The sequence below is a fragment of the Eumetopias jubatus genome, unplaced genomic scaffold, assembly GCF_037043125.1.
Source record: "Eumetopias jubatus isolate StellerSeaLion01/CBP00866 unplaced genomic scaffold, mEumJub1_p1.0 scaffold_1, whole genome shotgun sequence".
In the NCBI taxonomy this organism is placed as follows: Eukaryota; Metazoa; Chordata; class Mammalia; order Carnivora; family Otariidae; genus Eumetopias; species Eumetopias jubatus.
The window spans coordinates 156,016,821-156,088,060 of NW_028274807.1; the positions used below are offsets into that span (position 1 = coordinate 156,016,821).

The following is a 71,240-nucleotide window of genomic DNA, read 5'->3' on the forward strand; positions in this document are numbered from 1 at the left end:
TGTCCAATTTTCCCAGCACCATTTTTTTCTAGGTTTTTTTATTAACATATGATGTATTATATGTTTCAGGGGTACAGGTCTGTGATTCATCAGTCTTACACAATTCACAGCACTCACCATAGCACATACCCTCCCCAATGTCCACCACCCAGCCCCCCTATCCCTCCCACCCCGTCTACTCCAGCAACCCTCAGTTTGTTTCCTGAGATTAAGAGTCTCTCACAGTTTCTCTCTCTCTCTGGTTTTGTCTTGTTTCATTTTCCCCTCCCATCCCCTATGATCCTCTGTCTTTTTTCTCAAATTCCTCATATCAGTGAGATAATAAGATAATTGTCTTTCTCTGATTGACTTATTGCGCTTAGCATAATACCTTCTAGTTCCATCTACATTGTTGCAAATGGCAAGATTTCATTTTTTGATGGCTGCATAATATTCCAGTGTGTGTGTGTGTGTGTGTGTGTGTGTGTGTGTGTGTGTGTACCACATCTTCTTTACTCATTCGTTTGTTGATGGACATCTAGGCTCTTTCCATAGTTTGGCTATTGTGGACATTGCTTCCAAGCACCATTTGTTGAAGAGACTGTCTTTTTTCCATTGGATACTTTTTCCTGATTTGTTGAAGATTAGTTGACCATGTAGTTGAGGGTCCATTTCTGAAGATACTATTCTGCTCCTTTGTTGTATGTGTCTGTTTTTGTGCCAATACCATGCTGTCTTGATGATTACAGCTTTGTAATATAGTTTGAGGTCAGGCAATGTGATGCCCCCAGCTTTGTTTTTCTTTTCCAACATCTCCTTGGCAATTTGGGGTCTTTTCTGGTTCCATACAAATTTTAGGATTATTTGTTTCAGCTCTTTGAAAAATGCCAATGGTATTTTAATAGGTATGGCATTGAAAATATAGATTGTTCTGGGCAGCATAGACATTTTAACAATGTTTATTCTTCCAATCCATGAGCATTATAACGTTTTTCCATCTCTTTGTGTCTTCCTCAATTTCTTTCATAAGTGTTCTGTAGTTTCTAGAGTATAGATCCTTTACCTCTTTGGTTAGGTTTATTCCTAGGTACCTATGGTTTTTGGTGCTATTGTAAATGGAATCGATTCCCTAATTTCTCTTTTGGGACTTCATCAAGAAAAAAAGCTTCTGCACAGCAAAGGAAACAAGCCAACAAAACAAAGAGGCAACCCACAGAATGGGAGAAGATATTTGCAAATGACTTTAGAGATAAAGGGCTGGTATCCAAAGTCTATAAAGAACTTCCCAAACTCAACACTGAAAAAGCAAATAATCAAGCCAAATAATGGGCAGAAGATATGAACAGATTTCTCCAAAAAAAACATACAAATGGCTAACAGACACATGAAAAAATGTTCATCATCATTAGCCATCAGGGAAATTCAAATCAAAACCACATTGAGATACCACCTTACACCACTCAGAATGGAAAAGTTAACAAGGCAGGAAACAACAAATGTTGGAGAGAATGTGGAGAAAAGGGAACCCTCTTACACTGTTGGTGGGAATGCAAGCTGGTACAACCACTCTGCAAAACAGAATGGAGGTTCCTCAAGATGTTAAATACAGAGCTACCCTATGACCCAGTAATTGCATTATGAGGTATTTACCCTAAAGCTACAGATGTAGTGAAAAGAAGGGACACATGCACCCCAATGTTCATAGCAGCAATGTCCACACTAGGCAAAGTGTGGAAGGAGCTGAGATGCCTTTCAACAGATGAATGGATAAAGAAGATGTGGTCCATATATACAACGGAATATTACTCAGCCATCAGAAAGGATGAATACCCAACATTTTTATTGACATGGATGGAACTGGAGCGGATTACGCTAAGTGAATAAGTCAGGGAGAGAAAGACAATTATCATATGGTTTCACTCATATGCGGAACATAATGATAGTTCGGAGGACATTAGGGGAAGGGAGGGAACACTGAAGGGGGAAATCAGAGGGGGAGATGAACCATGAGAGACCATGGACTCTGGGAAACAAACTGACGGTTACAGAGGGGAGGAATGTTGGGGGATGGGTAGCCAGGTGATGGGTATTAAGGAGGCCATGTGTTATAATGAGCACTGGGTGTTATATGCAAATAATGAATCATAGAACACTACATCAAAAACAAATGATGTACTGTATGATGACTAGCATAATAAAATAAATAAATAGTAAATAAATAAATAAAACAATGTTTCATAATTTGATCCAATGGAAATACACAATTTATATACTAAAAAAATTATATAACAGTATAAAAAGGGCACTGATTGCTTTTTGTGTCTGTAAAACATATTTTCTAAATTAAATTTAAAATTTCATGGACTAAATCAATACTTGGGCTCAATTTAGTTACGCCAGTGATCCCACTAAATTTGTTCCTTATATTCTTAGGAAGATAACTAAACATAAAATGGAGGAAAATGGTTATGGCTCACTTTAACACTACTTTGCTTAAATTTTCCTTAGTCATTTTACCCAGTCCCTTAAAATATTCCATATTGACTTCTGACACAATATGCTCTGACACAATAAATAATGGATTAAAGTTAAAGTAAATCTTTGATTCCTATAAATTAGCTTGATAAAATGGGACCCAAGAACCCTCAGTTAAAATAGTTAATATGGCCCAATACAAGTTAAAACAGGGCCTTCAAGGATTAAATTTATTATGTAAAACCTATTAATAAAGAGGTGATCAGCCCCACTGCTTTTCTATTTAACAGACCATCTAAGTCTTTTTCTTAAATCTGGAAAAAATAGAGTGCTTCTTGGAGGATTACTCTGTCCCTTCCATCAAGACCTCTATGTCCAACACTCAATATTATTAAAATTACCAATTCTACTCACTCAACAACCACTAAATATTTTGCTCTTACAGATTTGGCTAACATGTTCTGCTCAGTGCCTGTTTAGACAGTCTTTCAAATGCAGTTTGCCTCTCCACCTCTGAAAAGATGCAATACACCTCTTCCAGGCTACCCATGGGGTACCTCAACAATTTTGCCATCACACACAGACTTTATGGACAGGATCTTAACTATATATACCTTTCTTCAGGAACACAGGTATGACATTACATTGATAACATTCTCTTCCAAGGAGAATTATTTGACATATTTATTAAGGAGACATAAATCCAACATCTTTTAGTCATTTTGGATTTGGTGGCAATATAATCCTCATTTACAAATTTACTTCCAAATTAAGATCAGCAGGAATTCCTGTTAGTTCCCTCAGAAACTCCTTCACTCTACAGGCTTTGGCAATCTTCTCAGGCCTCTTGGAGTCTGGACCACTTATAACAGCCATTAGTTGCCCCAGGGTTTCTGATGCAAGAAATTGCTCCTCTCAGCCTTATACCAATAAAATAAATGACAGGCTACCTACTGGGTTCTCCAGGATATAGAGCCTCTCATGTTTTTGTTCTCATTGATGTCCATGAATTGTTTAAGTTCTTATTTGATTTCCTGGTTGACCCAAACATTCTTGAACAGAATGGTCTTTACCTTCCAGTGTTTGAATTTCTGCCAAATTTTTTCTTGTGATTGAGTTCCAGTTTCAAAGCATTGTGGTCTGAGAATATGCAGGGAATAATCTCAGTCTTTTGGTATTGGTTGAGACCTGATTTGTGACCCAGTATGTGGTCTATTCTGGAGAAAGTTCCCTGTGCACTCAAGAAGAATGACTATTCTGTTGTTTTAGGGTGTGCTCTGTATATATCTATGAAGTCCATCTGGTCCAATGTGTCCTTCAAAGCTCTTCTTTCTTTGTTGATCTGCTTAGATGATCTGTCCATTGCTGTGAGTGGAGTGTTGAAGTCTCCTACTATTAATGTATTATTATCAATATGTTTGTTTTGGTTATTAATTGTTTTTTATGTTTGGCTGCTTCCATGTTGGGTGCATAGATATTTACAGTTATTAAATCTTCTTGTTGGATAGACCCTTTAAGTATGATATAGTGTCCCTCTACATCTCCTATTACAGTCTTTGGTTTAAAATCTACATTGTCTGATATGATGATTGCTACCCCAGCCTTCTTTTGAGGTCCATTAGCATGGCAAATTGTTCTCCACCCCCTGAATTTCATATCTGGAGGTATCTTTAGGTTCAATATGAGTCCCTTGTAGACAACATATGGATGAGTCCTGCTTTTTTACCCAATCTGAAACTCTGTGTCTTTTGATTGGAGGGTTTAGCCCATTTATATTCAGAGTAAGTATTAAAAGATATGAATTTAGTGTCATTGTATTGCAGGAAAGTCCCTGTTTCTGTAGATTGTCTGTTTCTTTCTGGTCTATGTTACTCTTGGGATCTCTCTTCACTTACAGAATCCCCCTTAATATTTCTTGCAGGGCTGGCTTGGTAGTCACATATTCTTTTATTTTCTGCCTGTCCTAGAAGGTCTTTATCTCTCCTTCCATTCTGAATGACAGCCTTGCTGGATAAAGTATTCTGGGCTGCATGTTCTTCTCATTTAGTACACTGAATATGTCTTGCCAGCCCTTTCTGGCTTGCCAGGTCTCTGTGGATAGGTCTGATGTTATTCTGATGTTCCTTCCTCCATACATAAGGACTCTCCTCTCCCTAGCTACTATCAGGATAGTTTCTTTAGCTGTAACATTTGTAAGCTTCACTATTATATGTCAGGGTGTTGATTGATTTTTATGGATTTTGAGAGGGGTCCTCTCTGCCTCTTGGACTCGAATGCTTGTTTCCTTCCCCAGATTAGGGAAGTTCTCAGGTATGATTTGCTCAAATATACTTTCAAGCCCTCTTTCTCCACCCCTTCGGGGATCCCAGTAATTCTGACATTGGAATGTTTCATGGCATCATTAATCTCTCAGCAGTTTTTTCATGGAGAAACTAGCTGCCTAGTAGCTGCCTATCTGTTTTCCTCAACTTCCTTCCTTTCCATCAGCTTATCTTGTAGATCACTGATTCTCTCTTCTGCCTCATTTACCCAGTTAGAGTATCCAGTTTAGACTGCATCTCATTCTTGGCATTTTTTAGTTCAGCCTATTTAGATCTCATTTCTGCTGTTAGAGTTTCTATATTGTCACTAATGCTTTTTTCAAGCCTAGCTATTGACTTCATGATTGCTATCCTGAATTCTATCTCTGACATCTTGCTTATATCCATATCCATTAGTTCTGTGGCAGAGGATATTGTCTCTGGTTCTTTTCTTTATTGAGAGTTCCTCCTCCTAGTCATTCTGTCGAGGGATGGTTGAGTGAGTGAGCAGAATCCAAAATATCAACCATGACCCAAGCAGGATGCACCCTAGCAAAACCGGGAGTGGTCAGAAGCCACCACTGAAAAACAAAGCCAAAATTAAACACAAGAATAAAGTTTAAAATTTTTTTAAAGGGGGGGAGGAGAAGGGGGACTATAATCTCTCAGTGTGGACAAAGCATGGTGTTTCAGTTGTTCCTGAGTGTATTTTGGTCTGTGTGTTAGAGGAAACTACATCCCAAAATTTCAGTGAAACTAGTATATATATATATATATATATATATATATATATATATATATATATATATATATAATATATATGTATATTATATATATAAAGATAAAATTGAATAGAATGAAAAAAGGACTAAAATAAAGCATGTGTCTATAAAAATATAGGTGTGAAAAAATACAAGTTAAAAAGCAATTACGAAGTGAAATATAAGCTGATATAATAAACATCTGGTTGAAATGAGAAAAAGGTAAAAAGAAAAAAACAAAGAAAAAGCATAAAAAAGGGAAAAAAAGAAAAGGAGAATTTTATCTGAAAATAAACAAGTCATGAGGCAACACCTGGAGCTCAATATACTATTTTCCCCTGGCGTTGGGATTTTACAGTCTTGTGGGAGCCATACGCTTGTCGTCCACCTGTTCTTTCAGTCTCTGTATGCACCACCAAAAACCACAGCTTCCCGCGGTGTTCACCCACAGCAACTCTCTCAGAGGTCATCCCAGGGGTCTGGGAGTGCCACTGCCCTTTGTGATTCTAAAACCTTGAGTAGCCACGGGCTCGTGTGCAACCCAAGCTCCTGGATCATTTCTGGGTGCCACTCTAATGTCTTTCCAGGCCTCTAACACCCCCTGTGTTTTTGCCTGGGTGGGCGCAGTTTCCAGACTTTTTCAGTCTGCTCAGGATAAGAGCAGTTATTGACAGGCCCAGCTCTCAGTTTATGGCAATCCAAGCTGAGAGTCCCCTCCTGGGCTTGCTGACCCTAACCTGCATCGTGGCTCCAATCCTCGGGCACTCTACCCATTTAGGCTACCCCTTACATTTTGTGGCTCTTCGTATCTGGAGACCACAATGCCCTACCTAGAATTCTGCCTTTTCATTTCCAGAGCCCCTTTCAGAGAGGGATGTCTTTCACTAGAGCAGTTTTCTAAGGGTTCCAAATTGTGCTCCAGGGTTTTATCACTTTCCAGGAGCCAACTTATGGAGACTCCCTCCCCCTTCTATTTATCTTCCGATATCTCCCCGCAGATTCACGATTCTGAACATCCTACCTTGCAAAACCAGTCGTTTTTCTGCTTGTAGAGATCCAGATATATATTCTTACATCTCAGGCTGATTTGGGGATATTCAAAATGGTTTGCTAGATATCCAGCTAAATTCAGGGGACCAGTTGAAATGGAGTCCCCTACTCTTCTGCCATCTTGCCTCTCTCCCTATACTATTTTCACCAGAAGCTGAAGGTCTGCAGCCCTCTATAATCAGTAAACTTGGTGAGAGTGAATTCTTTGTGTTGGTCTTCCGGGGGAGGGGACTATTGCGCTGATTCTCAGGTGAACTTGTCCTAGTGAAAAAGCGCCTGGGCAGAGAGGCGGAGCTTGGTGTATGTGGCTCCAGACTCCACTAGGTGGCGTTGTTTTGTTCCCTGAAGGATTTCAGCACTCAAGGGCAGGATGGTTAAGGCTATGCCCCCCTGCTCTCTAGCCTCTGGAGCTGAAAATTCACACCTCCCCCCACACACATTTCAGTGAGCCCTCACAGAAAAGCAATCAATCACTCTTGTTTCCCCAGTTTCTGTCAGAACTCTATGTTCACCTGGCCTGTGACCAATCATTTTTATCTCAAGCATGTGACTGAGTTTCAAGACTCCGAGTTTTATGGCTCATTCAGGGCAGACCTGCACTGTTCCTCCTGGGGGAGGGGGCATCTTGCCATGCTTCAGCTTTTTGCTGGACCCCTGCCAGGAAAAGGCTGCACGACCATGCAGTGGTGTGCAGACTGTAGCAACACAGAGCAGAAAGCCGGCACCTAGACTCCTGTTGTCAGCCCCCTTCTCCATTCCTAGGCCTGGGAACTCTGCCACACTCAGGCCCCACCCAATCTTCTTGCAACCCTGGGGATCCTGAGCCCACACTGTCTCACCTGGGATTCTGCCATTTCACCACTGGAGTACCTTTAAAGCCAGGCACATCCCTCACTCTAGCAGACTTATAACAGTTCTGATTTTGTGCTCCACTGCTTATAATACGTTGTGGTAGCCTCCTTAAGCAGGTTTTCTCCCCTCTGCCTTATCCTCAGCTACATCACATTTGATTCAAGTCTCTACACTTCCTACCTTCCAGTGGTCGGTTTTCTACTGGTAGATTTGCAGCATTTCTTTCTCAGATCTCTAACTGATTTCTAGGGTGTTCAGATTGAGTTGATAACTATCCAATTGTATTCCAGGGACAAGACAAACTTAGGGTCCCCCTACTCCTCCTCCGCCATCTTAACTATTCCCCAAATCATAGTATTCTCTTATAATTGTTTGTATTTCTTTGGTATTGATTTTGATCTCTTCTCATTCATCCATGATTTTTATCTATTTCGGTCCTTTCTCTTTTCTTTTTGATAAGTCTGGCAAAGGGTTTATCAATTTTTTTTAAAGATTTTATTTATTTTTCCACACAGAGAGAGAGACAGCGAGAGAGGGAACACAAGCAGGGGGAGTGGGAGAGGGAGAAGCAGGCTTCCTGCGGAACAGTGAGCCCGATGCAGGACTCGATCCCAGGACCCTGGGATCATGACCTGAGCTGAAGGCAGACGCTTAACGACTGAACCACCTAGGGGCCCAGGGTTTATCAATTTTATTAATTCTTTCAAAGAACCAGCTCTTATTTTTGTTGATCTGTTCTACTGTTGTTGTTGTTTCTATATAGTTTATCTCTGCTCTCATCTTTATTATTTCCCTTCTTCAGCTGGCTCTGGGCTTATTTGCTTTCCTTTTCTAGATTCTTCAGGAGTAAGGCGAGGTGTCTATTTGAGACTTTTCTTGCTTCTTGAGGTAGGTCTGTATTGCAATATACTTCCCTTTTAGGACTGCCTTTGCTGCATCCCAAAGGTTTTGGACTGTCATGTTTTCATTTTCATTTGATCTCCTGTAACTTTTAATTTCTTCTTTAATTTCCTGGTTAACCCATTCCTTCTTTAGTAGAACGTTCTTTAACCTCCATGTATTTGAGGTCTTTCCAAATTTTTCCTTCTGGTTGACTTCAAGTTTCATAGCGTTGTGTGTGGTTTTTTTTAATTTTTTTATTGTTCTGTTAATCACCATACATTACATCATTAGTTCTTGATGTAGTGTTCCATGATTCATTGTTTGTGCATAACACCCAATGCTCCACGCAGAACTTGCCCTCCTTAATACCCATCACCAGGCTAACCCATCCCCCCACCCACCTCCCCTCTAGAACCCTCAGTTTATTTTTCAGAGTCCATCGTCTCTCATGGTTCGTCTCCCCCTCCAACTTACTCCCCTTCATTCTTCCCCTCCTGCTATCTTCTGCTTTTTCTTTTTTCTTAACATACGTTGCATTATTTGTTTCAGAAGTACAGATCTGTGATTCAACAGTCTTGCACAATTCACAGCACTCACCATAGACATACCCTACCCAATGTCTATCACCCAGCCACCCCGTCCCTCCCACCCCCACCACTCAGCAACACTCAGTTTGTTTCCTGAGATGAAGAATTCCTCATATCAGTGAAGTCATATGATATATGTCTTTCTCTGATTGACTTATTTCACTCAACATAACACCCTCCAGTTCCATCAACGTCGTTGCAAATGGCAAGATTTCATTCCTTTTGATGGCTGCATAATATTCCATTGTGTATATATACCACTTCTTCTTTATCCATTCATCTGTCCATGGACATCTTCGCTCTTTCCAGAGTTTGGCTATTGTGGACATTCCTGCTATAAACATTGGTGTGCACCTACCCCTTCGGATCCCTACATTTGTATCTTTGTGGTAAATACCCAGGAGTGCAATTGCTGGATCGTATGGTAGCTCGATTTTCAACTGTTTGAGGAACCTCCCTACTGTTTTCCAGAGTGGCTGCACCAGCTTGCATTCCCACCAAGAGTGTAGGAGGGTTCCCCTCTCTCCACATCCCCGCCAACATCTGTCGTTTCCTGAGTTGTTAATTTTAGCGATTCTGACTGGTGTGAGGTCCTACCTCATTGAGGTTTTGATTTGGATTTACCTGATGCCGAGCGATGTTGAGCACTTTTTCATGTGTCTGTTGGCCATTTGGATGTCTTCTTTAGAAAAATGTCTGTTCATGTCTTCTGCCCATTTCTTGATTGGATTATTTGTTCTTTGGGTGTTGAGTTTGAGAAATTCTTTATAGATTTTGGATACTAGCCCTTTATCTGATATGTCATTTGTAAATATTTTCTCCCATTCTGTTGGTTGTCTTTTGGTTTTGTGGACTGTTTCTTTCACTGTGCAAAAGATTTTTATCTTGATGAAATCCCTATAGTTCATTTTTGCCCTGGCTTCCCTTGCCTTTGGCAATGTTTCTAGGAAGAAGTGGCTGTGGCTGAAGTCGAAGAGGTTGCTACCTGTGTTCTTCTTTAGGATTTTGATGGACTCCTGTCTCACGTTGAGGTCTTTCAACCATTTGGAGTCTATTTTTGTGTGTGGTGTAAGGAAATGGTCCAGTTTCATTCTTCTGCATGTGGCTGTCCAATTTTCCCAACACCATTTGTTGAAGAGACTGTCTTTTTTCCATTGGACATTCTTTCCTGCTTTGTCAAAGATGAGTTGACCATAGAGTTGAGGGTCCATTTCTGGGCTCTCGATTCTGTTCCATTGACCTATGTGTCTGTTTTTGTGCCAGTACCATAGTGTCTTGATGAGGACAGCTTTGTAATAGAGCTGGAAATCCGGAATTGTGATGCCGCCAGCTTTGCTTTTCTTTTTCAAGATTCCTCTGGCTATTCGGGGTGTCTTCTGGTTCCATACAAATTTTAGGATTATTTGTTCCATTTCTTTGAAAAAAGTGGATGGTATTTTGATGGGGATTGCATTGAATGTGTAGATTGCTCTAGGTAGCATTGACATCTTCACGGTGTTTGTTCTTCCAATCCATGAGCGTGGAACATTTTTCCATTTCTTTGTGTCTTCTTCAATTTCTTTCATGCGTATTTTATAGTTTTCTGAATACAGATCCTTTGCCTCTTTGGTTAAATTTATTCCTAGGTATCTTATGGTTTTGGGTGCAATTGTAAATGGGATCAACTCCTTAATTTCTCTTTCTTCTATCTTGTTGGTGTATAGAAATGCCACTGATTTCTGTGCATTGATTTTATATCCTGCTACTTTACTGAATTCCTGTATGAGTTCTAGCAGTTTTGGGGTGGAGTCTTGTGGGTTTTCCACATAAAGTATCATATCAACTGCAAAGAGTGGGAGTTTGAGTTCCTCTTTGCCGATTTGGATGCCTTTGATTTCTTTTTGTTGTCTGATTGCTGTAGCTAGAACTTCTAATATATGTTGAATAGCAGTGATGATAGTGGACATTCCTGCCATGCTCAATGATATTTGCTGTAGGTTTTTCATAGATGGCTTTTATGATATTGAGGTATGTACCCTCTATCCCTATACTCTGAAGAGTTTTGATCAAGAAAGGATGCTGTACTTTGTCAAATGCTTTTTCTGCATCTATGGAGAGGATCATATGATTCTTGTTCTTTCTTTTGTTAATGTATTGTATCACGTTGATTGATTTGCGGATGTTGAACCAGCCTTGCAGCCCAGGGATAAATCCCATTTGGTCATGGTGGATAATCCTTTTAATGTACTGTTGGACCCTATTGGCTAGTATATTGGTGAGAATTTTTGCATCCATGTTCATCAAGGATATTGGTCTGTAGTTCTCCTTTTTGATGGGGTCTTTGTCTGGTTTGGGGATCAAGGTAATGGTGGCCTCATAAAATGAGTTTGGAAGTTTTCCTTCCATTTCTATTTTTTGGAAGAGTTTCAGGAGAATAGGTATTAATTCTTCTTTAAATGTCTGATAGAATTCCCCTGGGAAGCCATCTGGCCCTGGGCTTTTGTTTGTTGGGAGATTTTTAATGACTGCTTCAATTTCCTTACTGGTTATAAGGTCTGTTCAGGTTTTCTATTTCTTCCTGGTTCAATTTTGGTAGTTGATACATCTCTAGGAATGCACCCATTTCTTCCAGGTTATCTAATTTGCTGGCATAGAGTTGCTCATAATATGTTCTTAAAATTGTTTGTATTTCTTTGGTGTTGGTTGTGATCTCTCCTCTTTCATTCATGATTTTGTAGATTTGGGTCATTTGTCTTTTCTTTTTGATAAGTCTGGCCAGGGGTTTATCAATCTTGTTAATTCTTTCAAAGAACCAGCTCCTAGTTTCGTTGACGTGTTCTACTGTTCTTTTGGTTTCTAGTTCATTGATTTCTGCTCTGATCTTTATTATTTCTCTTCTCCTGCTGGGTTTAGGCTTTATTTGCTGTTCTTTCTCCAGTTCCTTTAGGTGTAGGGTTAGGTTGTGTATTTGAGACCTTTCTTGTTTCTTAAGTAAGGCTTGTATTGCTATATACTTTCCTCTCAGGACTGCCTTCGCTGTATCCCAAAGATTTTGAACAGTTGTGTTTTCATTTTCATTGGTTTCCATGAATTTTTTTTAATTCTTCTTTAATTTCCTGGTTGACCCATTCATTCCTTAGTAGGATGCTCTTTAGCCTCCATGTATTTGAGTTCTTTCCAACTTTCCTCTTGTGATTGAGTTCTAGTTTCAAAGCATTGTGGTCTGAAAATATGCAGGGAATGATTCCAATCTTTTGGTACCAGTTGAGACCTGATTTGTGACCTCGGATATGATCAATTCTGGAGAATGTTCCATGGGCACTAGAGAAGAATGTGTATTCCGTTGCTTTGGGATGGAATGTTCTGAATATGTCTGTGAAGTCCATTTGGTCCAGTGTGTCATTTAAAGTCTTCATTTCCTTGTTGATCTTTTGCTTAGATGATCTGTCCATTTCAGTCAGGGTGGTGTTAAAGTCCCCCACTATTATTGTATTGCTGTCAATGTGTTTCTTCACTTTTGGTATTAATTGCCTTATATAATTGGCTGCTCCCACGTTAGGGGCATAGATATTTACAATTGTTAGATCTTCTTGTTGGATAGACCCTTTAAGTAGGATATAGTGCCCTTCCTCATCTCTTATTACAGTCTTTGGTTTAAAATCTATTTGTCTGATATAAGGATTGCCACCCCAGCTTTCTTTTGGTGTCCGTTAGCACAGTAAATGGTTTTCCACCCCCTCACTTTCAATCTGGGGGTGTCTTTGGGTCTAAAATGAGTCTCTTGCAGACAGCATATTGATGGGTTTTGTTTTTTAATCCAATCTGATAGCCTGTGTCTTTTGATTGGGGCATTTAGCCCATTTACATTCAGGGTAACGATTGAAAGGTATGAATTTAGTGCCATTGTATTGCCTGTAAGGTGACTGTTACTGTATATTGTCTCTGTTCCTTTCTGATCTGTGCTGCTTTTAGTCTCTCTCTTTGCTTAGAGGACCCCTTTCAATGTTTCTTGGAGGGCTGGTTTTGTGTTTGCAAATTCCTTTAGTTTTTGTTTGTCCTGGAAGCTTTTGATCTCTCCTTCAATTTTCAATGAGAGCCTAGCTGGATATAGTACTCTTGGCTGCACATTTTTCTCGTTTAGTGCTCTGGAGATATCATGCCAGTCCTTTCTGGCCTGCCAGGTCTCTGTGGATAGGTCTGTTGCCAATCTAATGTTTCTACCATTGTAGGTTACATATCTCTTCTCCCGAGCTGCTTTCAGGATTTTCTCTTGTCTCTGAGACTCGTAAGTTTTACTATTAGATGTCGGGGTGTTGACCTATTTTTATTGATTTTGAGAGGGGTTCTCTGTGCCTCCTGGATTTTCATGCCTGTTTCCTTCCCCACATTAGGGAAGTTCTCTGCTATTATTTGCTCCAATATACCTTCTGCCCCTCTCTCTCTTTCTTCTTCTGGGATCCCAATTATTCTAATGTTGTTTTGTCTTATCGTATCGCTTATCTCTCGAATTCTGCCCTCGTGATCCTGTAGGTGTTTCTCTCTCTTTCTCTCAGCCTCTCTATTTTCCATCATTTGGTCTTCTATATTGCTGATTCTCTCTTCTGCCTCATTTATCCTAGCAGTTAGTGCCCCCATTTTTTATTGTACCTCATTAATAGCCTTTTTGATTTCAACTTGATTAGATTTTAGTTCTTTTATTTCTCCAGAAAGAGTTTCTCTAATAACTTCCACACTTTTTTTTAAGCCCAGCTAGTATCTTTAAAGTCATGATTCTGAACTCTAGGTCCGACATCGTACTAATGTCCGTATTGAGTAGGTCCCTGGCTGACGGTACTACCTCTTGTTCTTTTTGCTGAGGTGATTTTTTTCGTCTTGTCATTTTGTCCAGAGGAGAATAGATGAATGAGAGAACAAAATGCTAACAGGTTAACAATGTCCCCAGCAAATATACTCTATACAAATCAGGAAAGACCTGAAACCAGGGGAAAAGGAAGGGAAAGAAAGAAAAAAGAAAGAAAAAATAACAAAAAGTAAAAGATTAAAAACAAAAACAGAACAATACAAAAAAAATTGAATATGATGAAATATGATCAGGCTAGTGCATAGATCAGTGCCACACACTAGATTTTGGGCGTATTTTGGACTGTTAGAAAAAAGTGCCTCCTAAAATTTTAAAGGAAGAAAGACTTATATATGTATAGAATAAGGGTTGATACAATGAAGGGATGGAAGATGACTGTAAAGATGAAAATTAGAAAAGATTTTATAAAAGGAATTGATACGATAAGAAGTTGTTTGAAAAAAGAAAGAAGATTTAAAAAAAAAGGGAGAGAATGTGTTCAGGCAGGAGACTAGTGATTTAGGGTATATTTTGATATGTTAGAAGAAACTGTATCTCAAAATTTTAAAGAGAGAACAACTTATATATATATGCCAAAAATAAGGGTAACTACTATGAAGGGATAAAATATGACTCTAAAAATGAAAAATAAAAAAGTTTTTTTAAAAAAAGGGATTGATAAGATGGTTGATAAAGGGAAAAAGAGAAATTAAAAAAACAGTTAAAAAAACTAACTTTGAAAAACTAATGAATCATGGTAAAAAAAAGCCATGAATTCTATGTGCAGTATTCCCCTATCGCTGGAGTTCTCCCGTTCTCCTTGATCGGTAAACTTGGTCTTGGCTTGCTGACTGTTCGTGCTGATCTTCTGGGGGAGGGGCCTGTTGCCGTGGTTCCCAAATGTTTTTGCCGGAGGCGGAATTGCCCCGCCCTTGTCGGTCCCAGCTAAGCAAGCTGCCGGGTTTGCTCTCAGGAGCTTTTGTTCCCTGCAAGCTTTCCGTAGGGCTTTGGAGGACGACAGTGAAAATGACGGCCTCCCAATCTCCGCCCCGGAGGAGGCAAGAACTCGGGGCTCCGCTCCTCAGTGCGCCCCCAGAGAAAAGCAGCCAGTCACTCTCGTGTCTCTGGTCTCTGGCCGCACTCCGTGCTCACCCGGCCTGTGACCGAGCGTTTCTATCTCTGGCACCCGACCCCATGTGGATCTCCAGCAGATCCTCGTGGTGCGCTCCCGCGCCACTCCTCACGGGGGAGAAAGGGGAGTCTCCCCGGCTCTGCTGCTTGTTGGGTCCCTGCTGGAGGAGCAGTGGCCCGACTGGGCCGCAGATCACAGTCTATGGCAACCCCGAGCTGAGAGCCTGCGCCTCGGCTCCGTCTCTGCAGCCGGCTTCCCCGCTCCAATACCTGGGAGCTCTGCTGCACTCAGGCACCCCCAGTCTTTGTGTGACCCTGAGGGTCCTGAGACCACACTGTCCCGCGAGGGTTTCACCTCCTGCTTAGCCACTGCAGGGACGTCCCTCCGCGGAGCCGACTTCTAAAAGTTCCGATTTTGTGCTCCGCGGCTCTATCACTTGCCAGAAGCGGCCGACGGAGGCCCCCTCCCCCGCCGTCTATCCTCCCGAATATCGCCTCAGATTCACTTCTCCGCACGTCCTACCTTCCAGTAAGTGGTCGCTTCTCTGTTCAGAGAGTTGTTGCTACTCTCCTCTTCGATCTCCTGTTGAGTTCATAGGTGTTCAGAATGGTTTGATCCCTATTCAGCTGAATTCCTGAGACCAGACGAAATCCAGGTTTCCTACTCCTCCGCCATCTTGCTCTGCCCCCCCCCCCCCGCGTTGTGTTCTGAAAATATGCACAGTATGATCTCAATCTCTTTGTATTTGTTGAGTGCTGACTTGTGACCCAGTATGTGATCTATTCTAGAGAATGTTCCACGTGCACTTGAAAATAGTGTGTATTCTGCTACACTAGGATGAAATGTTCTGAATATATCTTTTAAGTCCATCTGGTCCAGTGTGTCAATCAAAGCCCTTGTTTCCTTGTTGATTTTCTGTTTAGATGATCTGTCCATTGCCCTAAGTGGGGTGGTAAAGTTCCCTGTTATTATTGTATTATCAATGAGTTTCTTGTGTTTGTTATTAATTGGTTTGTGTTTTAGGGTGCTCCCAAGTTGGGAGCATAAATATTTACAGTTGTCAGATTTTCTTGATGGTTAGACCCCTTAATTATGATGTAATGCCCTTCTTCATCTTTTATTACAGTCTTTGGTTTAAAATCTAGTTTGTCTGATTATTAGTATGGGTACACTGGCTTTTTAAAAATTTAAATTCAATTTAGTTAAAATATATTGTATTATTAGTTACAGGGGTAGAATTTAGTGATTCATCAGTTGCATATAACACCCAGTGCCCATTACATCAAGTGCCCTCCTTAACAGTCATCACCCAATTACCCGTTCCCCCCACTCCCCTCCCCTACAGCAACCCTCAGTTTGTTTCTTAGAGTTCAGCATCTCTTATGAGTTGCCTCTCTATTTTCATCTTATTTTTCTTTCCCCCCATGTTCATCTGTTTTGTTTCTTAATTTCCACATATGAGTGAAATCATTTGGTATTTGTCTTTCTCTGATTGACTTATTTTGCTTAGCATAATACCCTCTAGTTCCATCCATGTCATTGCAAATGGCAAGATTTCATTCTTTCCTATGGCTCAGTTCTTTCCATATTTTGGCTATTGTGGGCATTGCTGCTATAAACATTGGAGTACATGCACCACTTTGAATCACTATGTTTGTATCTTTTGGATAAATACCTAGTAGTGTTATTTACTGGATCACAGGGTAGTTCTATTATTTAACTATGTAAGGAAACTCCATACCGTTTTCCAGAGTGGCTGCACCACTTTGCATCCCCACCAACACTATAAGAGCGTTCCCTTTTCTCCCCATCCTCATCAACATCTGTTGTTTCCTGACTTGTTAATTTTAGCCATTCTCTCATTATGGTTTTGAATTGTATATCCCGGATGCAAGTGATGTAGAGCCTTTTTTCATCTGTCTGTTGGCCATTTGTAGGTCTTCTCTGGAGACATGTCTGTTTGTCCCCTCTGCCCATTTCTTGATTGGATTTTTGGGTTTTTTTTTTGTGTGTGTTGAGTTTGATAAGTTCTTTATTGTTTTGGATACTAGCTGTTTATCTGGTAAGTCATTTACAAATATCTTCTCCCATTCTGTCAGTTGCCTTTTAGTTTTGTTGACTATTTCATTTGCTGTGCAAAAGGTTTTTATCCTGATGGAAGTCCCAACAGCTCATTTTTGCTTTTGTTTCCCTGCCTTGGAGAAGTGTCTAGCAAGAAGTTGCTGTGGCTAACGTCAAAGAGGTTGCTGCCTCTGTTCTTCTGTAGGATTTTGATGTATTCCTGTCTCACATTTATATCTTTCATCCGTTTTGAGTTTATTTTTGTGTATGGTATAAGAAAGAGGTCCAGTTTCATTCTTCTGCATGTGGCTGTCCAATTTTCCCAACACCTTTGTTGAAGAGACTGTCTTTTTTACATTGGATATTCTTTCCTGCTTTGTCAAAGATCAGTTGACCATATGGGGCGCCTGGGTGGCTCAGATGGTTAAGCGTCTGCCTTCGGCTCAGGTCATGATCCCAGGGTTCTGGGATCGAGTCCCGCATCGGGCTCCCTGCTCCTTGGGAGCCTGCTTCTTCCTCTGCTTCTCTTTTTCTCTCTCTCCCCCTCTGTCTGTCATGAATAAATAAATAAATAGATCTTTAAAAAATAAAAAGATCAGTTGACCATATAGTTGTGGGTCCATTTTTGGGTTCTCTATTCTGTTACATTGATCTATGTGTTTGTTTTTGTGCCAGTATCATGCTATCTTGATGATTGCAGCTTTGTAATACCACCTGAAATCCAGAATTATGATGCCTCAGCTCTGGTTTTCTTTTTAAACATTCCCCTGGCTATTCAGGGTCTTTTCTGGTTCCATACAAATTTTAGGTTTGTTCCAGCTCTGTGAACAATGCTGATGGTATTTAATAGGGACAGCATTGAATGTGTAGATTGCTCTGGGTAGCATAGATATTTTAATGATATTTGTTCTTCCAATTCATGAGCATGGAATGTTTTCCCATCTCTTTGTGTCTTCCTCAATTTCTTTCATAAGTGTTCTGTAGTTTCTAGAGTATAGATCCTTTATCTCTTTGGTTAGGTTTATTCCCAGGTATCTTATGGTTTTTCGTGCAATTGTATTTGGGATCTACTCCTTAATTTCTCTTTCTTCTGCTTCATTGTTAGTGTATAGAAATGAAACTGACTTCTGTGCATTGATTTTATATCCTGCGACTTTGCTGAATTCCTGTAACAGTTCTAAGCAACTTTTTGGTGAACTCCAACTTTCTTTTGACCCGCATTAGCATGATAGATCATTCTACAACCCGTCACTTTCAATCTGCCTGTCTTTATGTCTCAAATGAGTCTCTTGTAGACAGCATATAGATGGGTCTTGCTTTTTAAAAATACATCCTGATACCCTATGTCTTTTGATTGGAGCATTTAGTCCGTTTACAGTCAGAGTAATTTTTGAAAGATATGAATTTAGTGCCATCATATTGCCTGTAAAGTCGCTGTTTTTGTAGATTGTCTCTGTTCATTTCTGGTCTTTGTTACTTTTGGGCACTCTCTTCCCTCAAAGGATCCCCTTTAATATGTCTTGCAGGGCTGTTTTAGTGTTCACAAATTCCTTTAGTTTTTGTTTATCCTAGACAAACTTTCTCTCTCCTTCTATTCTGAATGACTGCCTTGCTGGACAAAGTATTCATGGCTGCATATTCTTCACATTCAGCATGTTGAATATATTCTGCAACTTCTTTCTGGCCTTCCCTGTTTCTGTGGACAGATCTGCTGCAAATCTGATCTGTCTTCCCTTGTACGTTAAGGACTTTTTTCCCCCTCTTGCTGCTTTCAGGATTATTTCCTTGCCTGTGTATTTTGTGAATTTGACTGTAATATGTCTTGGTGATGGCTGGGTTTTGTTGAAATTAATGGGAATTCTCTGTGCTTCTTGGATTGTGAGGTGTGTTTCCTTCCTCAGGTTAGGGAATTTTCAGTGATAATTTGGCCAAATAAACCTTCTTCCCCCCCTTTCTCTCTTCCTCTTGTGGGATTCCTATGATATGAATGTTATTACGCTTTAAGGAGTTCCCTAAGTCTACATTAGTGATCCAATACCTTTCCCTCTTGTCTTCACCTTTATTTTTTTTTTAAATGTGGATGATTCTGTTGGGTTTTTTTTTAAGATTTTATTTATTTATTTGAGAGAGAGAGAATGAGAGATAGAGAGCACGAGAGGGAAGAGGGTCAGAGGGAGAAGCAGACTCCCCGCTGAGCAGGGAGCCCCATGTGGGACTCGATCCTGGGACTCCAGGATCATGACCTGAGCCGAAGGCCATCGCTTAACCAACTGAACCACCCAGGCGCCCTTCACCTTTATTTTTTCCATAATTTTACGTTCTATATCACTGATTCATTCCTCTGTCATAGCATCCATTTGGTTTGCATCTCAGTTATGGCACTTTTACTTTGGTCTGAATATTTTTTAGTTATTTTATCTCTGCAGTAAGGGATTCTCTAGTGTCTTGTTTTTTTTTTTTTTCAAGTCCAGCCAGTATTCTTATAATTGTTGTTATCAATTTTAGTTCAGATGTCTTATTTATATCTGTATCAATTAAATACCTGGCCATCACTTCTTGCTGTTCTTTCTTTTTGGGTGAATTCCTCTGTCTTGTCATTTTTGATGCCAAAGAAAATAAAAAAAATAAGATAAAAAATTTAAAAAATATATAAAGGAAGCTAGATCCCAGGTGTGTTTTGGCCTGTTTATTAAGGGAAGCTTGATGAAAATTTTCTTTAAAAACTGAAAGATTTTAAAATTAAAAAATTAAAAATAAATAAAAAATAAAATAATAAAGAAATTGCTTTTTCTGTATCCAAAACAAACAAACAAAAAGAGTCTAGATCCTGATTTCCCTAGAGCTGAAGATTTGCAGCATTCCTTGATCAGTAGACTTGGTATGTGCAAGGGTTTTGTGTTTGTCTTCTGGGGGAGAGGCCTACTGTTGATTCTTAGGTGGACTTGCCCTAGTGGAGATGCACTTGCGGGGCACAGGGCGGCGGGATTTGATGTAAGCAGCTCTGGCATCCACTTGGTGGTGCTGTTTTCCTCCCTGAGGTTGGTCAGTGCTGATCGATGAAAACAGCTCCACCCCTTCTCCAGAGCGGGGAGCTTGTGCCCCTCCACTCCCCAGTAAGCGCTCAGAGATGAGCAAAAATCACCCCTTCTGTGTCCCTGGCTTCCATCAGATCCCGCCTTCACCCTGTCTGTGTCAGAGCTGTCCGCCTGCCAGGCGGCGCAGCACTCTTGTGTTTTATCTCAGGTGTGGCTGGGTTTCAAAACTCCAAATTCAGAGACCCCCATAGTTCCGACCCATGCTAATACTTTAAGGGTGGGTTTTGCTGCACTGTGGCTGGTGCCGGCTTATCCCAGTAAAATTTTTAAAACTCAATACTTTTTTTAAATACTAGCAATAACCAATAGAAATTGAGGTGTGGCTTTCATATATAGCCCATTTTCTTCCATGCAAGAGCCTGAGTACTTTTCAAGGAAGTAAGGACATTCATTCCTACTGAACATGTACGCCTGACTGGTGGTGGGGGGTATATACTTATGAATAGTGCTGGCTCTCACCCTCCAGACTCAGAGTGGTAAGAGGATGAGCAAACAACAAATAGAAGGTAAAATTACAGCATACAATAGGCAGGGGGTTCTACTGAAGACATGGCTAGTAATTTGCAAATCACAGTGGAGGGATGGGCCCTTGTGCTAATATGGGGTTGGGCTCCTTCTCAGGATCTGGATGCTCCCAAGATAAAACACTTTTAAGAAAGTCCTATCTGCAGATCTTGTAAAGGAAAATGGAAACAAACAGCAAAAATATATCTGAAAACAGAAATTTAACTTAAAACACTTACAAATGGCAAATTTCTAGCTGTACCCTTGGTTCAGTAGTTTTACAGATCTCCCCAGTAACATTCTTTCTAATCTTTTCTGAGATGCCTCTCCACAAATCACATCTAATTCTTATTTTCTTGAGCCTCAATTCTCTTCCCTTTCTTCTCCACTGTCTCAGATATAAATTACAGCTCACAATAATCTCTCCCCTCCAGGTTACATAATCTGACATTGCCCCTCTAACCTCCTCCTCTGCCACACTGTCAATCCTACTGTCCTGCTAAGAAAAAAGGGGCAGGCACCAGAGGCAAAGGCTGGGGCACTGGGGCACTCCTGCAATGGTGGAAGGGATAAGGTGTTCAAAGCTAATGTCTCCTATACAACTACTGGACTCTGAAAAGACCTCCTGATGGCGCAGAAGATTATTACAATAATTAAGTGTACTCCTCTCACCTTGATATTAGATGGCAGTTACAGGTAGATTGAACTACATAGTAAGGAAATCAGTCACTGTGAGCTCCAATCACAGAAAGCAGGAAAAAGTACATTATCACTGGAATAACTGCTGACTCTAAAACCTAGACACACACAGACATGCATGCTCAAGCACAAATCATTAGTTCTTCGAGGCTGACGTAAACAGCACTAAAACTCCCAGAGGTATATGTAGAAGATATGAATGAGGCCTTTGTCTGTGGTATCCTACGATATCCATCTTTAAAACACTTAGGTCCAGTGGTACAAGGGGAATTCCTGCCCAGTTTAAGAATGGATGAATTGGAAAGATGAGTTGAAAAAAATTATTAAACAACTAGCATATGAAAATTATCTATATGCTAAAAGAAATACATACTCAACCTCAAAGAACCTACATTAATTTGTTATGAAAGTGTACACCTATGCCTTGACAATTGTTCTGAATGCAATTTAATGCAAATTGTAGCACAGGCTAATTTGAAGCATTGAAGTCAAATCACGAGAAGTTTAGGAGGAAGGAAAAAGCATTTCAAGAGGAAAGTCTTTCTGAGATGAGCTAGATCTTACAGGGTCTGAGGGATAAAGATTAGCAAACAGAAAGAAGAAAAGGTTTTCTAGATAGGAAATACAAGAAATGAAGATCTAGATTATAATAGAACTTTTTAAAAGGCCATATCCAAGATAGGAAAAAACCAGAGCATTAGAGAACGACTTTATGCAAATGTGAAATGAATTAGCTGGAAAGAAAGGAAGCATATAATTACTGTCCTTGAGAAGCACACAATTTGGTTATAGGATTCATTCCTAAAACCAGAGATACATTTTTAAACAAAAAAGGGAGGAGAGAGAAAGAGAAGGAAGGAAGGGAGGGAGGGAAATGGGTAGGGAGGGAATCTATAAGTCCAAGAAATGTGTAGTCCTTACTTCCCTCATAGCTGGGAAGGATGGCCCTGTGACTCTCCCACCTTCATTTTCAAGCAGAAAGAATGGAGGGAATGGCCCTCATTGATTAGTGATTCCAAGAGGAGATGAGGGTGAGTATCTTTGTTACAAAAAAAGATTAACTCAAAATATCTTGCTGTCTTGGAGAATCATGTCTCAATAAACTGTGCGAGCCAGAGCTGAATGCTTTTCTCCAGTGTGAGTTCGCTGGTGGTGATTAAAAGTGGAACGCTGACTGAAGGCTTTCCCACACTCAATACATTCATAAGGCTTCTCTCCTGTGTGAACTCTCTGGTGCACAATAAGCTGTGAGCTGTCACTAAATGCTTTCCCACAGTCACTACATTTATAGGGTTTCTCCCCAGTATGGGTTCTCTGATGAACCATAAGGCTAGAATTATGACTGAAGACCTTCCCACACTCATTACATTCATAAGGCTTCTCACCAGTGTGAATTCTCTGGTGTATAATGAGGTATGAGTTCTGATTGAAGGATTTTCCACACTCATTACATTTATAGGGCTTTTCACCTGTGTGAAGTCTCTGATGTCGAATAAGGCATTTACTCAGACTGAATGCCTTACCACACTCATTGCATTCAAAAGGTTTTTCTCCAGTATGAATTCGCTCATGGTCAACAAGTTGAGAGATCTGACTGAAGGCTTTCCCACATTCACTACATTTGTATGGTTTTTGCCCAGTGTGGAGGCTCTGATGTCGAACAAGACATTTACTCCGACTGAAGGCCTTGCCACATTCATTACACTCATAAGGCTTCTCCCCAGTATGGATCCTCTGATGGTCAGTAAGATTTCTATTAGAACAGAAAGCTTTCCCACACTCACTACACTTGTAAGGTTTTTTTCCAGTGTGAAGTACCTGATGCCGGACAAGATTTTTACTTCGACTAAAGGCAGCCCCACACTCATTGCATTCGTAAGGCTTCTCCCCAGTATGGGTTCTCTGGTGGTCAAAAAGTTTGGAACTCTCATTGAAAGCTTTTCCACATTCATTACATTTATATGGTTTCTCACCATTATGGAGTCTCTGGTGTTGAATAAGATGGGAGCTGTGTCGGTAAGTCTTTCCACACTCACTGCACTCATAGGGCTTTTCCCCTGTGTGGGTTCTCAGATGAACTATGAGCTGAGAGGTCTGCCTGAAGGTCTTACCACATTCATTACACTCATAGGGTTTCTCTCCAGTGTGGATTCTCTGATGCCCAATGAGGTGTGAACTCCAATTGAAAGCTTTACCACATTCATCACATTGATAAAATTTCTGTCCCTTCAGAACTCCTTGATGTTCTGCAGCACTAGAGGACAGATCTGGATGTCTCCCAAGTTCATTATATTCATCACATCCAGCTTTTGTGGATTTATCTTTATCCTCGTGTGTTATTTTGAAGAAATCACTTTCCAGTCTGCTCCCTTCTTCATCTGAGGATTGCCCTTCCAGCTTCTCTAAAGTACCTTCACAGGCAGCTCCTGTCTCTGGTTCCCCAGAAACTACTCCACAGAGGCCTCCTGATGTCCCATCAGATGACGCCGGTCCTTTAGAAACTTCCTGCCTTGCAGGCAGCTCTGAACGCCGCGTCCTAGTCTCACCTGCTGCCAAAAGAAAGAAGAAAACAACTCTTATTTGTTTCTTGTCCTATTGATGAAACAGTATCATCAGGAGTCTGTGGACCTGAAAAAACCTTCACATTAAGGGACACATTAAGAGATGACACATTAAGAACAAGAGAAAGATGGGAAATAGCTCAAGCTTTTCTTCATGGACAGAAAGACAAAGAGGACAAAGGCAGTCAGTGGGGGAGGATGGAAGAAGAGCTATCAGGACAGAGCTCTGTCCTGAAGCTCTTAATTTCTCCACTTAATTGTCCAACTAAAAAGAGCAACCGCAAGGCAAGAGCACAGACTGTAAAGGTGGTGTGATCTTACAGAAGTCACTTAGTAAAATGATGAACTCTAACGTCCTTTCCAACCATGACACTGTATGGTTCCATGGTCCCCAGTAAAGATACTGGGGAGAGAAAGGAGGGGCAAATACCTCAAATCAAATATGAGAAACAGTATGGGCAAACACAGTTAGGAAAAAAACGTATCAAAAAAGTGATTCTCATATGTGAGGACAGTGACAAGATTCAGAGAAGTCACAAGTTCAGAAATGCTGCGGAAAAGTACTGGAAGGGACAGCAGAGCTGTAAAAGTGAGGATTCCCCTAGTCTCTGGTGCACTAGACTGGTACAAGTCAGTACTGCAAGTACTACATTCCTATAAAAATTAAGAAAGGGATTGATAATTTGAAATAGGAATCAAAATATGTCTTTGGTATCTTGATAATCTGGAATCCTAGGAAACTGAACAGTTGAGTATTTCCTTTTGAATTTGGAATAGGTGGAAGTAGCAAGCAATCAGTCATGTTTAAACACAAAACTGTTGGTTCCTCTTAATCATATCTTAACCAGGGCCACAGGCCATCATATGGCATTTCAGCGTATAGGGGAGACATAGATATCTGGCTCCTGGACTCCTAAGCCCACCCACCCTCTCTAGAGTTGGCTACTGTGCTACACTTGCCAACCAGAGAACCTGCCCTGAAAACCCCTCTTTCCAGGAAGCTGTCCTGCCTCAGTCTTTCCCGAAGGGGAAGCTGAGGCAGCCATGCTTTGTGCCAAGTAACTGGCCTCAATACATCTCAGACCATGACTGACTAGACCAGGGCACCAGGCCCAAGTGTAGCTTCTCTGTATGCTACACCTCTGCTGTGGACAGGGGCAAAGTTCTGCCCAAACAGAGATGATACTTAAAGGCTGAACCACCCTTGGAGTCCCTCTCTAAGTAAAATGTGAGCTGGAAATAGGGCAAAATAAAGAAAACTAAAACAAGAAGGAGCTCTAAACTGAAATGAGGCACAGAGAGAAGCCAAGCCATTAGGAGCCAGAGCATGCAGAAAGTACGTGGGAACAGAAAGTCTAATAAAGCAGCAGCTATGAGGGGACAAAAGATACAGAATGAAGAAAATGGGTAGCAGTGGGAGGACAAAACGGATATGCGGGGAGCAAGAGCATTACATTCCCTGGCATAAAAATTATTTGCTGTTGTTGCTGAGGGCCCTGTTTCCCAAAGGATGGTCTAGCTCGTGGGTTTGATCAGGGTTTCCATTCCTTCAGCCTTATTGTAAGTAACACAGCTCAGTACTTACAATAATGTGAGTGGCTCCCTATTCCTTACAACTACAAACTCTAACCAAACCACCCTAGGTCAATTAATAATGAAGTAAACACAATGTTGATAACTTAAGGCTGAGTGATGGGCGCAGAGAGGTTCATTAGAGTATTCTCCCTACTTTATCTCATGTTTGCAACTTTTCATAATAAAAAAGTTGACAAAAAAAAGAATATAGCAAAGAAAATGTAAAGAAAAGAATGCACACTGTAATACTAGGGAACAGAATCATTACCCAATGAGGCCATGCTGCAGTAATTTTCTGGCACGATGCTCCGGTACACGGCTCTCTGACTGAGGGCCGGACCTTTCCACTTCCTCTCAGTATAGTCCACAGACAGGAACTGGTACGCTGCAGATCCCTGGAATGACAAGCTTCTATTGCTCAGGGATATTCCCGGCCTGAAGGGCAGCCACATCAGGGTACCAAGAGCCCAGGTCGGGGCCTGGTGGGTAAAGGGGTGAGGGAGGGAGAGAAGCTGGGATGACACATCTAAAAGGACAAGTCCAGGGCCAGACAGAATCCATGAACTCAGCAGGCAGGGCCCAATTCCAGAGGAAGCAATTAAGCAGGGAAACCGCAGGACTAATCTCAGAATTGGCCAGAGCCCTGGAGATGAGCGCTAGCTATTTCCCAGGCCACAGACTTGGGAACTCAGGGAAGACAGAGTCCAGCTCACCTGGGGCCTGACCATCCGAAGCACAGTTGCCACTGCCTGGTCTCCTGACTTCCCAGCTTGGGAAAGGACAGGCACCTGAGAAGCACACTGACCTGAGGGAGGAAAGAGAGCTATGAGAAGAAACCCTGCCTCGGCCCCAGTAAGATCTGTATTCCAGTGAGTGGGTTCAAGAGAACCCAGGCAGCTCCACACACTGCCTCTCATCCCCCTTCCATACAGGCATTATTCTGACTGTGCTGTGAATTTTCCACGCAGCTGTTATTCTGAGGGTGCAGAGGGTTCCCTGGTCCAACTGAGAACTGGCCATTCCTCGCAACCCTACTCGCTTCAAACTCTCTGAAGGAAGCTATACTTCTGCCCACTTTCTTTCTCTATGGCTTCCCTAGCATCAGCCCAGCCTGATTTGCCCCTCACGTTTCTGGCCCCTCATTCCTGATTTCCCTTCCTTCTCTTGGCTTCTCATTATGGACACTGCAGGCGCTCCGGCCTCAGAGCGTCCCTTTTTCTCTGTCAGAGATCTCACGGACTCTCAATGCTCTAATGCCGCTTTCCCAGTTCCAGCTCTCTTTTAGACCCCTATTACAGACTTCTAGTGGCCTACTGGACATTTCATTTGTGTGTCCCTCATCACCTTAAATTCAGTCAAAAATGGACGTTCTTACCAACCTGCTTTCCTGACTACCCAAGTTCTGTCAATGATTCTAGACATCTCTCATTCCCTCTCTGTCCTGAAACTCACATTGATAAATAGTCCCCTACTTAAGCTTTAGTTTCACCATGATCTCTATCAAGTTTCTAACTGGCTCCTTTTGGAAAGTGACAATCTGATAATAAAATTCAAAGGGAAAATCAAGGAGTTCTAGCTAAGAGAATACTGGGAAAAAATAAGCAGAAGGATTCATAATTCCAATGTCAAGATTTACTTTACTAAGTAGCAGTCATCAAAGTAATGTAGTGCTGACATAAGGACAGACACACAGATCATTAACAGAATAAGCATCAAGTGATAAACCCATATATCCATAGTTACTTATTTTTGACAAAAGTTCCAAAAACACTGAAAGAAGAAGAACAGACTTTTCAACAAGCGGTGCTCAAACAACTAGATGTGCATACAAAAAGAATAAAGTTGGACCCCTAATGTAGACCATATATGAAAATTATATAGACAGCACAACTTGGCACCTGTTGAATCATGGCCTCATAACTCAGTGCAACACGTCAGAAATGATGCTCACCTTCCCCTGAAACCACCCTCCACTGCCACCATCACTAAGTACATTTAAAGAAATCACTACCTTCACCCAGAAGCCTTCCCCTCTTCGTTATAAACCAGTACCTATTCAACATCTTCCAGTCTCAGCCAAAGCTATCAGGACAGACAAAAAATAATGACTAAACACAGACGGAAAGAGGCTCACACCAGAAAGCACGCTGCCATACCACTAACAGAAAGAAACTACACTCTTGCTCTCAGGGCATGAAAAGTCTGATAAAGGACTACATTAAGGATCATGCACGCTGAGGAGTCTGCTAAAGTTCTGGCAGAGAAATGAAGCCTTGCTGTGAAAACTAGGGGAGAAAAAGAAGAGTAAGTATTTGAGAAAACAAAAGCAAAGGAAAAGGAGGGAAGTGATAAAGTAAGTGGCTGAAGGCCCACAGACAGACTTGAAGACCAGCAACAACAAAAGAAGGCTGAGAGGAAACGGTGCTTCAGGAGCAAGAGGGGCAGGCTCCAGCCTTGCTGAGCCCCAGCAGCACAAACAGGTAGCAGAAACAACTGCTCAGAAGGAAGCTGAAAGTCAAGAGAAAGAGGGACAGAGCCTTTCCCCGACAAACTTGTAGGACAGACTGGAGAAGAGAAAGAAACTGAAGTATGAAAGAACGGGAAAGCTGCTCCGGTGACCAGAAACCTGGCAGTGGGGCTAAAGAGAATGAACTTGAGGCCAGAGACAAATATTTTGAAGAAATGCATCCACCAGGAAATGTAAGTGGCAAGACCTATCTCAGGAAATGGAGGCCCACAGGGCAATTAGCACCAAAAATAAGCCTCCAAGCAGACCTGTTCTGAAGCAGCTGTTACAGAAATGTCTGAAGAGATCAGTGAAGTGTCTGGACAGAGGTGATGAGAAAACTGACAGGAAACTGAGGGCGAAAGCCAGGAATCTGGCAAAGGATTCCAGGCCTTCAACCAAAGAAGGGGTTAGTCCAGCTTCTGCAACCACGAACCCAGAGAAGACCCCCAGGGCCTATTGGATTCTGGATGAAAGATCCAGAGCACAGTAAGGACATGGGGGCCAGTGAGCTGAACCTGCACAGTTAAATTCAGGTATCCTAATGCCTCAGGGCTTCTCCATGTCCCAACTAGCTTTTGAGAACAGAAGAAAAACTTCACTCATCCCAGGCCTAGGAGGAAACCTGAGCTGATCAGGCCTCTTGTCCCAGAGCTTCATACCTTAACCCCAGTCTCAATCCCACAATGAAAATGGCTTTGTAAAGAACAGGGAAAATCCCAAGCAATTATCTGGCCATTTCTCAGGGACATTCCCATCTTTCTTTCTTTCTTTCCTTCCTTCCTTCCTTCCCTTCCATCCTTCCCTCCCCCCTCCCTCTCTTTCTTTATTTTTCTTTTGTCATTCTGCTTCTTCAACTCATACACAATGTGATTTTATCTTCTTTTAAAATCCTCATTAAGCAGTCTCTTACTCTTGTGTTTTTCCTACCACTGGAAGGGCACATATGTTTTATTTCATACGCTGGTAAGGAAACATGAAAGACTGCTTCCAGTACGTAATTGGAATGTTACGTTATACTTAAATGTACCAATTAAGAAATGAGCTCAAACCTAGCACCCCAAACTTGGTTTCTCCATACCATTCTCCAATAAACAGAACTAGGGCTCTTTGGAGAAGTGGTGGTCTCCAGGGCTGGGGAAGGGAAGATACAACATGAGTATTCTGTGGTGCCAGAAAGTCAGGGAAAGACAACAAAAAGGATGTGGGCACTTCAAGGGGCAACAGGAGTCAACTACAAAGAGCTCCCAACGGCCAAGGCTAGAATAATTTAAGCAACAAAATAAGTAATATCAGCACTGCATCATAGCTCAAAGAATACATACCCAACATCACACACTGATATAACTAACTGAATAAATAAAACAAAGGGAAACAAGACACAACTCTTCCTCAGAAAGTATTCCAATTAATAACTGCAGAGGGAATAACAGAAATGAAAGTCACCATTAGACCATTACACTATAAGATCCACCAGGAAGTATTAAAGAGGGCACGCTCTACATGGAGCACTGGGTGTTATATGCAAATAATGAGTCATAATGTATGGTGATTAACATAACATAATGATAATAATAATAATAATAAAAAGATCCACCAGGAAGGTTAATTAGTGGGTGAAAGTTAAGGAGAAACAGGATATTGTTATGCAAGGTCTCAAAGTATCTTCCCCCAAATAATCACTAGTTACAAACAGACAGATAGTATCTTTACAGTGGTGACACGTGGCAGATACCACTAGATCAAAATTAATATCAACAGTAATAAGACGTATCAACACCATCCTCAATCGAAGCAGGAGAAAACATCCGACAAAACCAAAGTGAGAGGCATTAAAAATACCAGCACAACATACTTCAAAAGCGTCAAGGTCACGAAAAACAAGGAAAGATGTAGAGACTGTCCCATACTAAAAGGAAAACAAGGAGACGTGACAACTAAATGGAATGAGGGATTCTAGATTGGATCCTGGAACAGAAAAAGGTCACTAGTGAGAAACTGATGGACTCTAATTAAAGTCAGCAGTTTAATTACTAGTACTGTGCCACTGTAAATTTCTTAAGTTTGATGACTGTACTGTGGTTATGCAAGATGTTAACTTTAGGTAAACTGAGTAGACTATAAGGGAACTCTGTACAATTTCTGCAACCCCTTGTATGTCTACAATTCCCCCCCAAAAAAAGGTTTTTTGAATTGAGAAAGCGTGTTATCGTTTTTTTCTGATTTATTTTTTTAGCTTAAAAATTAACTTGGCGATCAAAGATACCATATACCATCATTCTTATCTCCAATTTAGAGTCATTCTTTTATTAACTTAACAGTATCTATTGAGCACCTACTGTGCCCCAGGCACTAAGGTCTCTGTAGTGCATGAGACTGACTAAATAAATAAATAGAAATACTGCCTTGCAGAGCTCATCGGAAGACAGACAACGAAGTGAAGAAAACACAGGTATGTTAGACAGTGTCCAGAGCGATGCAGTATAATAAAACAAGGAAGAAGGCTAAAAGCTTTAAGATCAGGGAAGGCAAAGTTTAAGCTCAAAAATTCAATCTTGTACAGCACATGATTCACCTGAGGGAGCTCCTTCAGAGCATTTCTGATACAAAAATACTGAAGACTGCCAAATAAGATAAGTTACAGTTACCATAGGCTATGTATATTTACTCTGGAGCAACTCTCCAATATCACAGAATGCTTATGCACTAAGACTTCCTGGACACCAGGAGCCACAGAAAACTTAAAGTGGCATAGTTAATATTTTTGATGCTGTTCTCAGTTTCCTTTATAAGTCTATATTGAGGTTTATCTTCAAAACATTCCCATCATTTCGACCTACAGGAAGGATTACGGCTTTTAACCAAAATTTGTCTGCCTTTCTCCAGCATTAACGTGACATGTAAGAGCACCCTCACTCATCAGACTCTCAATACACACACAGATGCACACACGTCCACACAGATGCAAGTTCTCTGAAATTCCTTCATCAAATTAAAACTAAAACCACTCACTGACATTTCCCTGCAAATCATGTACCTAATACTAATGAGTTTTCCCTCTTGAACTACAAACAGTTTGAAACTGATGGTGTTCTTTCCTGGCCATCACTTTTAACCTAGGAGACCATTCTCTGATTTCCGAGGCCTATGCAAGTCTGAGACAGCACAGTGGGTTTAAGTTAGAGCTGTACCTTCTGTTTAAAAACTCCCCTTTATTAAAACAAAATCTGTAAAAAAATATATTACAAAAATAAAAACTCCCTTTTTATATACTTCGCTTTCATTTTGAAAAGAGACGATCACTCTAATAAACAAGACTTTGCTATTTTTCTGCACAAACGTCATTTGTTGAGCATTTACAGCTTTACGTAATGTGTACTCTGGAAAACAAACTGAAAACAAAATGTTTTCTTTTCATTTTACCCTCAGAAATATGTCTTAGTGATGCCATGATGCTGGCACCAATTTTGACCACCATGTGAACAAATGCATTCCGCCGGTTGAAAGTATAACTTTCAAGAAGCAAGAGTAGGAATGTACTTAATGCCACCGAATGATGACACCCTTTAAAATGGTTAAAATGGTAAATTTTATTGTATCCTCTGGTAAATACTATGTATATCTTAGCACAGTATTTCTGTATCACCATGATACTAAAAGAAGCTTTTAAAAAGCAATGGTATGATCCTATTTCGTAATAAATAAATACATATATTTATGTATACGAGTTTGCATAATTATGAACAAATTTTAAAGTGTCAGGAAGCATCCAGACGAAACTATTTGCGGATTGCGGTTACTCTTACTTTTCTGGCACTCACCCGCGTCATCTAATCGTCCATAAAGAGTACGCTTTGTTTGCATAATTGGGAGAAAGGATAAAGCGCAGAAGCCATTACTCCCAACTCTCTGCCCCGGGCGGCAAAGCGCTTCCAGATACGCGCCTCACCGAGGCTGGCACCGGATCCCCGGCTAGACCACCCGCCCGGGGCGCAGCCTCCAGGCCGGGCCTCAGCCGGCCCCCCGCCCCCCTTCCTCTCAGCCCGGGAGGGGCCGAACGCCGCCGCCGCCCTCCCGAACCCTGCGCGGGCCAGCGGCCCCCGACGGCCCCGCGCCCCGCCCGGCCGCTCACCGACTCCCCAGGCCCCCGACAGTCGGTCCTCCGGCCACACCACCTGCCCAGAGCCCCCCGCTCCGCGCGGGTCTATCGGTCGGCGCGGGTCGCGCACGCGCGCCGCCGCCCCGGGCCTCGGCGGCCTCTCTAGGACGCTGGGAGGGCCAACGTCTCGGCTTCTCCCTGGCGCCAGTGCATTGCTGGCGGGCCTGTGAGCGCCTGGCTGGTCCCCACCACCCCCCGCTCCCCGTCGCAACGCCCTGGGCGCCTGCCCTCCACTAGCCAATGCCCTGTCAGGCTCCAGAGCTCTATGGGCCTTGCCCGATTTGATCACATCCCTTCCAACGTGTGTGCCCCGCCCCCCTTCAGGGCTTCTGCCCCCCCCCCCCCCCGCCCCCAGGGAAAAATAGGATCCAAAACTAGGGGTTAAGATAGGAAGCACTGAGTTCTAGCTAACTGGTTCTGGCCAAAGGGAGAGCTGTTAAGGGGGCCACTCATTACTCCAGGAGGGCCTCTTCCCTCATCACCACCACGTCTAGGGGTACTTGCTGATTTCCAGCCACAGGCGCACAAAACTGTACCTTCCCATGGCTTCCGGTTGTTTTCTCCCCGAACAACATTCAACTGAGTACATTTTAAAGATCTTACTGGCTTTTATTCAGCAGTTCACCAATTGGGCAGCATCCAGCCTAGCAGATAGAAAGAATAGAGCTGGAAGAACTATACAAGGCTAGAGATTTCACAGGCAGAAGGGAACAGGAAAAAAAAATTATATTAGGCAAAAGGGTAGACTGGTTATTTGCAATGTGACTTTCCTTATAGGGGATGCCAGGGTTTTATCAGGCCCATTACCTAACTCACGATAATCAGGAAAATCTTGATTGACTTGTTAAAACAACAGGCCCCAAATGGAGTTGCTTAGGCTAAGAAAAAAACAAAACCAAAAAACCAAACCAAACCAAACCAAACCAAAACAAAAAACACCCGCAAAAACCTTCAGGAGGGAGCCTATGAGGAAGGAAAAAGGAGACAAATCTTTATTTAGGTTTGTAAACCAGGAAGGGCAACCCAACTCAGTTGGTGTGCCCGTCTGAAGAGGACGAGGGGAGGTGGTATTTTTAAAGCTTAAAACCCCACTCGAGGAAAAAAAATCAGTTGGTATGGGTTGCTCAGTGATGGGTTGACATTTTTGGCTCAGTATTGTGAGACAGGGGAACTTTTCAGGTATCTAAACCTCAAGATGCTTATCATGATTCCAAGAAATGTCTGCTCTTCTAAGGACTCCACAAAACAGTGGCTGTTGCAAGATGGAGTCAGAGTTGTCAACCCTTCCCTGGCCCCTTTCTTCTGCCACCTCATGTCACCAAACTGGAACTTAGTTACAGTTTTGGCTAGCCCAGAAATGGAATCTTAAAGCAGTCAATCAGGAATTTCCTGATCAGCATTAGTTACATAATCTGCCTGATAAAAACCCCTGCCACCCCCTATAAAGAAAGTAGCCTTGCAATAACCAATCCACCTTTTTGTTAATGTAACACCCTTGTTTTTGCTCCCTTCTGTCTATAAAATGTATTGCCTTGTATAACTCTCTGAAGCTTCTTTCTATCTGCTAGACTGCATGCTGCCTATTTATGAGTCACTGAGTAAAGCCAATAGGATCTTTTAAAATTTGAATTTTGTTCTTTAACAGACTGGTTTCAGATTCTATGTCTGAGAGACCAAAATGTAAGTAAGTCACCAAAACTGTAAGTAAATTAAGTCTCATTTTGATGATGTGGGGCATAGCATAAGCAACTCCGTTTTGGTGTTCTTGTGTTGTCTTTAACAGTCATCCCATTTACATCAGACTCTCAGCCTAATGGAGAGATGTGAACAAAAATTTAAGGCATTAGCACTACTCCCAGCTACTACTCTAGAATCCTCAAAGCTTTTGCTGAATCTCTGTGTGGTAATCATAGACCACGATGTCAGGTTCACATTCTTTAAACTGGTTATTCTTTGTAACTTTTCCGACATTATAATATTAGGGAGATTATTCCCTTAGTGGTTAGTGGATGCAAGCATGCATTCAAAGCTTTTGAGTGAACAGAGTGCACCAGGCGGACTACTATGACTACTCTAGGTAGAATGATTCCCAATGTCTGGAGTGTACTTTGGAGTCGTCATGGTCCTCAAGACCCAAACCAGTCAGGGTCAAATAAATCAGAGAAAGACCCCACCGAAGGAGTCACTTTCTTAAACCAATTGGCTGGGTCAGTGGTCTCACGTAGCTGAGACTCAACTTTCCCTAGAAGCATTCATCCAAGTGCAGCAGGTGGTGTTGGCCACAGCACAAACACCTCCTTGCTCAGCTAAAAGATAATGAAGGACTATCCTAGTATCAGAAATAACTTTCACCAGAGTTAAGGGATTTTTGTTGGGCAGTTATTGCTTTAAATGTAGAGTCTGCAATATCTTCTGAGAGTTAAATAGAGGTTCATGATCATAGCCTCATTTGCAGTTGCTCCCAGCCAGGGGAGTGAGGATCTGCCAAACGAAGCAAATTCTGAATCATGACTGCCTTCTGGCAATTCCCATTTGTTTCAATAATGCAAGTTGAGGGGAATTGGCCAGTGAGATGTCTCAGTTTGATTGTGGGCAGTTAGGGGTACAATTAGATAACCCAAAAGGCACTGTCTGGTTAAGTGCCAGCCACCTAGACATTCATAAGCCCAAGAAATATGTTTTTCCTCAAAACCGCCACAGAAAATAATAATCCCTGCTAGGGCACACACTCTTCCCATGAAAGTATTATTATTAATGCGTTTATTCACTGGGATTTCTCATTTGCCCAGTTAAGCCTTGGATCAATTAGGCTTTCATTGCACTGGGGAAGGTAATTTCCTGTTCTACAATAAAAGGTATAAAATCTAAACACTTTGCGGAGGTGGGTGCATGTGGAGAAATTTGCAGTTCTAGGCTAGGGGTGGTTTATGTTTAGAAAAATCATAAGAACATGGTGGTGAGAATGTACGGATTTTGTTTTTCTTCTTCTTCCTCTTCTTTTTAAAACTTAAATTCATTTATTTAACATATAGTGTATTATGAAGTTCAGAGGTAGAGTTCAGTGATTTATCAGCTCCATATAATGTGAGTGCTCATTACATCAATACCCATCACTCAGTTGCCCCATCCGCCCACCCACCTCCCCTCCAGCAACACTCAGTTTATTTCCTATAGTTAGGACTCTGATATGTTTGTTATCTCTCTCTGATTTCATTATTTTATCTTTCCCTCTTTTCCCTATGTTCCTCTGCTTCATGACTTAAATTCCACTTATAAGTGAAATCATATAGTATTTTTCTGTCTCTGACCGTCTTGTTTAGTTAGTATAATACCCTGTACCTCCATCCATGTCCTTGCAAATTTCATTCTTTTTGATGTCTGAGTAATGTTCTATTGTATATATATACACCACATTTTATTTTATTTTATTATGTTATTTTAGTCACCATACAATACATCATTAGTTTTTGATGTGGTGATCCACGATCCATTGTTTTCGTATAATACCCAGTGCTCCTTGCAGTATGTGCCCTCCTTAATACCCATCACCGGGCTAACCAATCCCCCCTCCCCACTCCCCTCTAAAACCCTGTTTGTTTCTCAGAGTCCATAGTCTCTCATGGTTCATCTCTCCCTCCGATTCCACCCCCTCTTCATTTTTCCCTTCCTTCTCCTAATGTCCTCCATGCTATTCCTTATGTTCCACAAGTAAGTGAAACCATATGATAATGGACTTTCTCTGCTCGACTTAATTCACTTAGCATAATCTCCTCCAGTCCCATCCATGTTGATGTAAAAGTTGGGTATTCATCCTTTCTGATGGCTCAGTAATATTCCATTGTATATATGACCACATCTTCTTTATCCATTCATCTGTTGAAGGGCATCTTGGCTCTTTCCACAGTTTGGCTATTGCAGATATTGCTGCTATGAACATTGGGGTGCATAGGGCCCTTCTTTTTACTACATCTGTGTCTTTGGGGTAGATACTCAGGAGTGCAATTGCTGGGTCATAGGGTAGCTCTATTTTTAACTTTTTGAGGAAACTCCACACTGGGGTTTTCCAAAGAGGCTGTACCAACTTGCATTCCCACCAACAGTGTAAGAGGGTTCCCCTTTCTCCACAACCTCTCCAACATTTGTTGTTTCTTTCCCTGTCCATTTTTGCCATTCTGACTAGTATAAGGTGGTATCTCAATATGGTTTTGATTTGAATTTCCCTGATGGCTAATGATGATGAACATTTTTTCATGTGTCTGTTAGCCATTTGTATGTCTTCTTCAGAGAAGTGTCTTTTCATATCTTCTGCCCATTTTTTGACTTGATTATTTGTTTCTTTGGTGTTGAGTTTGAGAAGTTCTTTAGAGATCTTGGATACCAGCCCTTTATCTGTAGTGTCATTTGCAAATATCTTCTCCCATTCTGTGGGTTGCCTCTTTGTTTTGTTGACAGTTTCCTCTGCTGTGCAGAAGCTTTTTATCTTAATGAAGTCCCAGAAGCTCATTTTTGCTTTCGTTTCACTAGCTTTTGGAGATGTATCTTGAAAGAAGTTGCTGTGGGCGATGTCAAAGAGGTTACTGCCTATGTTCTCCTCTAGGATTTTGATGGATTCCTGTCTCACATTGAGGTCTTTCACCCATTTTGAGTTTATCTTTTTGTATGGTGTTAGAGAATGGTCCAGTTTCATTCTTCTGCATGTGGTGGTCCAATTTTCCCAGCACCATTTATTGAAGAGACTGTCTTTTTTCCATTGCATATTTTTTCCTGCTTTGTCAAAGATTATTTGACCATAGAGTTGAGGGTCCATATCTGGGTTCTCTATTCTGTTCATTGGTCTATATGTCTGTTTTTGTGCCAGTACCATGCTGTCTTGGTGATCACAGCTTTGTAATATGGCTTGAAATCAGGCAACATGATGCTGCCAGCTTTGTTTTTCTTTTTCAACATTTCCTTGTCGATTCAGGGTCTTTTCTGATTCCATACAACTTTTAGGATTGTTTATTCTAGCACTTTGAAAAATGTCATTAGAATTTTGATTGGGATGGCATTGAAGGTATAGATTGCTCTGGGTAGCATAGACATTTTAACAATGTTTATTCTTATCCATGAGCATGGAATATTTTTCCATCTTTTTGTGTCTTCTTCACTTTCTTTCATGAGTGTTCTGTAGTTCCTAGAGTATAGATCCTTTATCTCTTTGGTTCGGTTTATTCCAAGTTATCTTATGGTTTTTGGTGCTATTGTAAATGGAATCATTTCCCTAATTTCTCTTTCTACAGTGGCATTGTTAGTGTATAAGAAAGCAACTGATTTCTGTGCATTGATTTTGTATCTTGCCACATTACTGAATTGCTGTATGAGTTCTAGTAATTTGGGGGTGAAGTCTTTTGGGTTTTCCACATAAAGTATCATGTCATCTGTGAAAAGAGGGAGTTTGACTTCTTTTTGCTAATTTGAATACATTTTATTTCTTTTTGTTGTCTGATTGTTATTGCTAGGACTTCCAGTACTATTTTGAACAATAGTGGTGAGAGTGGGCAATCTTGACATGTTCCTGATCTTAAGGGAAAGGCTTTCAGCTTTTCCCCATTGAGGATAATATTCGCTGTGGGGTTTTCATAGATGGTTTTTATGATTTTGAGGAATGTTCCCTCTATCCCTATACTCTGAAGAGTTTTAATCAGGAAAGGATGTTGTATTTTGTCAAATGCTTTTTCTGCATCAATTGAGAGGACCATATGGTTCTTCTCCCTCCTCTTATTAATGTGTACTATCACTTTGATTGATTTGCGAATGTTGAACCACATTTGCATCCTGGGGATAAATCCCACTTGGTGGTGGTGGATGATCCTTTTAATGTATTGTTGGATCCCATTAGCTAGGATTTTGTTGAGGATTTTAGAGCCCATATTCATTGGGGATATTGGTCTGAAATTCTCCTTTTTGATGGGGTCTTTGCCTGGTTTGGGGATTAAGGTAATGCCGGCCTCATAGAATGAGTTTGGAAGTTTTCCTTCTGTTTCTATTTTTTGAAACAGCTTTAGTAGAATAGGTTTTATTTATTGTTTGAATGTTTGGTAGAATTCCCCAGGGAATCCATCAGGCCCTGGACTCTTGTTTTTTGGGAGGTTTTTGATCACTGCTTCAATCTTGTTACTGGTTATTGACCTATTCAGGTTGTCAATTTCTTCCTGTTTCAGTCTTGGCAGCTTATAGGTTTCCAGGAAGGCCTCCATTTCATCCAGATTGCTCAGTTTATTGGCATATAGTTGTTGTTAATAATTTCTAATAATTGTTTCTATTTCCTTGGTGTTAGTCATGATCTCTCCCTTTTCATTCATAATTTTATTAATTTGGGTCCTTTCTCTTTTCTTTTGGATAAGTCTGGCCAGTAGTTTATTGATTTTATAAATTCTTTCAAAGAACCAACTTCTAGTTTCATTGATCTGATCTCCTGTGTTTCTGGTTTCTAATTCATTGATCTCTGCTCTGATTTTAATTATTTCTCTCCTAATGTGTGTCTTAGGCATCGTTTGTTGCTTTTTCTCTAGTTCTTTAAGGTGTAGAGTTAGTTGGTGAATTCAGGATTTTTCTATTTTTTTGAGTGAGGCTTGGATGGCTATGTATTTCCCCCTTAGGACCACCTTTGCAGTATCCCATAGGTTTTGGACTGATGTGTTTTCATTCTCATTGATTTCTATGAATTGTTTAAGGTCTTTGATTTCCTGGTTGACCCAAACATTCTTGAGCAGAATGGTCGTTACCTTCCAGTGTTTGAATTTCTGCCAATTTTTTTCTTGTGATTTGAGTTCCAGTTTCAAAGCATTGTGGTCTGAGAATATGCAGGGAATAATCTCACTCTTTTGGTTGAGACCTGATCTGTAACCCAGTACGTGGTCTATCCTGGAGAAAGTTTCATGTATGCTCGAGAAGAATGAGTATTCTGTTGTTTTAGTGTGGAATGTTCTGTATATATCTTTGTGGTCCATCTTGTCCAGTGTATCATTCAAAGCACTTGTTTCCTTGTTGATTTTCTGCTTAGATGATCTGTCCATTGCTGAGAGTGGACTACTGAGGTCTCCTACAATTAACGTATTGTTATCAATACAACTCTTTATTTTGGTTAACAGTTGGCTTATGTAGATGGCTGCTCCTATTGCGGGGGCATAGATATTTACAATTGTTAGATCTTCTTGTTGGATAGACCCTTTAAGAATGATATATTGTCAGGGGTGCCTGGGTGGCTCAGTTGTTAAGTGTCTTCCTTCGGCTCAGGTCATGATATCATGATACCAGTGTCCTAGGATCAAGCCCCGCATTGGGTCCCTGCTCAGCAGGAAGCCTGCTTCTCCCTCTCCCACTCCCCCTGCTTGTGTTCCCTCTCTTGCTGTCTCTCTCTCTCTCTCTCTGTCAAATAAATAAATAAAATCTTTTAAAAAAACCCAATGATATAGTGTCCTTCTGTGTCTCTAATCACAGACTTTAGTTTAAAATCTAATTTGTCTGTTATAAGAATTGCTACCCCAGCTTTCTTTTGAGGTCGGCTGGCATGGAAGATGGATCTCCATCCCTTCACTTTCAGTCTGGATGTATCTTTAGGTTCAAAATGAGTCTCTTGTAGACAGCATATGGATGGGTCCTGTCGTTTTATCCAACCTGCAACCCTGTGCCATTCTATGTGAGCATTTAGGCCATTCATGTTGAGAGTGATTATTGAAAGATATGAATTAATTGTCATCATGTTGCCTGCGAAGACATTGTTTTTATAGATTGTCCCTGTAAATTTCTGTTGTATATCAGTCTTGGGGTCTTTCTCCTTTTAAAGAACCCCCCTTAATATTTCTTGCAGGGCTGGCTTAGTGGTCACATATTCTTTCAGTTTCTTCTGGTCGTGGAAGCTCTGCATCTCTCCATCCATTCTAAATGACAGCCTTGCCGGATATAGTATTCTTGGCTGCACGTTCTTCTCATTTAGTATCCTGAATATGTCTTGCCAGGCCTTTCTGGCTTTCCAGGTCTCTGTGGATAGGTCTGACGTTATTCTGATGTTCCTCCCTCTGTACGTAAGGAATCTTTTCCCCCTAACTGCCCTTAAGATGGTTTCCTTGGTTCTAAGATTTGCAAGTTTTACTATTACATGCCGGGGTGTTGGCCTGTTTTCCTTGATCTTGGGAGGGGTCCTCTCTACCTCTAGGACATGAATGTTTGTTTCATTCCCCAGATTAGGGAAGTTCTCAGCTACGATTTGCTCAAATACATCTTGTAGTCCTCTCTCTCTCTCCTCTCCCTCCGGGATTCCAATCATTCTGACATTGGAATGCTTCATGGTGTCACTTATTTCTCTGATTCTATTTTCATGGATTCTGAGTTGTTTTTCCCTGGCCTCCTCTTTTCTCTTTTTATCTATTATATTGTCTTCCAGTTCGCGTATTCGTTCTTCTGCCTCACTTACCCTAGTTGTTAGATTATCTAGATTAGATTGGATCTCATTGATAGCATTTTTAAGTTCTGCCAATTCAGCTTTCATTTCTGCCCTTAGAGACTCTATGTTGCCATTAATTGATTTCTCCATTCTAGCTATTGTCTTCTCAATTACTAGCCTGAATTCCATCTCCAACATCTTGGTTATATCTGCATCCATTTGTAAATCTGCAGCATAAGTCATAATTTCTGAGTCTTTTCTATTTTGGGGGTTCCTCCTCCTAGTCATTCTGTTGATGTGTGGTTGAGGGAATGTATAGAGTCCAAATTATTGACCAGAACTCAAGCAAGATGCAGCTGTTTTCTAGGGACCTTAGGGTTGCTGGCCTCTTGTTCTCCTAGCCTGTGTTCTGGGGGAGGGGCCTGCCATGCTGTTACTTAGGCAACCCTGTTTGGGCAGAGTTGCCCTGCCCCCCTGTGGCAGGAGATGGGCTCAGTGGGAATCAGTTTTGGGGGCTTTTGTTCTCTGGCGGCTTTCTGTGTCTCTTCTGAGAGTCAGAGCAGAAGAGACCATTTCCAACCCTCTGTCTCAGAGCAGAGAGATCGCAGTCTATTCTTCAGTGAGCTCTCCAGGCCACACTATCTCCGTTTCTGTCTGTGCTGCTATAAATTGCAGCGTCCTGGGTTGTGCGCCCCTCCGCAGCGCTCCCAGGCCTACCTCCAGGTTGGGGCATGTCTCTGCCCTTTGTGCTTCTAAAACTGCCAGCCGCTCCCAGTTCGAAAGCGCGACCCTGCTGCTGCGGGTTCCCATCCTGGGGGCTGCCCTAAAGTCCTTTCCCAGCCGCTACCAGTCTGCGAGTCTGTGCCCCATCCCCAGAGCCCAAGGCTGTTGCTCACCAGTGATGTAGGATCCCCACGGCCAGGCACCCACCCGCTGCCGTTTATCCTCCAATATCTGCCCACGGAATCACAGCTCCCCGCTTTGTACCTTGAAACCAACCGCCTGCGATATTCTGTTTGTAGAGATCCAGATCTTCTTACATCTCAGCCTGATTTCGTGGGTGCTCAGAGTGGTCTGGTAGATATCCAGCTTAATTCCAGGGGCCAGTTGGAATAGGGTCCCCTACTCCTCCGCCATCTTTCCTCCTCCTACACCACATTTTAATTATCTATTCATCTATCAGGGGACATTTTGGCTCTTCCCATATTTTGGCTATTGTGGACATAGTTGGTATAAACACCAGGGTGCAGGTGCCGCTTTGAATCACTATGTTTGTATCCTTTGAATAAATACCTAGTAGTGCAATTGCTGGGTCATAGGGTAGCTCTATTTTCAACTTTTTGAGGAATCTTCATAGTGTATTGCAGAGTTGGAGCACCAGTTTGCATTCCCACCAACAGTATAACAGTCCCCTTTCTCTACAGCCTCCCAATGTCTGTTGTTTCCGGAGTTGTTTTTTTAGCCATTCTGACTTGTGTGAGGTGGTATCTCATTGTGGCTTTGATTTTTATTTCCCTGGTGGAGAGTGATGTTGAAAATTTTTCTTCTGCCTGGTGGCCATTTGTATGTCTTCTTTGGAATAATGTCTGTTTATGCCTTTTGCCCATTTATTGACTGGATTATTTGTTTTTTGGGTGTTGAGTTCGATAAGTTCTTCATAGATTTTGGATACTAGCCCTTTATCTTTTTTAAAATTTAAATTAAATTCAATTAGTACATCATTAGTTTCAGATGTAGAGTTCAGTAATTCATCAGTTGCATATAACACCCAGTGCTCATCATATCACATGCCCTCCTTAATACTCATCACCTGATTACCCCATCCCCCATCAACCTCCCCTCCAGTAACCCTCAATTTATTTCCTAGAGCTAAGAGTCTCTCATGGTTTGTTTACCTCTCTGATTTCTTCCCATTCAGTTTTCTCTCCCTTCCCCTATGACCTCTGTGATATTTATTTTTTCCTCATATGAGTACAACCATATGATAATTATCTTTCTCTGATTGACTTATTTTGCTGAGCATAATACCCTCCATTTCCATCCATGTCAGTGTAAATGGTAAGATTTCATCCTTTCTAATGGCTGAGTAATATATATACCACATCTTCTTTATCCATTCATCTGTCGATGGACATCTTGGCTCTTTCCATAGTTTGGCTATTGTAGACACTGCTGCTATAAACATTGGGGTGCAGGTTTCCCTTAGGAGCAATACCTTTGTATCTTTGAGGTAAATACCTGGTAGTATAATTGCTGGGTCATAGGGTAGCTCTATTTTTAACTCCTTGAGGAACCTCCATGCTGTTTTCCAGAGTGGCTGTATCAGATTGCATTCCTACCAACAGTGTAAGAGGGTTCCCCTTTCTCCCCATCTTCCCAATGTCTGTTGTATCCTGAATTGTTAATTTTAGCCATTCTGACTGGTGTGAGGTGGTATCTCATTGTGGTTTGGATTTGTATTTTCCTGATGCCAAGGGATGTGGAGTATTTTTTCATGTGTCTGTTGGCCATTTGTATGTCTTCATTAGAGAATTGGCTGTTCATGTCATCTGTCCATTTCTTGACTGGATTATTTGTTTTTTTGGGTGTTGAGTTTGATAAGTTCTTTATCAGTTTTGGATATTAGCCATTTATCTGATAGGACATTTGCAAATATCTTCTCCCATTTTGTAGGTTGCCTTTTAGTTTTGTTGACTGTTTCCTTTGCTGAGCAGAAGTTTTTATCTTGATGAAATCCCAATAGTTCATGTTTGCTTTTGTTTCCCTTGCCTTTGGAGATATGTCTTGCAAGAATTTGCTGTAGCCAAGGTAGAAGAGGTTGCTGTCTGTGTTCTCCTCCAGAATTTTGATGAATTTCTGTCTCATGTTGAACTCTTTCATCCCTTCTGAGTTTATTTTTGTGTATGGTATAAAAGAATGGTCCAGTTTCATTTTTCTACATGTGGCTGTCCAATTTTCCCAACACCATTTGTTGAAGAGACTGTCTTTTTTTTCCCAGTGGTTATCCTTCTCTACTTTGTAGAGGATTAGTTGACCATAGAATTGAGGGTCCACTTCTAGGTTCTCTATTCTGTTCCATTGTGTCAGTTTTTGTGCCAGTACCATACTGTCTTGATGATTACAGATTTGTAATTTAGTTTGAAGTCTGGCATTGTGATGCCTGCAGCTTTGGTTTTCTTTGTCAACATTCCTTTGGCTAATTGGGGTCTTTTCTGATTTCATACAAATTTTGGGATTATTTGTTCCAGCTCTGTGAAAAATGCCGATGTTATTTTGATAGGAATTGCCTTGAGTATGTAGTTTTCTTTCAGTAGCATAGACATTTTAACAATACTTGTTCTTCTAGTCCATGAGCATGGAATGTTTTTCCATTTCCTGATACCTTCCTCAATTTCTTTCATACAGGTTCTACTGTTATCAGAATACAGGTCCTTTGCCTCTTTGGTTAGGTTTAGTCATAGGTTTTATGGGTTTTGGTGCAATCATAAATGGGATCAGTTCCTTGATTTCTCTTTCTTCTGCCTCATTGTTAGTGTATGGAAATGAAACTGTCTTCTGTGCATTGATTTTATAGCCTGCCAATTTGCTGAATTCCTGGATCAGTTCTAGCAATTTTGGGGTAGAGTCTTTTGGGTTTTCTACATAAAGTATCATGGCATCTGCAAAGAGAGAGAGTTTTACTACTTCTTTGTGAATTTGAATGCCTTTAATTACTTTTTGTTGTCTGATTGCTGAGACTAGGACTTCCAGTACTATGTTGAACAATAATGGTGAGAGTAGGCATCCCTGGTGTCTTCCTGACCTTAGGGGAAAAGCTCTCAGTTTTTCCCCATTGAGAATGGTACTGGCTGTGGACTTCTTGTAGATGGATTTTATGATACTGTGGTATGTTCCTTCTATCCCCACACTGTGGAGAATTTTAATCAAGAAAGGATGTTGTATTTGGGCAAATGTTTTTTCTTCATCAATTGAGAGGATCATATGTTTTTTTCCTTTCTTTTATTAATCTGATGTATCATGTTGATTGATTTGCAGATGTTGAACCACCCTTGTAGCCCAGGAATAAATGCCACTTGGGGGGAATAATCCTTTTAATGTACTGTTGGATCCTATTGGCTAGTATCTTGGAATTTTGACATCCATGTTCATCAGGGATATTCGTCTGTAATTCTCCTTTTGATAGGGTCTTTGTCTGTTTAGGGGATCAAGTAATGCTGGTCTCATATGATGAGTTTGGAAGTTTTCCTTCCATTTCTATTTTTTGGAACAGCTCAGAAGTTCTTTAAATGTTTGGTAGAATTCCGCTGGGAAGCCATCTGGCCCTGGGCTCTTGTTTTTTGGGAGGTTTTTGATTACTGCTTCCATTTCCTTGCTGGTTATGGGTCTGTTCAGGTTTTCTATTTCTTTCTGTTTCAGTTTTGGTAGTTTATAAATTTCCAGGAATGCATCCATTTCTTCCAGATTGCCTAATTTGTTGACATACAGTTTCTTATTATATCTTCTTAAAATTGTATTTCTTCACTGTTGGTTGTGATCTCTCCTCTTTCATTCATGATTTTATCAATTTGGGTCCTTTCTCTTTTCTCTTGGATAAGTCTAGCTATGGTTTTTTTTTTTATTATGTTTTTTTTTTTTAATCTTATTAATTCTTTCAAATAACCCACTTCTAGTTTCATTGATCTGTTCTACTCTTCTTTTGGTTTCTATTTCATTGATTTCTGCTCTAATCTTTATTATTTCCTTCTCCTGCTTGGTTTAGGCTTTATTTGTTGTTCTTTCTCCAGGTCCTTTAGGTGTAAGGTTAGCTTGTATATTTTGAGACTTTTCTAATTTTTTGAGAAAGGCTTGTATTGCTATATACTTTCCTCTTAAGACCAGCTTTGCTGTATTCCAAAGGTTTTGAACAGTTGTGTTTTCATTTGTTTCCATGAATTTTTAAAATTCTTCTTTAATTTTCTGGTTGACCCATTCATTGTTTAGTAGGATGCTCTTTAACCTCCAAGTGTTTGAATTCTTTTCCAGACTCCTCTTGTGATTAAGTTCATATTTCAAACCATCGTGGTCTGAAAATATGCAGGGAACAATCCCAAATTTTGGTTTTGTTTGAGACCTGATTTTTGACCCAGGATGTGATCTATTCTGGAAAATGTTCCATGTGCACTTGAGAAGAATGTGTATTCTGTTGCTTTAGGATGGAATGCTCTGTATATATCTGTGAAGTCCATCTGGTCCAGTGTCATTCAAAGTCCTTGATTCCTATTGATCTTCTGCTTAGATGATCTGTCCATTGCTGTGAGTGGGGTGTTGAAATCCCTACTATTATTGTATTATTATCAATGTGTTTCTTTAATTTGGTTATTAATTGGTTTATATAATTGGCTGTTCCCAAGTTTGGAGCATAAATATTGATAATTTTTAGATCTTCTTGTTGGATTGACCCTTTAAGTATGATATAGTGTCCCTCTTAAACCTTTACTACAGTCTTTGGTTTAAAATCTAATTTGTTTGACATGAGGACTGCTACCCCAGCTTTCTTTTGATGTCCATTGGCATGATAAATAGTTCTCCACCCACTCACGTTCAATATGGAGGTGTCTGTAAGTCTAAAACGAGTCTCTTATAGCCAGCATATGGATGGGTCTTAATTATTTATTCAATCTGTGTCTTTTGATTGGAGCATTTAGCCCATTTATATTCGGAGTAACTATTGAAAGATATTAATTTAGTGCCATTGTATTACCTGTAAATTCCCTATTACTGTAGATTGCCTCTGTTGCTTTCTTGTCTATGTTACTTTTGGGCTCTCTCTTTACTTAGAGGATCCCCTTTAATATTTCTTGCAGGGCTGGTTTAGTGATCACAAATTCTTTTAATTTCTCTTTGTCCTGGAAGCTCTTTATCTCTCCTTCCATTCTGAATGACAGCCTTGCTGGATAAAATATTCTCAGCTGCATATTTTTCTCATTTACTACCCTGAATATATCACCCCAGCCCTCTTTGGCTTACCAGTTCTCTGTGGATAGGTCTGCTGCCAGTCTAATTTTCCTACCCCTGTAGATTAAGAACATCTAGTCTTGAGCTGCTTGCAGGATTTTCTCTTTATCTCTGAAATTTGCAAGCTTCACTGTTATATGTCAGGGTGTTGATCTATTTTTATTGATTTTGAGGGGGGTTCTCTCTACCTTTTGGACTTGAACGCCTTTTCCTTCCTCAGATTAAGGAAGTTCTCAGCTATTCTTTGCTCAAATATACTTTCTGTCCCTCTCTTTCTTTCTTCTCTGGGGACCCCAATAATTCTAATTTTTTTTTTTGCTTTGTGGTATCACTGATTTCTCAAAGTGTCCCTTCATGGTTCATTAGTTGTTTTTCTTTCTTTTCCTCAGTTTCCTTCCTTTTCATCATCTTGTCTTCTATGTTACTGACTCTTCTGCCTCATTTACCCTAGCTGTTAGAGCATCCATTTTAGACTGCATCTCAGTTAGAGCATTTTTAATTTTGACCTTCTTATATTTTATTTGTGCACTCATAGCTTCTCTAGTGTCTTTTATGCTTTTTACAACCCCAGCTAGTAACTTTATAATCATTACCCTGAATTCCAGATCTGACATTTTATTTATATCTATATAAATTAGATCTGTGGCAGAGAGTATTACTTCTGGTTTTTTTTGGTGTTGTTGCAAACTCCTCCTTTTATTCATTTTTTCCCAGAGAAGAATGGATAAACAAGAAACCAGATCAAAAATATCAACAATTACCCATGTGAAATACACATTAGACAAATCGTAAGAGGTAGACCCAAAGAAGAAAAGAAAAAGAAAACAAAAGGGAAAAAGGAAAGATTATAATCTCCCAGGTAGACAAAACAGGGTGATCCACTTGGTTCTGGGTGTATTTTGGTCGGTTTGTTAGAAGACACTAAGTCCAAAAATTGTAAGGAAAGCAAAACTTACATACATGCAAAAATAAAATTGAATATAATGAAAGGAAGCAAAAAATGAAGAATATATATATAAAATGTAAATGTGAAAATGAAAGTTAAAAAAAACAAAGAGTTGATAAAATAAGAAACTAGTTGAAAAGGAGAAAAGGAAAAACTAAAAGGAATATTTTAAACTGAGACATAAAAGAATCATGAGAAAAAAACCCTCAAATTCCATATATTATTTTCCCCTAGCACTGGAGTTTTGCAGTTCTGTGTGCTCTGTAAACCTGGTATTCACCTGATGTTCCAGCTGGTCTTCTGAGGGAGGGACTGGCTGTGCTGATTCTCAGGTGTCTTTGCCTGGGCAGAGTTGCACCACCCCTTGCCAGGGGGCTGGGCTCATTGTAAGCTGCTTGGTTGCTCTATGTGGCTTTTGTTTCCTGAAGGCTTTCCCCACCAATTTAGAGGATGAAAATAAAAATGGCTGCACCCTAATCTCCAGCCCTGGAGCTGAAAGATCTTGGGCCCCTTTTCCCCCTCAGTGAAAAGCAGTCTTCACTTTTGTGTATGCCAAACTCTGCAGACTCCTGAGATGCACACCTGTGCCAAACCTCTTGCAGAAGGTGGAGGGTTGCTGTGTTTCTGTCCTTTGTAGGGCACCTGTATGGAGAGTTGTCACCCAATCATGCTGCAGTTCACAGTTTATGGCAAATCGAGGTGAGAGCCCCCTCCTGGGATCACTGAACTTAGCCAGTTTCCCTGCTTTGATGCTTGGGAACTCTGTTGACTCAGGCATGCCCATTCTTTCTGTGACCCTGGGAATCCTGAGACCACACTGTCCTACCTAGGATTCTGCCCACTTTGTTTCCTGAGCACCTTTCAGGCAGGGGTGTCTCTCACTGGAACAGACTTCTAAAACTTCTGATTTTGTGCTCCAAGGCTATGTCACTTTCCAGTAGCCAACTTACAGAGGTTACCTCCCCCTCCCCCCAACCCCCGCCATTTATCTTCTGATATATCCCCTCACATTCACTTCTCTACACCTCCTACCTTGCAAAAAGTGGTCACTTTTCTATTTGTAGGATTCCAGCAATTCTTTTCTTTCTTTTTTCTAAATTTGATTTTATTATGTTATGTTAATCACCATACATTACAGCATTAGTTTTTGATGTAGTGTTCCATGATTCATTGTTTGCATATAATACCCAGTGCTCCGTTCAATATGTGTCCTCTTTAATACTGATCACCAGGCTAACCCATCCCCCCACACCCCTCCCCTCTAGAACCCTCCATTTGTTTCTGAGTCCATAGTCTTTCATGGTTCGTCTCCCCCCTCTGATCTCTGCCTCTTCATTTATCCCTTCCTACTATCTTCTTCTTCTTCTTCTCTTCTTCTTCTTCTTCTTCTTCTTCTTCTTCTTCTTCTTCTTCTTCTTCTTCTTCTTCAACATATAATGTATTATTTGTTTCAGAGGTACAGGTCTTTTCTTACATCTCAGGTTGAATTCATAGGTGTTCAGAATGATTTTATAGTTATCTAGCTAAATTCATGGGACCAGATGAAATGAGCTTCCCTCCTCTTCTGCCATCTTGCCTCCCTCTATGCATAGTAATTTTAGATTGGACTGAATTTATTGCTTTAGGTGCACTTATCAGAGATTTTGGACTTGAGTAAACTAAAGTGGTAAACTGCTTAGTTGACTAAAGACTGTTTTAATAGAAGATGGCAAGAATCTTATATCTGCTTCTGCATCAATCTGTCAGGATATAATAGATATGTATATGTAATAATAGCCCGAACTCAATGAAACTGACATTCCAGAAATTGCTTGAAGTAATGTAGACCAGAGGAAGGAATCCAAAGACATAGGTGAAAGCCAGGTATAAGAAGTTCATTTTTCAGACAGTGCTTCTAGAAATTTTTAGTGGTTAGTATCTGCTATGAATTTTGAAATTAGAAGACATCACAGCAGTGTGGAATTGCTTGGAATTTAAGTGTGTGAGATGAAACAAAATTCTGGCAAGAGTGCTAGAGAATTCCGAACTTTCTCTCTTCTAGAGAATATCTGTAACATTTATTTTAGTCCTAGAAGCAAAGAGCAAACATAAGCCAAATTCCAATCATAACTGACCTTTTGAAGTTGAGAAATTTCTATTAGAGATTTACTCTCCAAACTTTAGTGTGTATCCCTATGACTGGAATTGACTAAAAAACAAGCCCCTTCTAACCCTAAAAAGTATTTAGAAAAGAATCCGACTCTTCTTCATTGTTACCTTCCTCCCAGGCTCCATCTGTTTCTGGGCAGTGGAAGGAACTAGAAATGACAGAGAATTGGACAATCGTGCAGGCTTAACTCATCACAGGTGAGAAACCCTTAAGGACAGGCTTGTTCCAGGCACTATGAAGAAAGAGAAGAGGAAACAATACTCCTGCCCACTGCTAACTGGGGAGAAACAGCTTGGCCCTTCCAGAATGTCTCCTCCAAGGAGGAAACATCGACTCACTTACGGAGTTCTGCATGCTTAATCCACATTAGTGTGTGGAACATTGGTGTTATTTGGGTAGAGGGTAATGCACTAGATACTCTCAGAAAAGATATATGCTTAGCCATAGAAGAGCTGCAAGGGCAGATGGAGATATCCTAGAGGCCTCATATGTGGAGGGAGTAAAAATTCCCTGGAATATCAGGGTACAGCTTCTTCTTGGCTCTCTTCCAATTGCTCAAGTGGCAATAAGGAATGTTAAGTATCACCTGTTCTCTAAAGTGGTGTTAGAACAGGATCATCAGGAGATATTATGGTGGTTTAAGGGCACAGAGATTTATTTTATTTATTTTCTTTCTTTTTAAAAAAAAATTTTTATTGTTATGTTAATCACCATACATTACATCATTAGTTTTTGATGTAGTGTTCCATGATTCATTGTTTGTGCATAATACCCAGTGCTCCACACAGAATGTGCCCTCTTTAATACCCATCACCAGGTTAACCCATTCCCCCACCCTCCTCCCCTCTAGAACCCTCAGTTTGTTTTTCAGAGTCCATCGTCTCTCATGGCTCGTCTATGCGTCCGACTTACTCCCCTTCATTCTTCCCCTCCTGCTATCTTCTTTTTCTTTTTTCTTAACATATGTTGTATTATTTGTTTCAGAAGTACAGATCTGTGATTCAACACTCTTGCACAATTCACAGCGCTCACCACAGCACATACCCTCCCCAATGTCTATCACACAGCCACCCCATCCCTCCCACCCCCCACCACTCCAGAAACACTCAGTTTGTTTCCTGAGATTAAGAATTCCTCATATCAGTGAGGACATAGGATACATGTCTTTCTCTGATTGACTTATTTCACTCAGCATAACACCCTCCAGTTCCATCCACGTTGTTGCAAATGACAAGATCTCATTCCTTTTTATGGCTACATAATATTCCATTCTGTATATATACCACATCTTCTTTATCAATTCATCTGTCGATGGACATCTTGGCTCTTTCCACAGTTTGGCTATTGTGGACATTGCTGCTATAAACATTGGGGTGCATGTACCCCTTCAGATCCCCACATTTGTATCTTTGGGGTAAATACCCCATAGTGCAATTGCTGGATCGTATGGTAGCTCTATTTTCAACTGTTTGAGGAACTTCCATACTGTTTTCCAGAGTGGCTGCACTAGCTTGAATTCCCACCAACAGTGTAGGAGGGTTCCCCTTTCTCCACATCCCCGCCAACATCTGTCGTTTCCTGAGTTGTTAATTTTAGCCATTTTGACTGGTGTGAGGTGGTATCTCATTGAGGTTTTGATTTGGATTTCCCTGATGCCGAGTGATGTTGAGCACTTTTTCATGTGTCTGTTGGCCATTTGGATGTCTTCTTTGGAAAAATGTCTGTTCATGTCTTCTGCCCATTTCTTGATTGGATTATTTGTTCTTTGGGTGTTGAGTTTGAGAAGTTCTTTATAGATTTTGGATACTAGCCCTTTATCTGATATGTCATTTGCAAGTATTTTCTCCCATTCTGTCGGTTGTCTTTTGGTTTTGTGGACTGTTTCTTTTGCTGGGCAAAAGCTTTTTATCTTGATGAAATCCCTATAGTTCATTTTTGCCCTTGCTTCCCTTGCCTTTGGCAATGTTTCTAGGAAGAAGTTGCTGCGGCTGAGGTCGAAGTGGTTGCTACCTTGTTCTCCGTTAGGATTTTGATAGACTCCTGTCTCACGTTTAGGTCTTTCAACCATTTGGAGTCTATTTTTGTGTGTGGTGTAAGGAAATGGTCCAGTTTCATTCTTCTGCATGTGGCTGTCCAATTTTCCCAACATCATTTGTTGAAGAGACTGTCTTTTTTCCGTTGGACATACTTTCCTGCTTTGTCAAAGATGAGTTGACCATAGAGTTGAGGGTCCATTTCTGGGCTCTCGATTCTGTTCCATTGATCTATGTGTCTGTTTTTGTGCCAGTACCATACTGTCTTGATGAGGACAGCTTTGTAATAGAGCTGGAAGTCCGGAATTGTGATGCCGCCAGCTTTGCTTTTCTTTTTCAAGATTCCTCTGGCTATTCGGGGTCTCTTCTGGTTCCATACAAATTTTAGGATTATTTGTTCCATTTCTTCGAAAAAAGTGGATGGTATTTTGATGGGGATTGCATTGAATGTGTAGATTGCTCTAGGTAGCATTGACATCTTCACAGTGTTTGTTCTTCCAATCCATGAGCGTGGAACATTTTTCCATTTCTTTGTGTCTTCTTCAATTTCTTTCATGCGTATTTTATAGTTTTCTTAGTACAGATCCTTTGCCTCTTTGGTTAAATTGATTCCTAGGTATCTTATGGTTTTGGGTGCAATTGTAAATGGGATCAACTCCTTGATTTGTCTCTCTTCTGTCTTGTTGTTGGTGTATAGGAATGCCACTGATTTCTGTGCATTGATTTTATATCCTGCTACTTGACTGAATTCCTGTATGAGTTCTAGCAGTTTTGGGGTGGAGTCTTTTGGGTTTTCCACATACGATATCATATCATCTGCAAAGCGTGAGAGTTTGACTTCCTCTTTGCCGATTTGGATGCCTTTGATTTCTTTTTGTTGTCTGAGTGCTGTGACTAGGACTTCTAATAATATGTTGAATAGCAGTGGTGATAGTGGACATCCCTGCTGTGTTCCTGACCTTAGGAGAAAAGCTCTCAGCTTTTCCCCATTGAGAATGATATTCGCTGTAGGTTTTTCATAGATGGCTTTTATGATATTGAGGTATGTACCCTCTATCCCTATACTCTGAAGAGTTTTGATCAAGAAAGGGTGCTGTACTTTGTCAAATGCTTTTTCTGCATCTATTAAGAGGATCATATGATTCTTGTTCTTTCTTTTGTTAAAGTATTGTATCACGTTGATTGATTTGCGGATGTTGAACCAACCTTGCAGCCCAGGGATAAATCCCACTTGGTCATGGTGAATAATTCTTTTAATGTACTGTTGGATCCTATTGGCTAGTATTTTCTTGAGAATATTTGCATCCATGTTCATCAAGGATATTGGTCTGTAATTCTCCTTTTTGATGGGGTCTTTGTCTGGTTTGGGGATCAAGGTAATGGTGGCCTCATAAAATGAGTTTGGAAGATTTCCTTCCATTTCTATTTTTTGAAAGAGTTTCAGGAGAATAGGTATTAATTCTTCTTTAAATGTCTGATAGAATTCCCCTGGGAAGCCATCTGGCCCTGGGCTTTTGTTTGTTGGGAGGTTTTTGATGACTGCTTCAATTTCCTTAGTGGTTATGGGTCTGTTCAGGTTTTCTATTTCTTCCTGGTTCAATTTTGGTAGTTGATACATCTCTAGGAATGTACCCATTTCTTTCAGGTTATCTAATTTGCTGGCATAGAGTTGCTCATATGTTCTTAGATTTGTTTGTATTTCTTTGGTGTTGGTTGTGATCTCTCCTCTTTCATTCATGATTTTGTTGATTTGGGTCATTTCTCTTTTCTTTTTGATAAGTCTGGCCAGGGGTTTATCAATCTTGTTAATTCTTTCAAAGAATCAGCTCCTAGTTTCGTTGATCTGTTCTACTGTTCTTTTGGTTTCCATTTCATTGATTTCTGCTCTGATCTTTATTATTTCTCTTCTCCTGCTGGGTTTAGGCTTTATTTGCTGTTCTTTCTCTAGCTCCTTTAGGTGTAGGGTTAGGTTGTGTATTTGAAACCTTTCTTGTTTCTTGAGAAAGGCTTATATTGCTATATACTTTCCTCTCAGGACTGCCTTCGCTGTATCCCAAAGATTTTGAACAGTTGTGTTTTCATTTTCATTGGTTTCCATGAATTTGTTTAATTCTTCTTTAATTTCCTGGTTGACCCATTCATTCTTTAGTAGGATGCTCTTTAGCCTCCATGTATTTGAGTTCTTTCCGACTTTCCTCTTGTGATTGAGTTCTAGTTTCAAAGCATTGTGGTCTGAAAATATGCAGGGAATGATCCCAATCTTTTGGTACCGGTTGAGACCTGATTTGTGACTTAGAATGTGATCAATTCTGGAGAATGTTTCATGGGCACTAGAGAAGAATGTGTATTCCGTTGTTTTGGGGTGGAATATTCTGATATGTCTGTGAAGTCCATTTGGTCCAGTGTGTCATTTAAAGTCTTTATTTCCTTGTTGATCTTTTGCTTAGATGATCTGTCCATTTCAGTCAGGGAGGTGTCAAAGTCCCCCACTATTATTGTATTGTTGTCAATGTGTTTCTTCGCTTTTGTTATTAATTGCCTTATATAATTCGGCTGCTCCCATGTTAGGGGCATAGATATTTACAATTGTTAGATCTTCTTGTTGGATAGACCCTTTAAGTAGGATATAGTGTCCTTTTTCATCTCTTATTACAGTCTTTGTTTTAAAATCTAATTTGTCTGATATAAGGATTGCCACCCCAGCTTTCTTTTGGTTTCCATTAGCATGGTACATTGTTTTCCACCCCCTCAGTTTCAATCTGGGGGTGTCTTTGGGTCTAAAATGAGTCTCTTGCAGACAGCATATTGATGGGTCTTGTTTTTTAATCCAATCTGATAGCCTGTGTCTTTTGATTGAGGCACTTAGCCCATTTACATTCAGGGTAACTATTGAAAGGTATCAATTTAGTGCCATTGTATTGCCTGTAAGGTGACTGTTACTGTATATTGTCTCTGTTCCTTTCTGATCTATGCTGCTTTTAGGCTCTCTTTTGGCTTAGAGGACCTCTTTCAATATTTCTTGTAGGGCTGGTTTTGTGTTTGCAAATTCCTTTAGTTTTTGTTTGTCCTGGAAGCTTTTTATGTCTCCTTCTATTTTCAATGAGAGCCTAGCTGGATATAGTATTCTTGGCTGCATAGTTTTCTCGTTTAGTGCTCTGAAGATATCATGCCAGTCCTTTCTGGTCTGCCAGGTGTCTGTGGATAGGTCTGTTGCCAATCTAATATTTCTACCATTGTAGGTTACATACCTCTTCTCCCTAGCTGCTTTCAGGATTTTCTCTTTGTCTCTGAGACTCATAAGTTTTACTATTAGATGTTGGGTTGTTGACCTATTTTTATTGATTTTGAGAGGTGTTCTCTGGGCACAAAGATTTTATACATCAAAACTAGAAATCACATCACTGTTTTTCTTTTTTTAATATCCTACAGCTTCTAACAGGAAATAACCTGAACTGAAATAATGATTACCCCCTCCCGAAAATGTGTATCTCTTGACATTTGATCATGTTGTCGTCTCTCCCTTGACACCTGTCCAAATTCTACTTCAAGGCTCAGTTCAATGCTATTCCCTTTGAGGCTGACTGTGATCCCTTTCAAAATCAATTCCTCCCTTGGCTCTCTGAACTTCTATTATATTGGGTATCACATACTGCTTTTTACTAGTCACCCATATCTGCCTTGACATTTTCAAAGTTTACTCTTACTCCCCTATCTCCTTCCTAGAATCCAATGTTTCTTACATAGATGTCTTCCTTATGTTTGTATAGTTCTTATTAGGGCATGTCAAAAGTCACAACTTATCTCACTTAATCCTCCCTACTTGGGAGGTGTCAGCAAGCATGGATTGTTTTTTTCCATTTCACAAATGAAGAGACTTAAGACTCAGTGCCTACATAATTTGTCTAAGATCATAAATCCTAGATGGTAAGAGGCAGAGCTCAGGTCTGTCATACTTACAAGGCTGGAAAGAAATTCTAGTCTATGTTTCAGATGCTTCTGGAAGAACCTAGATTTCAAATCTGAGATCTAACAAGCCCAGAAATTGAAAGATTACAACTAACTGTGTCAAGTTTATTATTTCCAAGACCAAAATGGTGCTTTTGGAGAATCAAGTCACAGACATTGGTTCAGAAAGAAAGACATCTCTGGAATGAGAGGCAGATCTTGGCTCATATTGCTTTGTGGCCCCATTTCCCCACCTGTGAAATAAGAAGGTGGTGGCTAGACTACCAACTCTAAGGATCCTTCATGCAGTCCATGAGTCCTTGCTATCAACTCTGGTGGCTGAGACTTGTGGGTAGGATGGCCTGAAAATGCTCTTTCCACTTTGCAGATTTGCAGCAGGAAGGGCCAGAGGCTGAGCTGGAGGTCCAGTGAGAGGGTTAGGATTGCAATGACAGGCCCAGAGCAGGGATTTCACCAGAACAGAGTACAGGGGGGTATAGTGTCCACTCTCTTAAAACTACTGGGGTAGAGCCCCTGGGAAGGAAGCATGGTGAGTCAGGATGGTACTAGGTGTGGAGGCAGAGGCCAGCATTCCCACCAAACACTTTCGCTGATGCACTGGGGTCACCAGAAGGTGACCACTCTCTGGGCCAGTCTCCCCATCTGTGTCACGAGTGAAGGTCAATACCAGCACCAACAATGGGCAGAGGCAGCCTGGGACCACAGCTCCCACTGCAGGGGTGGGATGTGGCACACACACCAGCACCACCCACCCCTGCCCAGCTGCCATCCCACTAGCAAGTGGCTTGGAAAGAGTCCTGAACTAAAGATGTGCCAGAACCAATTCCCTCATGGTCTTCAGGTCCCTGGAGCAACTTCCAGTTCTATCTAGGAAGCTCAGAGGCCGGCTTATCTCGTTGGTCTCTCTGCCTGGGATTGGCTTCCAGAGAGTAGGACTGAAGGTCCGTGAGGCTCAAAGCCAAAGAGAACAGTCCGTGCCCCTCCCCACATGTCTAACTCGAAGCCATATTTTATTAGTGTCCCTGGCCCCTCTTGTGGTCATAACGGGCTGGAACACCATTAGCAGGAACAAATAGAGTAATAAAGAACAGGAATGAATGGGGTTTAGAGAAAGATAGCCTCTTAGGATAGAAAGAGGAGAGGACCTCTCTTGATTTGAATTCAAACTCTTCTTTGCTCTTTTCAGCCAGTAAAATGTTACCCAGCTAGCAGGAGATTTGCCAAGCCTCACCTGCAAACTAATGATCCTGTCTTACTGAGGCATTGGGATTACAAAGCAGATAAGCAGATATAAGGGATGTCTCTGTCTCTTTCCCTCCAAGCCTCTCAATATAGCTGGCAGTCACAACCCAGACCTATGATTTTCTTTCCCTGATTAAAAAACCTTCCACAGCAACTCAGATCAAGGACCTATTGCTTAGAGGTTAGGCCAGGCACACCTGGGAAACAAAGGTGGCCTGACCTTTTCTTCCAGCCAAGAAGGCAGTTACTAAAACCAGCCAAGCTTGGAGTTTGTGCCTGGGGACTCAAATGTGAACCAGAGAGACATGGTATCAGCTCACATAGGGCTTACTCTACAGTGGGGGAGGCTGACAAGTAAACAATGTTAACAGAGTGTGACAAATAAGGACTGTGACAAATACAAATGAAGGGGCACCTAATCCAAGGAGAGAGATGGGATATAGAGAAGGCTTCCTGGAGAAGGAGGTTTCTCAGCTAAGTCTTGAAGAACAAGTAGAAGTTTTCAAGGTAATAGGAGAGTCTCTGCTCTTGGGCAACATCCACTCACATTCAAGCACAGTACCTGGGGGTTCCTGCCCATATTCTAGGGACCTACCTTATTTTTAAGGTGTATAAGAGTTCCTGGCTGTTGAAGAGGGGACTGTCCACACAGATGATGTCACAAGGTCTGAGCAGTTTGGGTGTGGTCTTTGTGGTCTCCTTAAATCAAAAGTTTGTTGTTATTATTATTATTATTAATTATTATTACAAACAAATGGGTCAAAGATAGCAGGCCTTGGCTGTAATCTGGATACAGTGGATAAAGAAGTGGGAGGAAACATATTAGAAAACACCTATTATACCTACAATGTGCCAGGCACCATTCTAAATGCTTTATATATATATTATCTCATCCAATCCTCATATTAATGCTATGATTTAGGTATTATTTTTATCTTTATTCTACAGATGAGGAAGTTGCAGCACAGAAAGGCCCAGTAACTTGGCCATGGTCACCCAGCCCATGGTATGACATCCAGGGTTCTAGTTTGGGTCCCTGGGTGAATGATAGTGCCTTTCATGGTGATGGGAACATGGGTGGAGCTTCAGAACTGATGGATGCTGCTTTAGGCAAATAGAATTTCTGTTAGCTCTCATACGAAAGCTAGTGTGATGGTTTCTCAGGGTAGTGTTCCCTCAGATCTCTTTGGCCCAAATGCAGGTGTCCCAAAAATGCTATATGGGAGGCATCATGTAGCATGTCTTTCCCACTGGGACTCAACCCAGTCATGATAGATCAGACCCATAGTGCTGGCCACAGAGGGACCTATGAAATTTAGACATACTGTCCTGATGAAGCTGGCCCTCACAGACAATGAAAGCCAACTGCCTGGACATGAAACAGCTCTAAGGAATAAAAGAACTCAATCTTGTTTTCCAGATCTTGTCTCCTACATACTCCAAAGCAGCTAGAACTGCTGGACAACACATGATCAGGGAAACCTGAAAATTGGAGCTGACAGCATTTGGCCTAGCCTTAAGAGATTTCTTGCTTAAGAATCCTGAGTCTCTGAGGCCTTAATGAACCAATGGGCCACATCCAGTGCCAATGACAGGCAGAAGCTAGGATGAGATAGCCAAGACCTCCCTGTGAGGTTTCCAAATGTAGGGGGTGATCTTAATATCAGAAAGACACCCTTTCTTTCGGCTGAGTGGGCAAAGACTACTCCAAGAGACTTCCTTTAGAGCTTGTGAAAACTCTGCAGGTCTTCTGATGCCTTTATTTCTGTCCTGGCTTATGCAGGGAACTGAGGGACATGTCAGGTCCAGAGGTTGGCCCAGAACACCCTAGAGATATTGTTGATGCCTGGATACCCCAGGAGACTGTTACTTTGCAGCCTGTAAAAGACCTACCTTCTGGGCTACAAAAAGCTACATAAGATACAGCTACTTCTATGGGAAAGTGGCTGATCTTATCCTCTGCCCTTCATCCATGGCCATTATATCTAGAGGTTGTGGCTTCAGGGCCTGCTCAATCATGTTAGCAGCAGGGACCTGTTCACATCCTGCTTCTGTATGCAAATCATTCTTCCAGGTGAAGACCACCTGCATAGCTCCTGCCACCCAGATACTAGACAAGTGCATCTAGATTATGCTGTCCCCTTACCTTTCCACTTTTTATCTGCTCCTCGGCACTCCATCGGGGCCTTTCCTTGGACAGCAGATTGCCAGTGCTTAACTTTAGGAAAGATTAACCACATCCATTGGCCAAAATATCAGTCACTGGGCCTGTTTCTTCATTAATAGGATGGAGATGCCTGTTCACTGAAACTCAGATTGGGTGAAAATGCCCTGGGCATCACATACAGTATATGCCAGGCCTTTTGCTATGTAGTGTCTGTATGTTACCCCTGTCAGCATTCATAGCCCTGTGAAGCGCACATTATGCTCTGCATTTTTCAGATGACAGAAACAGTCTCAGAAGTTGGGTGTATTTCCCAAGGTCAGCAGAAGGGGTAGGGGCAGAGCTGGGGTGCATATGGGTAGCTCAGACTGAACGGTCTGAGAGGGGCACATGCCCAGCCTGAAACCTCACTTTAGGCCCCGCCCCCTCTCCGTTCCGAGGTGGCCCGGCCTGGCCCGGGTGCAGGTTGTACTGGCTCCCGCAGTCCCGCTCTCCCTTCCGAGGGCGGGGAAGCGCGCGCCCACCTTCGCCACAGAGATTTCCGGGATCCTGGAGGGGCCGGAAGTGGTCCCTATTCTCTCTTCCGGCTCCGCCATTGTTTTCGCTTCCGCGGGCCACAGCTGTGTCCCGCACGCGGGGTCGCCGTGACTGTACCCCGGTGAGCGGAGCAGGGGCGGGAAGGGAGGTGCTGTCCGGGCCGGGGTCGCTGGGTTGGAGCCGCGGCCGCCTGCAGCGACGCCGGCCCGGTACACGCTTTGCCTCCGCGGCCATTGGCGCGGCCCCTGTGAGCTCTGAAGCTGCCAGTTGTAGAGCCGCCTCTTTGTCCGGTACCCTTGACCAACTGTGCCTGGCCGGGAGCCCGGCACCTGCCGGTTACAGCGGAGAAAAAGGCAGACATGGCCAGGTGAGCTGGGCCGCAGAAGCCCTGGTTTAACGCAAAATGTAGATGGATATTTTCCCAGCCTTGCGCTGAGAGACAATACAAAGCATCAGAAGTGGGTCAGACACAGTCTTGAAATTAAAAACTTGAAGTGTCACTTGGAGACCCAAAAGTGCAGGTGAGATTAGCTGCTGAGCATTCGGAACTAGTAGGAAAATGATCAGAATTTTTTACAGGTGTGGGATCTCAGAGAAGCGTTAACAGATTGTTTTAATTTTTTTTTTTTTTTTTTTTTTTTTTTTTTTTTTTTTACAGAAGTTGAAGGCTAGAGAGAAGTAGCTTACCGAGGGTACTGAGATGCATGGTGATTAGCATTGATGGCCTAGTTACCACTAAGGTACTGATTTTCAGAGTTTTACGGTATATAAACTGGATAAAAGTGTCTTCCCCCACTTCAGTATCAGCTAAATGAACCACATTGATTCGTTTACTAAAGGTGTATGTGTACACACACACAGAGTGTATATATACAAAGAAGACTGGAAACCAGCCCTGCCCTTGAGTCCTTACCCAAGTGGGGGAGACGGAAGTGTAAACCACAAACAGTGTGATAAGTGTTCTAGTAGAGGTTTGAATGAAAAAGGTACTGTGGGCTCTCTGAAGCAATAACCACACTTAAGCCTGGAGAGATCAGGAAGGTTTTCTAGTGGAGGTGGTTGAGTAGAAAAAGGTCTAGTATTGACTGACTCCATTTGGTGGCTGTCTAGTAAGAGGGTGTGAGTGGCAAGTTGTGCATAAACTAGTTAAAACAACAGTGTTTTAGTGAGAAGTACAGAGAAGGAGGCTACCAGCTTTCTTCCTGCATGGGGCAATCAGGAAAGCAAGCATTCAGGAAAAAATGGTATTTGTTTTGGGTCTTGACAGATGAGTGAGAGTTTGTCAAAAGTTGAAGAAGAAAAATCCAAACAGGACAAGAGTATGTGTGGCTTCTAGCTGTGTCTTTAGAGCTTTAGTCCCAAAGTTTATTGTGCTTCTCTGTCACAATAGAGAAGAGTAGAAGAGCTTTGAGCATTCACTTCCAGCATAAGTTTACTTATAAATTAAATCTATGTACTGTTTTACAAATTTCAGTACACAGTATAAAACATAAATAGGAGATAAGTAACAACTTAGTGTGTTCTTAATATACCCTTTGGATCATCTTGCATATTCCTCATTTGGAGATTATTGCAGCTTCTCTAGCCTGGGTACCTGGGGAGAGTGGTATCGGGTGTGTCTAGAACAGGGCCCAAGGCCAGGTGGTGAAGGGCTGTGAATGCTAGGCATACACATTTAGGTTTTATCTTGTAGGTTATGGGAGCCACTGAAAGTTTAAGAAGGGAAGTCCCTTGGAGAGATGCTTAGAGACTTCCCTGGTTGTGCCTCCCTCCTTTTTTTCCTGGAGCTTTTTTTTTTTTTTTTTTAAGATTTATTTATTTATTTATTAGAGAGAGAGAGAGAGAGAGAGAGAGAGCGAGCATGTGAACAGGGGAAGAGGCACTGGGAGAGGGAGAGAGTCCTAAGCAGACTCTGCACTAAGCACTGAGCCCTACATGGGGCTTGATCTCATGACCCTGACATTATGATCTGACTCTTGGAAACCAAGAGTCAGATGCTTAACTGACTGAGACACCCAGGCACCCCTGGAACTTTGGTTTTTAACTGTAGATAGTCTGTTGTCAGTCTGGGGCTGAACACTCTGGGACTCTGATTTCTCTCTTGATGTTTTTGTAGGTGACACCCCCATTGCCCTCTGTCCCCAACTCTGAAAACAGCTCCTGAGACCTGAATTACAGAGCATCATTTTAATTGGACAAACTGCAGCTGAAACAAGCTTCTCTTGGAGGTCACAATGGCCACCCAAGGCAGGGGAACTTTAGGCCTCCTCCCTAGGGGTGCTGTTCTCCAGAAACAGGAGGGGCGCCAGACCATGAAGCAGGAGCCAGGGAGCCAGACCTGGGGTCAGGGCTGCAGTCTCCAAAAGAACCACCCTCCTGTCTGTGAAATTTTCCGGCTGCACTTCAGGCAGTTATGTTACCATGAGATGTCTGGGCCACAGGAGGCACTGAGCCGGCTCCGGGAGCTCTGCCGCTGGTGGCTCATGCCAGAGGTACACACCAAGGAGCAGATCCTGGAGCTGCTGGTGCTGGAGCAGTTCCTGAGCATCCTGCCTGGGGAGCTCCAGACCTGGGTGCAGCTGCATCACCCTGAGAGTGGCGAGGAGGCTGTGGCTGTGGTGGAGGATTTTCAGAGACACCTAGGAGAGGTGAGCAGATGAGCCCAGAATGGCATATGGAACCCTTCTCTAGTGGTTGGATTAGCTTGGGAATAGTCATTCTCCGTTCCCTAGGCTCTAGGCTGGTTTACCCTTAGGATTCCTGAGCCAGTTCCATGGATAGTGAGCAAATAGTTTTGTGCTTCAAGTCATAAACAAAGATACAGTTCCCAGACAAACTCTGTTCATTGCTTTGTGAACTACTGTGTCGTGACCCTTGCTTCAACCTGGAGATCCACACAGTACTCCTGGCGGGTAGAGGATCTGCCCACTGGTGAGAATGGGGGAGTGTGGTAGGGAGTAGATTTTTGGGTATGTTGATAACATGGACCTTCATTTGAGAAGTTCTCATTACTTACTTCCTTGGACTTCTCAGAGTCTGTTATCTCTCTTTCTGCATTTTAGGTTCTTTATGAGAGGTGACATTTCTGGGCCTCATAATCATTGGTTTCTTTTCTAACTTTCCGAACCCAACCGGGGTCTTTCTTTTTTTTTTTTCTTTAATTCTCATTTTGGTTTACCCTGTTTCCTAGGGTTCTCTCAAATTTAAAGCCAAGGTAATTCAAATTAGAGAAGAAGTTGGAGAGTCAGCTGTGTGATAACAGTGGAAAATCTGGCTTCTAGGACCACAGAGCTAACTAGCTCCATGACCACTTGTATCAGTCAGGGTGTAGCCAAAGAAGCAAAGCCAGTAGGAAATGATATATATTGTATATTTATATTTGTGTATATATCTATAGTTTTGCTACAGAGTGGTTTGAGTGATTATGAGGACTGGCAGTACAATTCGGAAATCTGTAGAGCAGGCCATCAGGAAAGGCCAGCTGGAACTCAGGCACAGGCTGAAGCTGTTATCTACATGCAGAATTACTTTTTCATGGAACTTCCAGCTCTGATTTTAAGGTTTTGTAACTGAATGAATCAGGCTCATCCTGATTGGGATGGGTCTTTGGACTCTATTTCTTACTCTGCCGTTATTGTCAGCTTAAGTTTTTTCTAATGTGGAAGACATGAGAATGGGACTGTCTTTCCTACCATAGGCTCAGAAAATGTATTTATGGCTAAATGAATAAACACACTTTTTCATGGCAGTTTGCCAGGAGAAGATTAAGGAATATCAGGGCAGATCAGATTCATTCTGCTCAGCAGGAGCGAGCATGTGTACTTTGGGGCTGGAGAGGGTTGTAGAGCAATCCCTGCAGGGCTGCAGAATCATGCAATTTGCAAAATGCTTTTATATCCTGTATCTTATTTCAGTTCGTAGCAGGCTTACAAAATATGCAGATAGTAATCATATCTCCATTTGACAAGTGATGCAAGCACAGAGAGATTAATTGACTCATCTCAGATGGCAGAATTAGTGAAAGTTCTCTCTGTCCATGAGATTTAACTGAAGTATGGTTATTGCTGATTACTACCAAGTGTGGGAATCAATTTTCTAGCTCCCTAGGTTCTAAGCCACTAGTTTTCCCCTAGTAGCTTGCTGTGGAGTGCCATCTTAGAATGAAAATTGGAACAGGGTTTTCTTGCCTTCAGAGAAAAGAAACGTGGGAGTCTGAATCCTAAGTAATGAATGGGAACTGGACCAGCATTTAATTGTTGGTGAAATTCAAGGTTGTGTTATCATGATGCAGTTAAGTTCTATCTTCTTCCAATACCCACAGCAGCTGTATTTAAGAGCTGTAACTCCCACTTATAAGAACTGTCCAGTGGAGACTCCAGGGAGCCTCCTGTTTCTATCATTATGCTGGAGAGATACACAGTAAAGGAGAGAGTCCTCTCACATCTCAGCAGATGTAACCCAATGGGGCAAATCCAGCAGGATTTGTGAAGAAGTTATTTTCACCTTAGGCTGTACTGTGTACATGGCAGTGCAAGCAAATGAGCCTATAAATGTGATTCATTTAGATGGTATTTTAGGTTTTCAGCTCCAAATGCTGGTGAAAAAATAACCATGAGATTGTGAGAGCTGGTTTGATGACAATAAGCAAGGGTTAGAAATACCTATCTCTGAGGTATTCTCAAGGTCTCTTAAAGATTGGTATTACCTGATCTTATTTGACTTTTTATATACCTTATTTTGGAGGGATAGTACATATTGAAAACTGGGTTTCCAGATAACTCTAAAAACTAGTAGTAAGTATCGAGAGAAAAAAAAAGTATCAAGAAACAATCAGTCAGCAAATTTTAACTGAACACCAACATTGGGCCAAGCATTGTTCTAGGAACAAGTGATCAAGACAAAGTTCTTACCCTCAAAAAGCTTTTATTTCATTGGGGGAGAAATAGACAATAAAGGCATAAATAAGATAATTTAAGGGTTAAGACATAGAGAAAATGTAATCAGGTAATTTGAGATAGAATGACCCTTGCTTTGTCAGTGTGGTTAGGAATGGCTTCTCTGAGGAAGAAACACTTTTGTTGAGAGAAATTGGAAAAGCTCTCTTGAGGTTTGTCAGCCACTATTCTGGGCTGTTGCTTCTGCTGTCAGCCGCAGTAGCGTTATATGTGCATGTGTATGTATGTACACCTATCATTTTTTATTTTCTAGGTACTTCTGATTGGTCTTTTCTGTAGACTAAGATCACAAGGAGTGTATAGAATTGCCGTCCTGGCTCCTTTTTCTAGATTGTTCTTCATGAGCAAATTTGTGTCTGAAGAATTGACAAAATGGAAGTGGTTATATAATCTGGTCTTCAGGCTCCTACCAAGAGGTTCAACAGAGGGATAGCAGGCAGGATTGCAAGCTGTAGATCCTGTTTTGACAGTTTTTCCCTCAGTAGACTGTACTGGTGGGGCTGGAAGGACATTGGCTCTTCTTTTCCTGGCTTCTTTTTGGGGGTATTTCTAGAGGTTTTGGGTTCCATACCTTGAAGGATCCTCTTTTGAATCCAATTATAATTCTTGTCTCTAGGTTTCAGGTACTGTACAGAAACAGGAAATGCATTTGGAGGAGACAACAGCCCTGGGTACAACAGAAGAATCTCTTCCTACTTCACCCTTCAGTGAGGGTTCAGCCTCTGGAGGCTGCCTGGAGCCTCCTCATGACCTCCTCCCCAGTGGGCACTCTGGTACTCAACTCCCTAGTTCTGGCCTCAAATCCTGCTTCCTTTTTCTCCTCAAGTCTCCTTTCCTTTATTTCCCTCTAACCTACCCCATTGGAATCCCTCATTGCCCTGCCCTCAGTCTTCCTTTCCTAGTGACTTTATCTGTTACTTTTGCTTATTCTCCAATCATTCATGCATTTAGCAAGTTTTTGTCTAGCACATGTCATGGGTAAAGCACTGTTGGGGACCAGAGAGATACAGTACATAGTCACTACTTTCAAAGACCTTGTTACCTAGTTGGCAGGGAGTCAGTCAACTGCAAGAAGAGGTATCCTTGTAAGATACATTAAGTGATATCTGTTCCCAGGCATTTGATGCCATGAAAATGAGTAATATGGACATTGTGAACGGTGAGCAAAATCATTATGGGCAGGGTGGGTAGGGGAGGCTTCGTGGATGAGGTAACAGTGGGATGCGACAGTGAAAAATGGGGGAGCAAATTGAAGGGGGGAGAAAAGTGGTAGGCACCAGAGCAGAGGATATAAGCAGAAACTCTTAAGTGGGGGTTCCTTGCACCCCACTGAAATGGAATAAGGAAGAACTGTTTTGAGGAGTGTGGGGTCTATTGAACAGGGCCTAGCGATTGAGGCTAGGATAATTTTGATGAGTGGGGGTTGATGTGTTAGAAACGGTATTTTGGGAGAATTATTCTAATGCATGTGACCACTCTGGGGTAAATGGTGAGACCAGTGGTTGGAAGCCCCAGTAAGAGACCAGTGCCCAGAATGGATGTGAGGTGATCATTGCCTGAACAATATTGAGTGGAATAGAAATAGAGAGACAGGTGACACATTGTGCAGGAAGAAACCACGGGACAATGAAGAGGAAGGAGAATTAGGGGGATTGGCCAATATTTGGATTCATTAACAGAACTTGGGTAGTCAGGAAAGCAAGTTGGTAAGAACGTCCATTTTTGACTGAATTTAAGGTGATGAGGGACACGCAAATAAAATGTCCAGTAGGCTACTAGAAGTCTGTAATAGGGGTCTAGAAGAGAGCTGGAACTGGGAAAGCGGCATTAGAGCATTGAGAGTCCGTGAGATCTCTGACAGAGAAAAAGGGACGCTCTGAGGCCGGAGCGCCTGCAGTGTCCATAATGAGAAGCCAAGAGAAGGAAGGGAAATCAGGAATGAGGGGCCAGAAACGTGAGGGGCAAATCAGGCTGGGCTGATGCTAGGGAAGCCATAGAGAAAGAAAGTGGGCAGAAGTATAGCTTCCTTCAGAGAGTTTGAAGCGAGTAGGGTTGCGAGGAATGGCCAGTTCTCAGTTGGACCAGGGAACCCTCTGCACCCTCAGAATAACAGCTGCGTGGAAAATTCACAGCACAGTCAGAATAATGCCTGTATGGAAGGGGGATGAGAGGCAGTGTGTGGAGCTGCCTGGGTTCTCTTGAACCCACTCACTGGAATACAGATCTTACTGGGGCCGAGGCAGGGTTTCTTCTCATAGCTCTCTTTCCTCCCTCAGGTCAGTGTGCTTCTCAGGTGCCTGTCCTTTCCCAAGCTGGGAAGTCAGGAGACCAGGCAGTGGCAACTGTGCTTCGGATGGTCAGGCCCCAGGTGAGCTGGACTCTGTCTTCCCTGAGTTCCCAAGTCTGTGGCCTGGGAAATAGCTAGCGCTCATCTCCAGGGCTCTGGCCAATTCTGAGATTAGTCCTGCAGTTTCCCTGCTTAATTGCTTCCTCTGGAATTGGGCCCTGCCTGCTGAGTTCATGGATTCTGTCTGGCCCTGGACTTGTCCTTTTAGATGTGTCATCCCAGCTTCTCTCCCTCCCTCACCCCTTTACCCACCAGGCCCCGACCTGGGCTCTTGGTACCCTGATGTGGCTGCCCTTCAGGCCGGGAATATCCCTGAGCAATAGAAGCTTGTCATTCCAGGGATCTGCAGCGTACCAGTTCCTGTCTGTGGACTATACTGAGAGGAAGTGGAAAGGTCCGGCCCTCAGTCAGAGAGCCGTGTACCGGAGCATCGTGCCAGAAAATTACTGCAGCATGGCCTCATTGGGTAATGATTCTGTTCCCTAGTAATACAGTGTGCATTCTTTTCTTTACATTTTCTTTGCTATATTCTTTTTTTTGTCAACTTTTTTATTATGAAAAGTTGCAAACATGAGATAAAGTAGGGAGAATACTCTAATGAACCTCTCTGCACCCATCACTCAGCCTTAAGTTATCAACATTGTGTTTACTTCATTATTAATTGACCTAGGGTGGTTTGGTTAGAGTTTGTAGTTGTAAGGAATAGGGAGCCACTCACATTATTGTAAGTACTGAGCTGTGTTACTTAACAATAAGGCTGAAGGAATGGAAACCCTGATCAAACCCACGAGCTAGACCATCCTTTGGGAAACAGGGCCCTCAGCAACAACAGCAAATAATTTTTATGCCAGGGAATGTAATGCTCTTGCTCCCCGCATATCCGTTTTGTCCTCCCACTGCTACCCATTTTCTTCATTCTGTATCTTTTGTCCCCTCATTCCCCTCATAGCTGCTGCTTTATTAGACTTTCTGTTCCCACGTACTTTCTGCATGCTCTGGCTCCTAATGGCTTGGCTTCTCTCTGTGCCTCATTTCAGTTTAGAGCTCCTTCTTGTTTTAGTTTTCTTTATTTTGCCCTATTTCCAGCTCACATTTTACTTAGAGAGGGACTCCAAGGGTGGTTCAGCCTTTAAGTATCATCTCTGTTTGGGCAGAACTTTGCCCCTGTCCACAGCAGAGGTGTAGCATACAGAGAAGCTACACTTGGGCCTGGTGCCCTGGTCTAGTCAGTCATGGTCTGAGATGTATTGAGGCCAGTTACTTGGCACAAAGCATGGCTGCCTCAGCTTCCCCTTCGGGAAAGACTGAGGCAGGACAGCTTCCTGGAAAGAGGGGTTTTCAGGGCAGGTTCTCTGGTTGGCAAGTGTAGCACAGTAGCCAACTCTAGAGAGGGTGGGTGGGCTTAGGAGTCCAGGAGCCAGATATCTATGTCTCCCCTATACGCTGAAATGCCATATGATGGCCTGTGGCCCTGGTTAAGATATGATTAAGAGGAACCAACAGTTTTGTGTTTAAACATGACTGATTGCTTGCTACTTCCACCTATTCCAAATTCAAAAGGAAATACTCAACTGTTCAGTTTCCTAGGATTCCAGATTATCAAGATACCAAAGACATATTTTGATTCCTATTTCAAATTATCAATCCCTTTCTTAATTTTTATAGGAATGTAGTACTTGCAGTACTGACTTGTACCAGTCTAGTGCACCAGAGACTAGGGGAATCCTCACTTTTACAGCTCTGCTGTCCCTTCCAGTACTTTTCCGCAGCATTTCTGAACCTGTGACTTCTCTGAATCTTGTCACTGTCCTCACATATGAGAATCACTTTTTTGATACGTTTTTTCCTAACTGTGTTTGCCCATACTGTTTCTCATATTTGATTTGAGGTATTTGCCCCTCCTTTCTCTCCCCAGTATCTTTACTGGGGACCATGGAACCATACAGTGTCATGGTTGGAAAGGACGTTAGAGTTCATCATTTTACTAAGTGACTTCTGTAAGATCACACCACCTTTACAGTCTGCGCTCTTGCCTTGTGGTTGCTCTTTTTAGTTGGACAATTAAGTGGAGAAATTAAGAGCTTCAGGACAGAGCTCTGTCCTGATAGCTCTTCTTCCATCCTCCCCCACTGACTGCCTTTGTCCTCTTTGTCTTTCTGTCCATGAAGAAAAGCTTGAGCTATTTCCCATCTTTCTCTTGTTCTTAATGTGTCATCTCTTAATGTGTCCCTTAATGTGAAGGTTTTTTCAGGTCCACAGACTCCTGATGATACTGTTTCATCAATAGGACAAGAAACAAATAAGAGTTGTTTTCTTCTTTCTTTTGGCAGCAGGTGAGACTAGGACGCGGCGTTCAGAGCTGCCTGCAAGGCAGGAAGTTTCTAAAGGACCGGCGTCATCTGATGGGACATCAGGAGGCCTCTGTGGAGTAGTTTCTGGGGAACCAGAGACAGGAGCTGCCTGTGAAGGTACTTTAGAGAAGCTGGAAGGGCAATCCTCAGATGAAGAAGGGAGCAGACTGGAAAGTGATTTCTTCAAAATAACACACGAGGATAAAGATAAATCCACAAAAGCTGGATGTGATGAATATAATGAACTTGGGAGACATCCAGATCTGTCCTCTAGTGCTACAGAACATCAAGGAGTTCTGAAGGGACAGAAATTTTATCAATGTGATGAATGTGGTAAAGCTTTCAATCGGAGTTCACACCTCATTGGGCATCAGAGAATCCACACTGGAGAGAAACCCTATGAGTGTAATGAATGTGGTAAGACCTTCAGGCAGACCTCTCAGCTCATAGTTCATCTGAGAACCCACACAGGGGAAAAGCCCTATGAGTGCAGTGAGTGTGGAAAGACTTACCGACACAGCTCCCATCTTATTCAACACCAGAGACTCCATAATGGTGAGAAACCCTATAAATGTAATGAATGTGCAAAAGCCTTCACTCAGAGTTCCCAACTGATTGACCACCAGAGAACCCATACTGGGGAGAAACCTTATGAATGCAATGAGTGTGGTGAGGCCTTCATACGTAGTAAAAGTCTTGTCCGGCATCAGGTGGTTCACACTGGTAAAAAACCTTACAAGTGTAGTGAGTGTGGGAAAGCTTTCTGTTCTAATAGAAATCTTACTGACCACCAGAGGATCCATACTGGGGAGAAGCCTTATGAGTGTAATGAATGTGGCAAGGCCTTCAGTCGGAGTAAATGTCTTGTTCGACATCAGAGCCTCCACACTGGGCAAAAACCATACAAATGTAGTGAATGTGGGAAAGCTTTCCATCAGAACTCTCAACTTGTTGACCATGAGCGAATTCATACTGGAGAAAAACCTTTTGAATGTAATGAGTGTGGTAAGGCATTCAGTCTGAGTAAATGCCTTATTCGACATCAGAGACTTCACACAGGTGAAAAGCCCTATAAATGCAATGAGTGTGGAAAATCCTTCAACCAAAACTCACACCTTATTATTCACCAGAGAATTCACACTGGTGAGAAGCCTTATGAATGTAATGAGTGTGGGAAGGTCTTCAGTTATAGCTCTAGTCTCATGGTACATCAGAGAACCCATACTGGGGAGAAACCCTATAAATGTAGTGACTGTGGGAAAGCCTTTAGTGACAGCTCACAGCTCATTGTGCACCAGAGAGTTCACACAGGAGAGAAACCCTATGAATGTATTGAGTGTGGGAAAGCCTTCAGTCAGCGTTCTACTTTTAATCATCACCAGCGAACTCACACTGGAGAGAAGCACTCAGGTCTGGTTCGCTCAGTTTCTTAAGATGTGATTTCCCAAGGAACTTTGGATTAAGCTTCTTTTTATAAGAAGGAACTCTTAAAACTGCTCATCAAAATGTACCAATCCCATGCTTTCTAGTGAGTCATGAATGTGGGAGAGTGGGAGTCACAGTGAAATCCTTTTCTGCTGTTATGGAAGTAAGGACTACACATTTCATGTACTTTTAAGTTTGTTTATTCTTTCGTTCATTCTTTTAAACTATTGAAAAATCTGACTCATTTCTCAGTTCTGCATCCCATTAATCAGACTGTGCTTTTCAAGGACAGAGATTATGTGTTTCTTATTCTACTCCGCCTCTACTTTACCAGTTACATAAGTCATATTGCAAGATGGATTCATTCTTTTCTTTCTCTTCACTAAGGCTCTCCCTATATAGTTTTTAAACTTCCACTCTAATTCAGGCCCTCATCACTTGTGTTCCCTACCTATAAAGCCTTTCTTTTCCTGTTGGCTAATGTATATCCCTTAGATTCTTCCACATCCCTCTCATTTCTGAAAGACCTTGAAATGCTCTTTCTTCCCTCTTAAACTTCTATTCATTTGACCTCAGTGCTTCCAATTAGTTGGTGCTACAGTGTGTAACTGTTACTAAATTACCTTGCCAATCATTCTGAACTTAACGTGTATGTGTATACTTTTATATCAACTTATTGTAGGCTCTTTAAGGCTAGGTATGATATCTATTC

At 41.6% G+C, this 71,240-nt stretch overlaps 2 protein-coding genes across 4 annotated transcripts in view; one reads left to right on the forward strand and one right to left on the reverse strand.

Moving 5' to 3' along the window:
* Positions 1 to 21,150: 21,150 nt before the first annotated feature.
* Positions 21,151 to 26,663, reverse strand: LOC114212263 (uncharacterized). Of its 2 annotated transcripts, none has more exons than XM_028107046.2 (3): positions 26,046 to 26,663; positions 25,601 to 25,727; positions 21,151 to 23,742 (listed from the first exon to the last, which is right to left on the reverse strand). In XM_028107046.2, exons 1-3 carry the CDS (start codon positions 26,247 to 26,249, stop codon positions 22,292 to 22,294), a joined length of 1,782 nt encoding a protein of 593 aa, XP_027962847.2. In that variant the 5' UTR covers positions 26,250 to 26,663; the 3' UTR covers positions 21,151 to 22,291. The 2 variants fall into 2 exon arrangements, with proteins under 2 accessions (XP_027962847.2, XP_027962846.2); XM_028107045.2 differs by having other exon boundaries at positions 21,151 to 23,745; positions 26,046 to 26,137.
* A 32,847-nt stretch (positions 26,664 to 59,510) lies between these two features.
* Positions 59,511 to 71,240, forward strand: part of LOC114212226 (zinc finger protein with KRAB and SCAN domains 7) — a 12,539-nt gene continuing 809 nt past the window's right edge. Inside the window, exons 1-7 of one of the 2 annotated variants that reach the window (XM_028107012.2) lie at positions 59,511 to 59,817; positions 60,109 to 60,190; positions 61,567 to 62,098; positions 65,022 to 65,178; positions 66,682 to 66,773; positions 67,092 to 67,218; positions 69,083 to 71,240. The exon at positions 69,083 to 71,240 is cut by the window's right edge and continues 809 nt beyond it. In XM_028107012.2, the coding sequence (XP_027962813.1) occupies positions 61,685 to 62,098; positions 65,022 to 65,178; positions 66,682 to 66,773; positions 67,092 to 67,218; positions 69,083 to 70,536 (2,244 nt within the window). In that variant the 5' untranslated portion in view covers positions 59,511 to 59,817; positions 60,109 to 60,190; positions 61,567 to 61,684 and the 3' untranslated portion in view covers positions 70,537 to 71,240. The remainder of the gene's footprint in view (positions 59,818 to 60,108; positions 60,191 to 61,566; positions 62,099 to 65,021; positions 65,179 to 66,681; positions 66,774 to 67,091; positions 67,219 to 69,082) is intronic. The other variant, XM_028107014.2, reaches the window with a different exon arrangement.

Excerpts from the sequence above, each read along its gene's own strand:
- LOC114212263 (XM_028107046.2), bottom strand. The coding sequence starts at position 26,249 with ATGAGAGGCAGTGTGTGGAGCTGCCTGGGTTCTCTTGAACCCACTCAC. Across the intron at positions 25,728-26,045 it reads TTCGGATGGTCAGGCCCCAG|GGATCTGCAGCGTACCAGTT; the intron begins GTGAGCTGGACT and ends TTGTCATTCCAG. Across the intron at positions 23,743-25,600 it reads CTGCAGCATGGCCTCATTGG|GTGAGACTAGGACGCGGCGT; the intron begins GTAATGATTCTG and ends TTTTGGCAGCAG.